At 35.2% G+C, this 72,089-nt stretch overlaps 2 protein-coding genes and 1 pseudogene across 2 annotated transcripts; 2 read left to right on the top strand and 1 right to left on the bottom strand.

The window, feature by feature from the left end:
- Positions 1 to 16,270: 16,270 nt before the first annotated feature.
- LOC143624615 (receptor-like protein kinase 7) lies at positions 16,271 to 20,158 on the bottom strand. The gene is made up of 3 exons (XM_077095201.1): positions 18,775 to 20,158; positions 16,752 to 18,089; positions 16,271 to 16,666 (listed from the first exon to the last, which is right to left on the bottom strand). Exons 1-3 carry the CDS (start codon positions 20,006 to 20,008, stop codon positions 16,290 to 16,292), a joined length of 2,949 nt encoding a protein of 982 aa, XP_076951316.1. The 5' UTR covers positions 20,009 to 20,158; the 3' UTR covers positions 16,271 to 16,289.
- A 35,234-nt stretch (positions 20,159 to 55,392) lies between these two features.
- LOC143624616 (malate dehydrogenase, glyoxysomal) lies at positions 55,393 to 58,933 on the top strand. The gene is made up of 9 exons (XM_077095202.1): positions 55,393 to 55,468; positions 56,421 to 56,636; positions 56,722 to 57,036; positions 57,118 to 57,207; positions 57,296 to 57,379; positions 58,185 to 58,220; positions 58,320 to 58,409; positions 58,525 to 58,619; positions 58,713 to 58,933. The coding sequence occupies exons 1-9, from the start codon at positions 55,409 to 55,411 to the stop codon at positions 58,783 to 58,785; spliced, it is 1,059 nt and encodes a 352-aa protein (XP_076951317.1). The 5' UTR covers positions 55,393 to 55,408; the 3' UTR covers positions 58,786 to 58,933.
- Positions 58,934 to 59,305: 372 nt separating this feature from the next.
- Positions 59,306 to 72,089, top strand: part of LOC143624658 (L-type lectin-domain containing receptor kinase IX.2-like) — an 85,223-nt pseudogene continuing 72,439 nt past the window's right edge.

Here is a 72,089-nt window from a genome sequence, read left to right on the forward strand (position 1 = left end):
TTTGATTTATCTGATCATACTATTACTTGTGTGTATGGGATTCACACACATTTGGTATCTTTTGTTGTCATGCGCCTTGAATGTAGCATCACATTGTATCTAAGATTTATGTGAGATATGTTTATCCGCAATGGCGTAGAGACGCTCTTGCATGAAGCACTCATTGTATGACTAATATGTATTGCACGAAACAAAGCTTATGGAAAAAGTAAACGTCTAATGGTTCAGGTGATAAGGCCAAAAAGAAGAGCATTGAGAATAAGAGAGTATATGTTTTGAATAGAAGTATTTTTTTTTTTTGAATGTTATTACACATATCTGTATAACATATAGATTATATGTGTATATTTTTATAGATTTTACATATATGTATATTGTACTTAATTTCCATACTTGTATGTTTAAGAGATCATTCATTTCTATGTATTAACTAATTTTCCAATAAATTATATTTATATTTTGAAATGTATAATTTATTTAGAAATCTTCTTTCTTCTAAATGGATTATTTTAATTTTTTTAATAATTCTTTGCGCTTTTAATTTTAGCCAATCTTTTACTATTACTATATTATTCCGTTTGTTTTGCCTGTTAGATATTAAAACATACAAACTCACTACGAACTATACATATATGTATACTTACTAAATTATGCAAATATGTATGTTTAGCTAACTATACAACTGGTAACATTTAAATATCAACATAATGCATATATGAAACACAAAGGAGATTGCAAAGAAACACTCATAATCAAATTCCATTGGTAAATTGTTCCTTCAGGGTGATAAATCGTCAAACGATGAAGATAAATTGTTCTTTAGTAATATAAATCCAGAAATCAAGTTTCATTACTATCTTTTCTTACTCTCTTGCAACTCCTTAGTTTCCTTGAGCCCTGTCACAATTGATGTTTGATTTAGATAATAGTATGACAAGCGCATATTTCTTCCTAAATGCATTCACTGAGTCATGCAAATACCTTCGTATGCAGCGTTTGCAAGTTTTATTTAAAACCCAAATATTATACATATATATCAATTCAGCACGTTAAGTAATTTTGTACTTAAATTAGTAACATAAAACAATTCAATACATGTACGTACAGATATGAGCATACACTGGCTATACTAGGGGTGTTCATCGGATCGGATAACGGGTTATTCGGTTTATTCGGTTCGGATTGTTCGGATTTGAAAATTTTGGAACCCTATCCGAAATCTGATCCGGTCCGAATTAGGGACATTCCTATCCGATCCGAATTGAATTCAGATGGATTCGGATCGGATTCGGACAATCCAAAATTATCCGAATAATCCGTATAACAAATATACAAACTTAAGTTTTATTAAATAAACATACAAAATTGGAAAATAAAAATAAAACACGACAAGAACAAGGAAGTTAAGTAGTGTTAGAGAGTATAACGACGGAGTCTTATGACATTTTTGTCTATGGTGTATTAGGTTGATTGAACGAATAATGAAGTTATGGTTATAAAGTTATTGTAAATGTTAATGGACTTGGCTATATACACTAATAACATGTTATATATTCGGATTATTCGGATATCCCAATAAACCGAACTATCCGGAATTTTTTGAAATCCATATCCGAATCCCATCCGAATCTGAATTAGTTATTCGGATTGGATTATTCGGGTTTCGGTTACGGTTCAGATTTCGGATTTCTTGAACACCCCTAGGCTATACATATATGCACCAGTCAACTAAAAACATGTAACTACAAGGTTTTCACATTGATTATACATATATATATATATAATCATATTGTACATATATGTATAATCACAAATAAAAGGTGAAGCCGACCCAACATAGTTGTTTAAATCATTTCTAGTCTCCTTTCTTCTTCAAACAAATTTCCAATCTCCTTTCTTCATCAAACAATGTGTTGGACAAGACATGTTGAGCCTATCATACAAAAAAATTATACAAATTTTTATTTTAGAATATTAAGCAATTGCTAACTAAACAAAAAGAAGAAATATTAGAAAATGTTTTTGATTTACTTACAAATAAGCATGTATAGCATAACAGCTTATAAGAGAGAACTGCTGCTTCCTTTTATTTCTTCAAAATTTAACAAAGCTCCCCAAGAATCAATAATTGATGTATCAAATGGTGTGTTGGGTGTGAGTTCAGCAATGACAACATGCTTGCATAGTAACCCAAACTTGGTTCCATATGCAGCCTTCTGGAAATTTTCATGTAATACCAAATAATTATACACATATTTAAATGCTCTAAAATATTAACATACACATATTTACAAATATATTTATAATGATTTTTATATATATTTGTATGGACATATATGGATTTTTCCAGATATGTACATATATGTATAATAACATTGTACATATATGTATAATAACATTATACATATACCTGGTAATATTACATGCGCTGATCGTATACACAAGCTATAATTACCAAACAACTCATCATTATACATATACGTACAAATAGATCTAACAATTTAATGCTACTCATTATACATATAAGTACAAAAAAGCTACAAGTACTACACTAACTTATCATACACATATGTATAAACGGGATTATCAAGCTTAGCCTCATAAAGTTCTCTCAGTTCACCTAATCTAAACTGATTATTCCTCATTTGTTGATTTTATCTAGTCTATTTTTCATCCAAAGAGCAATTGATGTGAGTGTTCTCTTGTTATCTAGTCCATCACATTTTGTACTATCAAGATACAAAAGCTACAAGTACCAAGCATTTACCCTTTATACATATTTGTACAAACAGTTTCAAGATTATAAAACCTATCCTTATGCATATATAAACTACTTACATAAGCTATAAGTACCAAAACACTTTCTAATTATGCGCATATGTAGAAACACTTTCAGTTACATAAACCTAAATATTCTACACATCTTATTACCTAGCACAAACATATTATACACATATGTATTGTACAAGAAATATTACTCATTATACGCAGCATGTGTAATAACATCAATACGCTACAATTACCAAACAAAACATCAACATCTCTTAGCCTTACACACACACCCATACATAATTAAGCAATACCTTCAATGCCTTGAAGTTGAATGGGCCGTCCTTTGTGTTAGAATATCTACAAGCTCGTTTAATTGTCATCCTTTCACTTTTTTACCTATACAATTAGATATTCAAAACATCATAACCATTAACATATAATTGGTATGATGTTTAAATACTTACGTGGAGCCATTTTTGTCTGAATGTGTACCTGAATTAATAAACAAAACTCATTAGTATTATTATACATATACGTATAATATTATTATACATATACGTATAGACATCCATGGATCTATATACAGTCAAATCATATATGTACCTATGCATATAAACAAAAATCTCATTACTTATGTTAACTATGTAAAAGCATTTTTATATTATGCATGTATGTATATAAAGTCACATCATATATCTACATATGTGTACAATTTATCAAACAACTAACTACACTAACTATTATACATGCTTAAACACATATATACACATATGTACATTTTTCTATTATGTTATGAGGATCATGTTAATTATATAAAAGCATTCATGTTATGCATATATGCATATGAAGTCAAATTAGTAAAATACTTTTCTATTAGATTGTGAACAATCATATATGTACATATGTGTGTAGTTCACCTAACAATTAATTATTACACAAGTATTATTATACATATACGTATAATATTATTATACACATACGTATAGACATCCATGGATCTATATACAGTCAAATCATATATGTACCTATGCATATAAACAAAAATCTCATGACTTATGTTAACTATATAAAAGCATTTTTATATTATGCATATATGTATATAAAGTCACATCATATATCTATATATGTATACAATTTATCAAACAACTAACTACACTAACTATTATACATGCTTAAACACATATATACACATATGTATATTTTTCTATTATGTTATAAGGGTGATGTTAATTATATAAAAGTATTTTATGTTATGCATATATGCATATGAAGTCAAATTAGTAAAATACTTTTCTATCATGTTGTGAACAATCATATGTGTATATATGTGTGTAGTTCACCTAACAATTAATTATTACACAAGTTTGAACAACTAACTATCTATTAGAACATTTATAAACATGCATATATGTATACATAACAACACCATATGCATACACAATTCACTAAACTAACTATTATACAAGTTTAAAAACCTATATACACATATGTATATATTCCATCCTGTTATGAACTATCTTTGTTCAATATTTTCAAATAAATATATTGTCTAAAATCTCACTTAAACTTTAATTATACAATCTATGTTAGCAGTAGAGTCATAATTAACCCTAAATTAACTTAGCATTGTTAATTTACCACTAATGAAGAATTCTCAAAATCAAATAAAACAAGTAATATAACAATCAACAGCCACAAACAAGTTAATTTCATAAATCAATTATCGAAGACGAGACTAACCAACAACAAAACCCTAAATCAGTGGTGCAACGGAGAAAGAAAACAACGTGCGCGACGGAGACCGATGGTGTGACCGAGTGGTGGTGTGAGGGAGGGTAGTGGTGTGACGGATTCTGGTGGTGCGACGGAAAACGTGGCGGCGGTACGACGGAGTTTGGTGGCCGATGTGAAACCTTAATATCAATTCATTATTCTTCGATCGTTCCTATCATATATCTTCAAAACCACTTTTACTTTTTCTCCATTTTGTTATGAACATCTATTCAAGATCAAGATTTACCCATCTAGATCTTCCAAGCAAGTGGATGAGCTCTTTGTCAAACTTATTGATAATGTGTCATACTACATGACCATCAAATAGTTAATCTTATCTAGAGAAAAAGTTAATCTTTTGTAGTATAAATACTAGCTTAATGTAAAGGAGAAAATGCACCTCATACATACACATTCATAAGTGATACATTTCACTACTTTTTCTCTTTGCTAAATTTTCTAAAGTTCTCAAGTTTTAGCACTAATCTTGTGTTAATTCTTGTAAAATCATAACACATTATCAGCACGAGTAGCGTATATCCTAATTAAGAAAGGTATTAGGCACAAAGGTATCTACATAAACATCATAAACACTTCTCTAATTTTATACATTATATATATACACAAATATACATATATAAAGTAATAACAATAATAAGTAGGTATAAAGAATGTTATTAAAATTTGACAACAATGAGACTACTAACAATCTAACTTTTATTTATGCATCTAACATTTAATTAAGCATCTAACTTTTACTAACTTTTATTTACGCATCTAACTTTTCATTATGCATCTAACTTTTACTTTTATCGCAACTAACTTTTATTTATACATTCACGCTAATATTTCAGTTAGAGCTTACATTTATTTATGTTTACTAACATTTTTATTCTTATTATTGTGCGTAGTAGTTATATACCTTATAAAATAATCTTCATTTAATATCTTATTTATTATCTTACTTTAAAATAATTAATATTTTATATATATATAGAGAGAGGATCAAGAGAAAACTCACCTTTAGAGAGAAAACTAAAAAACTCCTAAAGAATTATTTTTAATTAAAAATAAAAAAATATTTTCAAAATTCTGTTTTAGCCATTATTCTTATATTTTCTTATATTTCACTCGAAAAATATAAAAAAATAAAAAAAAACCTCTATAATGCACATATGTATTACTGTGCGATACTGTTGTGTTACACATGTGTATTACTATGTATTTTTGATTTTAATAGTGTCTTATTGCATATATTCAATATTTGTGTATTGTATATGTGTAGTAGTGTTTTATTATATGGAAAAAAATAATAATAAAATAAAAGTCGATGTGGTGCACATGTGCGTTAATGTTGTATTACACATACGTACTAATGTGTATTCGATGTGTGTATTAGTATTATATTGCATATATACAATAGTGTGTATCAAATATGTGCAATAGTGTTGTATTCTATGCAATACAAACACTTTTGCATATATGCAATGCACACTATACCGACGAGGTTACCGACAAGTTTTTTTTTTGAATAAGAATAATGGAAAAAAAGAAACTTCAAAAATTTTTTTTTAAAAAAAGTTAAAAATAGTTTTTTAGAAGTTTTTAGGAGTTTTTAAGTTTTCTCTTTAAGTGGAGTTTTCACTAGAACCCACCCTATATATATATAAAACCGTTATCAAACGAGTATAAAATTACCCTGTAAATTTCCAATTTTCAATTTCATTTCTTTCACCATAAACACTCTTCAACTCAAGATTACTCAAGATAATTTTCAAGAAATGATCCATCCGGTTTTGGTGTTAACCACCATAATGCTGAAAATCTTATTATTCTTAATTTGTAATCTCCTACCTAAGGAGTTTGATTTTTTCATTTTCCTTTATCTATTTCTAGCTCTACCTTTGTATTTTCTTTCAATTTTAATAAGTATGTAATCTTAATGTTTATCTTATTTGTGTTTAGTAATAAAATGGCAAACATCACGAAACTTGAATTTCCGGCTCTTAACATCACCGGAGATAATTATATGCCGTGGATGGCACATGTTAAACGACATCTCAAATCAATGGGTGTTTTGAAAACGATAATGGAGGGAAATAATTGCGAATAACAAGACAAGGCAAAAGCCGATGTCTTCCTCCACAAACACATTGACGAGATGTTACAATTTGAGTATTCAAATTGTGAGGATCCATACGTTTTGTGGAAAGATTTAAAATGCAGATTCGACCATCAAAGGGAAGTTCTACTTCCCACTGCTAGAGATGAATGGAACAATCTCAGGTTCCAAGATTTCAAAAAAGTAAATGAGTACACCTCTGCTTTGTTCAGAATATGCTCAACGCTCCGATTTGGTGGGCAAACTGTTACTGAGGAAGATATGTTGGAGAAAACTTTCTCCACATTTCATGCATCAAATATAAATTTGCAACAACAATATAGGTTGCAAAATTTTAAAAGATATTCCGATCTAAATTCATTTCTCCTCTTAGCAGAAAAGAATAACGAGCTTTTAATGAAAAAACATCAATCTCGTCCCACCGGATCACTAGCAATCCCAGAAGCAAATGTTGCTACTAATAATGATACTAAAGACTCTGGAAAAAAGTGGGTACGAGGCCGTGTTGTGGCCATTTTGATAAAAGCCTTAATGGTCGAAATCGTCTTTTCAAAGGTAATAATAATTACCGAGGAAATTTTCATGGCCGTAGACGTGGTCATGGCCGAAATCAAAGAACTACCAATTATCACGCTCCACAAAATAACAATTCCAACCAACACAATAAATGGAATTAAGCTGGTAGGTCCGAAAACAATGGCACTTCCTGTTTTATATGTGGTAGTACAAACCACTGGTCAACGGCTTGTCGCACAGCTCCACATCTATGTGAACTTTACCAAGCCTCTCTTAAAAGAAAAGAGAAGGAAGTGAACCATGTGGATAACTTTGATGATCTCGGTGTTGAGCTGACCGCTGCAGACTTTGATGTGGAACTCTAAAAAAATGTTGCTTGACCACAATAATTATATGCAACAACTAAGTGTGTTTCCTACTATTTTTAATTCTGTGTTTTATCTTTAATTATGTGTTTTTCCTTTATGTACTGTTTGTCTTTCGATGAAATGAAGTTCTAAGTAAAATATCTTAATGTCTTTGTTATACACTTATTATTTTTCTTAATACTTTCAAGATTAAAATGAACATCAGTGGAGCACAAGGTCAAACAAATGAAGAAGATATATTTATAACGGACAGTGGAGCTACGCATACTATACTTAGATCTAAAAAATATTTTTAAGAAATGAAACCAACAAAAGGGATCGTGAATACAATATCAGGTCCTATAAACTTGATAGAAGGAGTGGGAAAAGCTAATTTAGCTTTACCAAATGGTACAAAGCTCATTATAGAAAATGCTTTGTTTTTCCCAAAATCAACAAGAAATTTGTTGAGTTTCAAAAACATATATCATAATGGATATGATACTCAGTCAAAGACTGTTGGTAATGAAAACTATTTGCATATCATAAGCAAAGATCAGATATTTGAAAAACTGCCAATGCTCCATTCTGGCTTACACTATACACATATTAATGTGCCACAAGCACATATGGCAGTCAAAGAAAATTTTTGTGATCTTGAGACATTTAATTTATGGCATGACAGATTAGGCCATCCAGGATCTACAATGATGAAAAGAATAATTGAGAATACTCATGGGCATCCATTGAAATATCAAAAGATTCCACAATCGGATAAAATTCCTGTATGTACATCTTGTTCTCTTGGAAAATTAATTACAAGGCTTTCGTCTGTAAAAGTTGAAAAGGAATCACCTGTATTTCTTGAAAGAATTCAAGGAGATATATGTGGACCAATTCATCCAGCATGTGGACCATTTAGATACTTCATGGTTTTAATAGATGCATCAAGTAGATGGTCTCATGTCTCTTTGTTATCAACTCGTAATATAGCTTTTGCTAAATTTCTTGCATAAATTATTAAATTACGAGCACATTTCCATGATTACACTATTAAAAGGGTGAGACTTGATAATGTTGGTGAATTTACATCACATGCTTTTAATGATTATTGCATGTCTGTGGGAATTATAGTCGAGCACCCCGTTGCTAATGTACACACACAAAATGGCTTAGCTGAATCGTTAATTAAACGTCTACAGTTAATAGCAAGACCATTAATAATGAGAACAAAAGTTCCAGTGTCTGTTTGGGGTCATGCAATTTTACATGCTGGCTCATTAATTCGTGTGAGACCAAGTGCAAATCATAAATACACTCCTCTATAACTTGCCTCTCGCCAACAACCTGATATATCCCATATTAGAATTTTTGGGTGTGCAGTGTATGTTCCTATTACACCACCACAACGCACAAAAATGGGACCTCAAAGAAGGTTGGGAATATATGTTGGGTACAAATCGGCTTCCATCATAAGATATCTTGAACCCTTATCGGGTGATGTATTTACAACACGTTTTGCTGATTGTTGTTTTAATGAGGCATTTTTCCCTGCATTAGGGGGAGAAAAGAAAAAACAAGAAAATGATGTCTCATGGTATGTACCTACATTGTTACATCTTGATCCAAGGACTAAACAATGTGAGACAGAGGTTCAAAAAATAATGCATCTACAAGAAATTGCAAATCAATTGCCTGATGCATTTACTGATACAAATAGAATTACTAAATCTCACATACCAGCTGCTAATGCCCCAGCTCGAATTGAGATTCCAAATAATCAAGTAGATAACAAAATGGCTCATGGATCTTAGAAACGTTTGAAACGTGGAAGACCAATCGGTTCAAAGGATAAAAATCCTCGAAAAAGAAAAACTCTTGAAAAGGAAGTTAATCACAAAGTGAATGATCTTGATGAAACATTGAATACTAAAACCTCCCATGAGGAGGATGTTGATAATAATAAAGAAATGTCAATAAACTATGGTCAAACACATATCTTGTGGAATCAAGATGAAATGGAAAATATTGATGAAATATTTTCTTATTCTGTAGCAAGTGACATCATGAGTGGAGATGATGATCCTGAGCCAAAATCTGTTAATGATTGTCAAAATAGACATGACTGGGATAAATGGAAAGGCGCTATGCAAGCTGAATTAGATTCACTTAACAAATGAAAGGTTTTTGGGCCTATTGTTATTACACCAAAGGTTGTAAGGCCAGTAGGGTACAAATGGGTTTTTGTATGAAAACGAAATAAGAAAAATGAAGTTACAAGATACAAAGCTAGACTTGTAGCTCAAGGTTTTTCACAAAGGCCAGTGATTGATTATGAGGAAACATATTCCCCTGTTATGGATGGAATAACCTTTAGATATTTAATCAGCTTAGCAGTCTCTAAAAATTTAGAGATCTGCCTTATTGACGTTGTCACAACTTACTTGTATGGATCACTAGATAGTGACATCTATATGAAAATTCCAGAAGTATTAAGCTCAAAGCCTAAGGAAATGTATTCCATCAAATTACAAAGATCCTTGTATAGACTAAAACAATCTGGAAGAATGTGGTATAATCGTTTGAGTGATTATTTGATAAGTAAAGGATACACAAATAATCTTATTTGTCCATGCGTTTTCATTAAGAAGACAACGTCAGGATATGTGATCATAGCTGTGTATGTTGATGATCTAAATATAATTGAAACGCAAAAAGAAATCAATGAAGCAATTGCTCTTTTAAAGAAAGAATTTGAAATGAAAGACCTTGGAAAAACCAAATATTGTCTTGGTTTACAAATTGAGCATATGCATAATGGCATACTTGTGCATCAGTCAACTTATACTGAGAAACTCTTAAAGCGTTTCAATATGGACAAAGCAAACCCTTTAAGCACCCCGATGGTTGTTATATCACTCAATGTTGACAATGATCCATTTCGTCCTTGATAAGATAATGAAGAGATTCTTGGTCCAGAGATACCATATCTCAATGCAATTGGAGCTCTTATATATCTTACTAACTATACAAGACCTGACATTTCTTTTGCAGTTAATTTGTTAGCAAGGTTTAGTTCAGCCCCTACTAAAAGGCACTGGAATAGGATTAAACACATTTTTCGAGACCTTCAAGGTACTGTTGATTTAGGCTTGTTTTATCCTAACGATTCAAAAGAAGGGTTAGTTGGTTATACAGATGCAGGTTATTTGTCTGATCCCCATAAAGCAAAATCTCAAACTGGATACTGATGACCGTCGTTTGAGTCATGCAAAAACCTAATTAACCTAAGCATCTAGGGTAAGTCAGGTGTCGTATCCACCAGAAGTATGTGGTCAGTGTGAAGTGAAATCAATTTCTAAACTTATGAAGTAATTCAATTAAAGTGCTGATCACACTAGCAAATGGTTTATATGTTGTAACAAGCAAGCAAGTAATCACGTGTTCAATCAATTAACAAAGACAAATCACACCCGGGAATCCAAGTAATTAACCTAACAGCAAACTCATGCAACTTAACAGATTAACAATCACTGATTAACACCGATTGACTAACTAGACAAACCTTAGGCATCAACGCTTACTAACACACATCACTGGTTATCAAACAGTCCCTGCCAGTGTGACTCAACTAAGGGAAAGCGTATGCTTCATCACATTCAACTAGTTAAAACAATCCTATAAGCAATTATCATAGCAACTGGCACAATAATCGTTCTGATCGAAATAAACCTAAACCGACTGAGTGCACAATAATACTAGACATCAATACTCATAGATTAATCAAAGATCATTACAATCAACTCATTCTAAATAAATGAGAAAAACTGAAAGATACAATACTCTACATCCCGGGTATGACTCGAAGAAACTAGCCGCGCATCAGCATCTCTCGGGCCTCGGTTATGATCTGGTAGGCCATATAGGACACTTAGAGATGACTGGGGATGATCGGGACTTGCTCTTCTGCTCTGGAAATCGCCTGGAAGGTGAAGAAGTGCGTCTAGGGTTGTCAAGAACGTAATATAAAACAAACCCTAACTTTCACGATTCTGGGGACCATCGCGTAGCGCGATGGCCTTCTCTCCTGGTCCATCGCGCTACGCGATGGACCAAAGTCAACGCAGGAACTTACAGGGCATCGCGTAGCGCGATGCCCCACCTTCAACACCCATCGCGCTACGCGATGGGCCTCTTTTCTCAGCAACTTCGTAACTGCCTCAGTAAGCGTGCTGGACATCCCGGGTCTTCATTCCATGCTCATACAGGTCCAAATTAAGCTCGTTAAATACCTGTGACCTGAAACACAATAAACATGTATGAAGTACCAAAGTTCCTAAAATAAATGAGTAAAACAAATACGTTAACCCAAATAAATATGTACAAATAGACCGAACATCAGATACGTATTTAAGAATGGAGGAACTGCGATTTCATGGCGTTCACAAAAGCAAACACTTGTTGCAACATCTTCAAATCATGCTAAATTCATTGCACTGCATGAAGCTTCAAGAGAATGCGTATGGTTAAGATCTATGTCACGACACATATTGACCTCTAGTGGACTAGAGAAAGATCAAAGTCCAACTCCTATCTATGAAGATAATGCAGCTTGTGTCTCGCAGATGAAGGAAGGGTATATCAAAAGTGACAGAACAAAGCATATACCACCAAGATACTTTCAGTATACTCAGGACCTTATTAAAGACAATCAGGTTGAGATGAGATATGTCCAATCAAGCAACAACTTAGCTGATCTTTTCACAAAAGCACTTCCCACAGCAACATTCCGGAAACATGTTCATGACATTGGCATGCGCCATGTGCAGAGGATGTAACACATTATATACTGCAATTTGAGGGGGAGCTACAAACTGCACTCTTTTTCCCTTAGCTAAAGTTTTTATCCCATTGGGTTTTTCTTTAGCAAGGTTTTTAACTAGACAGTACTTCAAGTCCCCAAAGTTTGCAAAGTGTCATCCAAGGGGGAGTGTTATAAATATCTATTCAAGATCAAGATTTACCCATCTAGATCTTCCAAGCAAGTGGATGAGCTCTTTGTCAAATTTATTGATAATTTGCCATACTACATGACCATCAAATAGTTAATCTTATCTAGAGAAAAAGTTAATCTTTTGTAGTATAAATACTAGCTCAATGTAAAGGAGAAAATGCACCTCATACATACACATTCATAAATGATACATTTCGCTACTTTTTCTCTTTGCTAAATTTTCTAAAGTTCTCAAGTTTTAGCACTAATCTTGTGTTAAATCTTGTGAAATCATAACACATTTTGTTTTGTTAAAAGGAATTCTAACCCCCCCCCCCCCTCCAAGTTTTTATATTTACAAAAATACCATCACTTTTTTATAAACAGTAAACTTTGAATGTGTGAACCAAAATGGTTCTCAAAGTTCTCAATTTCAAAAAGTTCTCTTAGGATCCTTACCCTGTATATATATATATATATATATATGTATATATATATATGTATATATATATATATATATATATATATATAGGGTTAGGTTAAAATAAAAACCCACTTGAGTTGTGAAAACTCTAGAAACCCATTCTCAACCACATGTTTTTAATTAAAGATTAAATCTTGTGGTCCACAATTAAAGTTAATAAAAAATGTTAACATAAATATAACTTTTTCTCTCTCCTAAAAACATATATAAAATTAGTAAAAAAATGTTAAAAAATAGCAAAACAATTTTTTTTAATGTTTCGATGTTTTGTATTAAATGTTACAACATATATTACATGTAACAAAAAAAAACGATGTTACATAGGGTTTTCGCGGGTTTTCACAACTCAAGTGGGTTTTCATTCTATACTTTGCGTATATATATATATATAAGTTCCTATTTATAAATTCCAACTAGTAATGCAACTCGTGCTTCGCGGCGAGGACTTAAAGAGATGCTGGCAGAATGTACTTATGTGTATGTCAATAGGTTTATATAGACTATGTATGTTTAACCTAATCGACATAAACGACCGTAAAAGTCGGCTAGCGATGGGGGTGCGGCTATGACGCCCCTAACATCTACGTTTTCACCGTCTTTGCACCAGTGTGAAACCATCGTAATCAAACTACGTCGCTGTCTTGGCGTCACAGGCACTCTATTAGAAAAGTTGAGAAACTTCATAATAACTTTTCCAATTACTTTTTAAAAAGTATAAAATATTTATAAAATAATATTATTTATTAACTCACTTACAATAGAAAAATATTATTTTGTATGAATAGTAGACAAATATGAGACAATTACCATTTATATATATATATATATATATATATATATATATATATTCGATACCACCAGGCTAGTCTGTTACCTATTTGCATCCCTGGCGCGTTGCTCTGGGAAAGGTCGATAAACCTGGGTAGTGATAAACCCAAGCATTGTCAGTCACTAACATTAAGATGGTAAGTCGACGCGAATTTGGTTGGTTACCGTTATGTGCGTTATGATACTGGTACTCAAAACCAAAAATAAAACTAAAAATCGAGGTGGACCATTAGGGTAGTTGGTCGGTAAAACTTGGGTGTTGGGAAGGCCCAAGCGTTGTCAATCCTGTGCAGTGAGGTTGTGAGTCTACGCAAATTCGGAAGTTTCTGCCACGTTCGTTACGGTACCGAAACTAAATCTACAAAAGCAAAATTGGCATTCAGTCAGTTTTTTACTTTCGTTACGATATCAGAATTAAAACAAAATGCGATGAGTTTGTGCGAATTCGGTTGGTTTTCATCATGTTTGTCACGATACCAGTATTAAAATTAAAAAAACAAACACAAAATTGATATTCAATTTGTTTTCGTTACGATACCTGGAGTAACAAAAACAAAAATAAAAACAAAATATTTTGAAGTAATATGGTGTCGTCAAGTAACCCAATAGAGACTTTGTGGCACCAAAGATCTTAATTGTTATATTATCTATAATATATATAGACGAAACCCTTTAAAAGCTCTCTGGTTGCTCTCTAAATTTTCTCAAGCTACCAGATTGCTTTATTTGTAAATATAGGCTTCTCATGCATTTGACCCGAATTAATATGTATGGGTCTCACCAAACTCAGATAGTTTTTAAACGAGTTATAACATCTCATTAAATTAAAAATTAATCTTAACAAATTTTTTATATGAAAATCCAATAAAATAAGGATATACTAAAAATTAACATCTGATTTAAAAAAAAAAGATATTATTTATAATTAAGAAACAATTTTAAAAAAAAAAAATAAGCGGGTCATGGGTCGCTAAATCCAGATAACTTTTGAAAGGGTTATAACATATCATTTATTTGTGAAACATTTTTATCTTCAAACCCGAAGTAAGTCATTAACTTTTTTACAATAAAGAAAATTAAAATCCAAAACATAAATATTAAAAAAACAAAAAATGTAAAACAGCCTCCGTAATACGAATAATAAAACCTAGTATATATAATATAATTCGATACCGCCCGCTTACTCTGTTACCTATATCACAATCATATTACAAACCGACTACAAACTTTGAAATTCATGTGGGTATTGATTTTATCCGAACCATTATAAAAAGAAAAGGATGACATAGTGAGAGAAAATTAATTTGACACTATAAGGGATATGCATGCACTTAAGATTTGACTGGATTGCCTTTATTTCGTCACCCGTGGAATGGTTGTTGGGTTGTTGCTTTTTTTCTTTTTCTTTTTCTTTTTTTTTATTTTAAGAACAACTTTTTTGTATTTAGGTTATCGGACTCTCTAAATTTAAAGAGTCTCTTTGTCTCACTCTGTTTAGACTATGTTATTTTAACCGGGCTCATACTGCCTTTCAGAGTTTGACTTGGGTATTTCCCGGGAAACCATACAGCCGGCTGCCACTTGACAGTCGTTGTGCCACCATAAGAGCAGTACTTTTTGGCGTAACACTCGGTGGGACGAAAACCCGGGTGTGCTCAGGGTTCAAACTGACAACCTTTGCACACGGACTAGCTCAAATCCTTCATTACTAATATCCACCCAAAGTGACATAAGTGGAAATCGAACTTGGAGTCTCCATTAGAAAACTCAAGCGGTAGGGTGGGGACTAGCGATTAATTAGGATTAATCAAGATTAATTGTGGTTAATCGGACCGGAATTTAACATATAATTCTCAGTTTTATATATACACGCACACATTTTATATGTAATTTTCAGTTTTATACATACGCAAACACATTTTGGCCGGAAATTTGCTGGAATCTAGCTGGAAACCGCGGACTTTTGCTGGAAACTCGCCGAAAACCGATGATTTTGGGTGGATATGACCACTGACCGATTAATTAGTCGATTAGTCCAAAATTAATCAGCGAAATAAAGAGTATTAATTAGGGATTGGTTGATGCCTAATCGAGATTTAATCGACACATAATCGAGATTTTACATCATTGCTCCTACCACTAAATCACATTTGGTTGATTGTTGGCTTGTTGCCTTAATCCTTTTGTGAATTCTTTAGAATAAATAAAGCTAAACATATTAAAAGGCAAAAAAAGGCTTTTAAACCAACTATTGTCTATGAAACGATAATATTGTATTTAAGTTTGCCTTCTGTAATAGAAATTAAGCATTGCTCTGTATCAAAAAAATAATCGTATTAACTACATCATACAATAGACATAGATGAACAAAACTACACAACCCAACCTTAAAAATGCTAACTATAAACGATATCATTTTCTACGATTATCGTTTTCATTTACTCTAGTTCTTACTCAGTTTTTACAAAAAGAAACGTCTTTTTCACCTACTTTCTCAATTATTATATCGGTAAGTGAGTAAGGTTTGATTTCTTCTAACATTTTCACCACCATCCTCATTGAGGGTCTCATTGCCGGTAACTTCATCGTGCAATGGACCGCAATGCTCAACATCTTAACCGCTTCTTCCTTGGCATCTTTCGAAATGTTGGGGTCCACCAACAAAACCATGTCATCTTTCGATCTCATTTCATTGTATACCCAATACACTATGTCGTTGTTTTCTCCAAACTCGGGCTCCACGGGCTTTTTTCCAGTTACCAACTCCATTAAAACAACCCCAAAACTATAAATATCACTTTTCTCTGTTACATTATATGTATATCCGTACTCTGTAAATAATTAAATAAATGTTAATATAAACCGATTAGTCTATCCAAAATAATAAGGCAAGAACTATAACAAGTTAGAACATACCTGGAGCAATGTAACCATATGTTCCCGCAATGATATGTGTCGAATTCATAGACTTTCCATTCTGCACGATCTTTGCCAAACCGAAATCCGCTAGCTTCGGTTTCATCTCCTCATCTAACAAAATATTGCTCGATTTCACATCCCGATGTAGTACCGGTCTCTCACAACCGTGATGTAGGTACTCCAATCCCATAGCAGCCCCCAACGCGATCTCATATCGACCAATCCAATCCATCTTGATCTTCTTATTTGTATGCAGTCGGTCCCACAAGCTTCCATTTGGCATATACTCGTACACCAATAGATTCGAGTCCTCACTCGAGATACTACAATACAACTTCACCACATTCATGTGGCGGAGCGAGCTCAAAGCCGACACCTCCGCCTCATACTCCCGCCACCGGGTTTTCTCTTTCGGTAAAATTGCCGCGCTACTCCGGCCACTCCTCCAACCACCGGACTCCGGTTCAGGTTTCCACATATGTTTCACCGCCAATCGCTCCCCGCATTGTAGATCGACTTTATAAACATTGCCGGAACCGCCTTTTCCGATAATATTCTCATCTTTTAGACATCTTAATATCTCATCTTCACTAAAATTCACAACATGAAACTGTTTAACATCCCACGAACCGCCCCGATTGATCGAACCTTTACGATCGATCTTACTCAACTTCACGAAGAGAAGATACGATAACGACAGCAACACCACAAGCGCACCCGCAATGAAACAGTACACTGCAACTTTTACCCGACCGGGCTTGTGAGAAACCGGTAAACATTCCCGGAGATCTTTACTTCCATCCGCACACAACCCGGGGTTCCCGGAGAAGCTCCCATTGTAAGCCACCCATAACAAAGGCTGCGGTACGCGCCCGATCAACATATTGTTTGACAAGTCAATCAGGGTCAGCTTCAACGAAGACAAGCTCGCCGGAATTTGACCCGAAAGTTTGTTTCCGGATAAGTTTAATGAGTTCAAGCTCTTTAGTGATCCCAGGCTGGCCGGAATTTGACCAGATAATGAGTTTCCGGCGATGTTTATTCCATAAAGAGAGACACATGAACCTAAAGACTCCGGAATTGAACCCGAAAACATGTTGTCTTGAAACTGAAGTTTACTTAGCTTCTTTAAGTCTCCAATAGTTGCCGGAATCTCACCGGAAAACAGATTTCCGGTTAGATCAATTTCCACTAGAGATGACACATTTGATATTTCTTTAGGTAATTCACCGGAAAATCTATTATTAGCTAGAAAAAGCTGTGTGAGTGAGCTTGCTTGACCTATATGTGCTGGCACTTGACCCTCAAACTGATTCATTTCAAGATCAATCATACCTGAAAGAATTTGGGAACAAACATATATAGTGAATAATGCAGAGGGGTGTTAAAACAGTTCCTGGTTAGCGGGTCTATCTCTACTCGAACGCAAACCCAAAGTCATGTGCACTCGTTACCTGAACATAGCACGCTTTACCCCAACATGACGTGTTTGACCCCTAAGTTTTCTTATTTTGTTTCATTGTTTTCACACATTATTATATTAATATTTAAAAAGTTAAAATTAACATATTGCAACAAAAAAAAAAAAGTTAAATTTTTATAGCACCCTTAATTATACAATATATTATATTTATTTCCTTTTTAGTTTTAAATTTGAAATAAAATAACGAAATAATTAAATTTATTACATTAAAACACATTTTAAAATCGTATAATAAGAAATAAATAAGTTAAATGGATTAGTGGGTTCGAATTAAAAACTGGCCTGAACTCGTTTGTTAAAAAAAAATCATGAATTTTGTGATAAATTGGTGTCAAGTCGGAAATTCACAGCTCTAATATAATATCTTATGCTTGTTGAATCACCAAAACAGTCTTACACTAAATAAAGATAAAATAAGACTTTAAAAAAGGATAAAAATAATAATAAAAGTAAGCAATTAGAGTAGGGATAATAAATAGTAAAAGTAAATACAGGATAAATCAAATATAACAGGATAATAAAGAGGATAAACAGTACCTAAATTTGGCAAACTCCAAATCCCATCTGGTACTTTCCCAGAAAGTGAGTTATTACTCACTCTCAACCGAACCAACGAACTACAACCGGCGTAAGTCTCCGGCAACCCACCGGTGAAGTTATTCTCAAGCATAAGAAGTTTACCCATTTTCCCCATTTTGCACATATCCGCTGGAATCGGACCACTCAAGTAGTTTTGCGACACGTCAATGAACTCAAACTCAGCCCACGACCCGATTCTTGCGGGCAGTTCTCCACTAAACTTATTATCATAAATTGAAAACTGTCTTAAAAACTTGAACTCCCCGAATTCTTCGGGAACTGTACCCGAAAACCCGTTTTCGAATAGCTGTAACGATTCGATTCGGGTCAAGGTTCGTAACTCGGATAAATCGCCGTGAAGATTATTAGTGGATACGTCGAATTCCACGAGGTTTACGAGGTTACTTAAACCGAGGGGAAGCATTCCCGAGAGTGAATTATTGTAAAGCTCGAGCATCCGAAGATTCTCGAGCTTTGTGATTCCAGTTGGAATCTCTCCGACAAGATTATTGTCGGAGAGCTGGAGAGACTCTAGTAAAGTCAAGTCCCCGATAGCTTCTGGTATTCTGCCTTGAATGGAACAATTAGTAAGGTATAGGGAGGATAGATTGCGGAGTTTTAATACTTCTTGAGGAAAGGGACTCGGGGCAAATGGGTTGTCCCCTAGACTCAGAAAAGTGAGTCCATTGGGTTTTTCGAGCGATTCCCATGGAAACCGCCCGGAAAACCCACTGCGGTTCAAGCTCAAGAACGTGAGCTTGGACAGAGGGGATAAATCTGGGACTTTGCCCGAGAAGGAGTTCATCCCGAGATCAAGGTACTGCAAATTGGTGCAGTTCGATAATCGGTTATCTATTGTGCCGTGAAGATTATTTGCTCCAAGGGATAACTTCTCAAGCGAATTCAATGAACATAGTGAATCAAAATCAAGAGTTCCGTCGAGTTGTTGCTCCGAAAGATTGATTTCTTTGACCTCATCTTTTGAATTGCAAACGATCCCGGTGAATTTACATATCAAGTTTTGATCATTCCATGTGTTAAAAACTTCGGTTTTTGAATTTTCGAGGGCGGATTTGAATTTTAAAAGAAACTCGCGTTGGTCGGATTGCGAAGAAGAGTATGCTATAAAGAAAAGAAGAGTGAGAACGAAAAGGGTGGAATGAAGATGACCGGATACTGGTTCCGGTGACATGTTGGCCGGATGGAAGAGGAGGGAATTTTAATGTTTGATATTATTGTGGTCAAATTCCGTCTGCTGGAACCGGAATGGAAATGTGAATGTGGAAGCGGACATTTGACTTTATTTGGTGGAAGTTAGAAGTTTCGTAGTTCACATGTATGAGACAATGATATATATGAATGTCTTAATATATCCATTCGACCATCCCTTCCTACATATATAATCATATAAAAGTAAATAATCATATGGTCATATCTTAATGTGTTTTGTCATTTTTTATATATAAGAATCGATGGTATTTATTATTTTAAAATGGTGTGTAACGGGTCAAGGAATTCATGAGCTTGGCTTATTAGACTCGTTTAACTAAAATAAATGCTTCAGCTCGATATCTACTTATTTCGAGCTTTATTCTTTATTCTTAAACTAGACTCGTAGGTAGCTTTTAAAGTCTGAATTCGTCTCTTTTATTACTTGTTAAGACGGGTATTGAAACGCTAGAAAAAATTATGATGAACAGATTTATAATGTATTAATAAAAAAGTTGATAAATAATAGGCTATTAAGTTATTAGCATACTTGAGCTTGATAAGTGAAGTTTTGCTTGGGCCTTTTAAGAATAAACAAAAATGTTTTTAAGCTCAAGCTCAGGACATGAGCTTGATACGATTCAAACTTTTAACGATCAATCTTTAGTAGCTAACAAACGGTTTAACTCATTTACACCCGTAATGCTTATTAAATTAAAAGTAACAACTAAAGACGTGAAGTCGTAACAGTGTTAGTAGTATTGGAAGGTCTAGAGAGAGCTAATGTTTGTTGGTTGTCTTTGTTTAGAAAAATACACTGATTTAACTTCACCAATGCTAAATATCAAGGGAATTATTACCACCGATCATTACATTCGACCACCTCTTTTCTCCAAAATGAATATGGAAAAATGATGTTACAATTTTATTAACCACTACTAGGCCTCCAAGTGTCCATTTCTTGCTGAGGTTGCAAGAAAAAAACAATCAATACTCATCGAAATTTAAAATAATAATAAAAATAATAATATTATGATTGTCGCCAAGTTGGCGAGAAAATATGGTCTTTTCTTGCCGAAAAGCTGCTTTCTCGCCGCTTAAAAATATGAAAATTATATTATTTTTTAGAATTAAAAACAACCAAAATTTAGAATAATACAAAAAAAATATTTAAATAATGCGGTTTTTTTAACTCTAATAAAATCAAAGCATATTTAATTAAATTAGTATAATTTTTTTTAAATAAATGGTTATAACCTATTAATAAATATATATATAAAAATTAGTACAACTATGTTTTTATTTATTAGTTTATGGTTTATTTTTTTATATGTTTCTAGGGATTTTACATTTTATTTTGAAAAATAATGAAAAAAGTAGGACTAATGAAAGAGTGGTCGTTGGATTTTAATAACTTACAAAAAAAATTTAAAAGTATGTAAAAAGAATAAAGAATTAATAAAATTTAGTTAAACTAATTAATAATATTTAAAAAGTAAAAAAAATAAAAAAAAACAAATTTAATAGGTTAAAATCATTACTTGTATAAGTATATAGAAAATCAAATTCAGAAATTTAAATATTATCTTAGTTACGGTTTATTATGATTAGTTTTATTGTAAATTTTCTTATTTTACTATTTTAATTTAATAATTGATCAATAATTATGAGTTTATAATCTTAATTCAATATAAACCAATTTCTTAGTGTTTGTCATTGAGCTGATTAAATCTAATAATATCCTTTGGGCTTCCAAAAACCGGTAAATCCAAATCCACTAATTATATAGATGAGAAAAGGAAACCCTTTCTCTTTTCTTTCTGTGTGCTTTCTGTTTTGTCATGTGCTTAAATAATTGAAAGTGAAAAGGACGTGATCGACTTCTTAATCTGCTTCAAACTCGTCACTCTAATGTCTCGTCCATGTCGAGGGGTGAATTGGGCTCTTTGAATGAATGGTGAACCAGTCCTACGAGTGGGTTGATTCATCACAGTTATTGTTATACGTAGTAGCTTAAATTATTCTTTACTTTTCAAGTACCATGATCATTTGTCGAGATTCAAAGATACAATAACCTCATAGAATAACTCAACCATGTCAATAACTAGCTCTTCTTCCACCCCCACGAAATCTCATAACCTACCTTCCACCTATGACTGCTAACATGACAGTCTTTATCTCGATCAAGAGCTGAAGAGCAAATAACCTTGGGAACGTATCTCTAAGAAGAAAGGCATCCATTCAACAATCCTTCCCAGATTAAGTTCTTTGCCACATATATACCAGAATCACAGTTACCCAACTTCATTCGTTACCTTATAATACCGAAATTAAAACTAAACAAATTACCTATTTTGAAAAGCATTAAATAATCAAAAATTTGTTTTCCGAGATCGATATTTGTCGATATAAATACAATATAACTTCCTCCAAATATATTTTTTTTTTTGTCAAAAATTGGGTTCCAATATGTAGAAACATAGATATTACATCAATATAGCAGGTAGTTTGTCGGTTCAAAATATTAAAGTGATGGATGGTTAAGGAAAACGATGTCTCAGCAATCAAAATAAATATTTACTTGGTATAAACCTTTTTATTATTATAAATATAAAGTTGAACTTACTTTTGTTAAACACATATACGTGTGTATCAGTGTCTGTATAATAAAAGATATAATTAGTGTCAGTATCAACAATGCTTTCGCTTTTTCAAGAAAAAAATATTTAATTTTAATCAAAATAAACCACCATCAAATAAAAAAATCAAACGAAGGTAGAAATTATTGAGTGATGATTGATGAGAAATTCAATAGCCGTCTGATGACTAATTCGAGTGAAGGCCGCCCAAAGTTGACTAAGCCACACCATAAATTCCACGTGAGGTATGCCATTTTTATGACGTCGGTAGCTCTAACGGCTAACGTTGTATTCTCAAGTTCATTTATCAACTAAAAAAAATGAAATAGATGAAAATAAAAAAGTTGTGTTTTAGAGATTTTTTAAAGAAAGAAAAAAAATTGAATAAAATTATGGTTATAAGTTTCATTAAACAAAAGAAAATAAAATAAGTATAAAAAAATAAAAAGAAATAAAGAGTAAGTTGGATGAAAATGTTTTTCTTTTTATAATTTAAAAAGAAATTGAAAGAAAGGAAAAAAAAGAAAAGGGGAAAGAAATTAAAAGAAAATTTTCCTTTTTTTTCTCTTATTTAATTGAACTCGGGACAAAGCGTAAGACTAAATGCCGTGGAAGGAATAAAAAGCGTCATCCTTGCCATGTAGGCTTGATGGTGCCATCTACACCGCGCCGTCCTTATCATCCATGGCCACCGCCATCCTGTCCACGGCGTATTCCAAGTTGGTTTGTGTGCAGTTGTGATCCCCTCCCGCCCTCTTCTAGCCGTTATACAACGGCATATTTAAAAAAAAAGTTAATAAATTATTTTAAAGGATTATAATAAACAAACACAATTTATACCTCACACCACACTTGTTTGACTTTCCAAACCACAACAAAAAATTCTTGTCTTCTTTAAAAACAAATCTCACAATGCAACCAAACCAACTACCGACCTTCAGCGCATGGGACCCGATGAACCCAATATGGAGAAGCATGAAACCGGGTGATCCAAACAACAAATATTTCTTGAACCAACGCACGCAAGAAATAGTTTATTGGCCAATATTACCACCTGAGTTAATGCCCCATCCCAACTACTTTCCGAGTCCCCACCATTTTTTACTCAAGCGCCCATGTCTCAACCGTCATCCACTCAGTGCCCGAATCCTATCGTTATCCACTCAAGTACCCAAATCCCAACCTTTACCTATGCAAAGCAAGCCGAAAACCTCCAAACGGAAACACACAAAAGAATCAAGCGATGAACCAAAAGAACCTCGACCCGAGAGGGAGATGTGGGCACCCGAAGAAGAGTTGGCATTGTCGAAAGCGTCGCTTGACGCTTCGGGCGAAGGTAATTTTTGTATATATATATATTATTTTGTTCTTTAAACATTTATTTATTTGCTTATTTTTATATATATATATTTTTTATAGGGAATGGTAAGGCTAGTAAACAATTTTGGCGGGAGACAAGGGCTAAGTTTTCCCAAGCAATGGGCCAGGGTGAATAGCTCACGCCCGACTGCTTGTCCGGAAAATGGTCGCAGATGCTAACCAAACTCACCAACTTCAACAACATTCATAGCCGGTTACAAATAGTCGACGCAGTGCAAGCGGTTCAAGTGATCTTGATATGATGGAGGAGACCCATAAACAATTTCTAGGCCTGTACAAAGCGCCGTTTACGTTGGTGGAATCTTGGAAACTTCTCCGGCCTTCACCAAAGTGGCATGTTTTACTGCCACTTCATATGAGAAGGTGTGCTAAACGGGCCAAAACAACATCTAGTGCGAGTGAATCAACTTCCTCTTGTAAGGCCCCCGACCCGGTGCCCTACTTTCTCGCTGGTTGGCTTTACTCATTCACATAATTCGGAAAATCAAAGTTAATTAAAACATTTCACGGAATAAAAGTCAATCATTCTTACATAACTTAAATAGTTTGTCTTGAACAGAAATAACATGAGTCTTAAACATTAAATATAAGTAACACGTGACACTTCTTTTCTTCGATGCCAGTCTTCCTTTATTTGCCACGTGTCCAACTCAAAGCAACTTGCCTCATTCTACTCACCTCCGTGCATACTAAAAGTCAGCTACGCTGAGTGAGTTCTAGTTAATTAACATATATTGCATCCACTTACTTATTAATACGCGTCCAAAGATACGTATTAATTAGTTACCTGTTCTTTTAACATTCATACATACATACATACCTACATTCATACAATCTTCCATACTTTATCTGATTTTCTTTAATTAATACCTACGTGTCCCTTCTATATTTTAAATAGCCTTTCGCCCTATAACCTTCGCAGATATTATTAGGGTTCGCAACCCTTTATTCTTCGCAGATATTATTAGGGTATGCAACCCTATATTCTTCGCAGATATTAGTAGGGTCTGCAACCCTATATTCTTCGCAGATATTAGTAGGGTTCGTAACCCTTTATTCTTCGCAGATATTAGTAAGGTCCGCAACCCTATATTCTTCGCAGATATTAGTAGGGTCCGCAACCCTTTATTCTTCGATTATAATATAATTAATTATAACTACGATGTACTAAATTAATCATTCAATAACGTTCATATACATACACAATTATATCTACCATACACTTACCATTTAAGGTAAGTGTATTAATCTAACACGTCGTAGTATGCACACAGCCCCGAAAAACGTAACACAGAAAAGGGGCTAGAACTCACTTGTAGACGATTCCTTTCCGAATTAATAGTAATTCCTTTCTTCGACTGTGCTCGACTAACTTTTGGTGAGATTGAACTAGATCTAGGATGGATGATTTGGATTTGGAAATATTTGGTGTCCAGGGGGTTTTTGTTGCGTGTATGGGAGTGTGTACAATGATTGGAGAATGATGATGGAATGTTGAGGAAAATGATAGATTTAGGGTTTTAGGGGTTTAAATAGGCAAAGCCCAAAGGCTTTTAGGCCCAAATCACTCTTAAGTCCAATAACCCTCTATTAATATTATCCATACTCTACATAATATTTAATCAATTTAACGACATCTCACGACACGATAATTAAAATAAACTCGTAATACCTTATTTATTATTACCGAAAGAGGACATTACACCTCTCAAGCCATGTCGGATGCTCGTTCATATACTATTGAACGATTATGCCGACGACCTTGAATTTGTAGAAGCCAAACCAGAGGAACCAATTCGCCCGACCGGTAGAGATAAAAGCAAGGAGGCGACGAGAACACGAGGAGGATCGTCTAGTAAAAGTTCAAGCGTAATTGATCCAGAAGTTAATGCCCAATTTGATCATTTGGACCTTAAACATGAAGAAATTGTTTTGGTAAAAAAAACTTCGGCATCAGAAAGAAAAATAATACATCACGCGAGAAAAAAGTTATTAGAGGATCGAAAAGAGGCCCGTGAAAAAAAGGACGCTTTGGCTTTTATCCGGAGAGACTTCTTGTCACACCTCGACCAAAGGGGGAACATGTCGGGGCGTAACGTATTGATTGGACAGTAGCTCAAAAGACACTAATTAAAGCGACAATAATTATTTAACTTCATTAACATTAAACGAGTACACAAATTCAATAAGTAAATACACATAACTTGTAATTTGAATAAATATCCTAAGGTCAACTAACTATCTTCGAACTTGAATATATCAAATACTTGAACCTGTAACATGTATAAGAATAGAGTTTGTCAACACGAATGTTGGTGAGAATACATAAGTTTTAGTTATGTGTGTGTGTGTGTGTATACAGGTAAATCACAAATCATATGTAAATGGTGAGCATTACAACACTTATGAAAATGTAAACAACTAATGTTGTTTAAGTCATTAGACGGTCCTAGGCGGTCGACTGGGGAGTAGCGAGTACTCGGGAGTAGTCGGGGATTACTCGGAAAATATCTAAGGAGTACTCGGCCAAGGCGGGGAGTACTTGATCTAGGCGGGGAGTAATCGGGGATTACTCGGCAGCCTACTCGGGAGTTTTACAACATTGATACTAAATAGATGTGGACCCGCTCCTATTGATACGAAATCAATGTACTTGGATAAATGTATGATCATACTAGATGAGAATAGATGAGGATGAGATACCAACCACCAAACATAAAATAAAACATGAGAAAAGTTGATAAGGTATACATACTACCCTCAAAATATATAAGATAGAGGGGGGGGGGGGTATATAAAATCACATTGAAGAGTGGATTAATGAAGATGAGACGACGATAAGAGGTTAAGATAAAATCCTCGAGATACTTCGACCCAAGTTTCTAATTATTAAAGATAATCTTAATTAATTATAATAATAAGACTTGTGACGGACTTGGAATTCGATACGGGTTCAAGTAAAATAAAAAACTAATGTTATCAATTTAACTAACCTTCTTATTATTATTATTATTATTATTATTATTTAGGTTTGCATTTTAAATAAAATAAAGATTATATTTGATAGGAAAAGTCATACGAATATTTATTTTGAACATCTTAGAAAATTTTGTTGGTTCGTTAAGCAAGTGGTAAAAAAGTTATTATATTCTTATTTATTAAATGTATGAGTATAATATATAGACTCAATTATATAATTTACGTAAATATACATACATACATATATGTATGTATGTAGATATGAATATGAAATGAAATGAGTCGGTTTATCAAAACAATTTTATTTAATGTTATTTATGTTTAATACTTATAAAAATTAACTTATAAAAATAAAAACCCAAAAACAATTTTATTTAATGTTATTTATGTTTAATACTTATAAAAATTAACTTATAAAAATAAAAACCCAAAAACCATGCCTGGGGGACTCGAACCAGCGCCCCAGGCCGGTTTGGGATCTTAAGACATGGACACAGACCATCAGACCAGCCTGGCTACTTGTGAACCTTATGAAAACAGTTATACAAATACTCAAGGTTCAGTTCTTCCCCCAAATCAAGGATAAACCCTAGTTTTCAAACCCATTAAATTCCTTGTTATGGATCAAAATTAGTTTAGGGCTTTGATTAAACATCTAAAATTGACTAGAAAGCATATATCAATTACGGAGAACAGTGAAGAAACGAGGGTAAACGGCTAGTTAGGATTTTGGCTCAAATCCGAATCCGATATGGTTCTTGACGGCTGCGTATGTTGTAATTAAGTTATGGGTTAGTTTCGGCTTTATGAGGAAGGTGTGGATGAGTTGAATTGCATTATGATAACGTATTTATAGTGTTTTAGGGACAAGTTAGGCCACGGCTCTTAATTAAAAGAATTCGCTGTCAATTCGTTAATGTTTACTGTAATTAGAGTGTTGGTAGGTTGCGTTTTTGGTTAAGAATCGATTTGGTATAATCAATTTCGCTAATCTTGGCTATAATGTCGGGTTAAAGATGGTATGGGTTGGGTGACGGGGATGATGGTGTCGGTGGCGGGTTAAAGGGGAAAGGAAAATGGTTTGGATCAAAATTTGCAAAAAGGTTATAACATTCGTTATTTTTCAAACCCCAACACCCGACCCAGTTTGAATTTTTTCTATATATATATATATAAAGTTTTTTTCATGTATTTAACATTCATTATTTGTTATTTACATTTGCAATTATTTTCGTTAAACCGATCCATCTTACAGTTCAAAGCATTCTTATTTATTATTGTTAATTTATTATTTAACAGATTTGCGAAAAACGTGGGTATAATATAATATCAAATTTTATAACTGCTTTTAGTGCATTTCAAACTTTAAGGTTCATTTGGTAATTAAGTTTAAATTCTGTTTAAATATAACATGAAAGTTAAGGGGCTATAAATATAAAATCTATTTAAATTGTATTAATTAATTATTAAACCAACCCAGCCCACACCTACCTCCCCGGTTTTCCGACCATCTCTCTGGCCGCCGGCTGTGGTGCCGGAATCTTGTAAACATCCTCTAAAAATATTCATTGACCCGTTAATTTAGCCCGGCGTAAATAACGGCAATAAATTAAGCTAATTAACATATTAATTATATTCTAACGGCCGATGAACGTCAATTCAATCCCGTTAAACTCGTCGGATTTTCGGCCAAAATAATAGTCACAAATTAACGCGTTTACATTGCAATTACATCTATAAATAGAGACCTCATCCTCATTCCAACTCGCTCACATCTTTAATTTATCATAATACACATTCTGTATCGCTAAATAAATCGTCAAAGCTTCGTTTTCCGGCGACCATGGTTCACCCCCTTCTCGCCACACCAATAGGAAATACTTACACGACTTTTTATCATTTTCACCACTAATCAAAACCCCCATCATAGATTAAACAAACAGGGACTGGTTAATGAGAATTGGAATGCTATGGTTATGATGAAGAAAATGAACATCATCATCATCATCATCATCATCGTACTCAGTATATCCCACCAATAGCAATGCTATGGTAGGGTCTGAGGAGGGTAAGATGTAGACAGCCTTACCTCTATCCCATAGGGATAGAGAGGCTGCTTCCGGTGAGACCCCCGGCTCGATAGTAGTTTTGAATCAAGCCTTGGACATAAGACACATAACACTCAATCATCGGGACACCGGCTGATTGGTGCATGTGCCCTTGTCTTTCGGCTATCAACGCCACCACATGATGCCTGATTAACCTTCCGCCACTTTTAACGTTATTTTCACGTGATTAGTAAAATAACGTCAAAATTATTGCAATTTTACTTTTGCCCACCCAAGGGTTCACACATATATACATTATATGTGCGCACCGCAAGCAGGGCGTGATGAAGAAAATGAACATAAGAGTTTATATTTATACAATTTTTTTCTGTAATATTAGTAACTCAATAGGTTGGCTTAATGCTTAAGTCTCTTTGTTGTAAACCAAGGGATTCGGGTTCGAACCCGGGTCAGAGCTGTTTGCTTGTAATTTTTTTTAAAACTAATTTCCTCTATTATTTATGTCAAATTAATTAATTAAAAATTAAGGAAAATCATTTTAAATCATTTTTTTTCTCTTGAATAAATTTAATCATAAATTAATCTTTTTTTTCTCCTAACACCAAACTTTCATATTTTTTAAGCTTTCACGAGAAAACGTTAATATAATATTACATTATGTACCCTTTCGTCAATTTTTATAAAACGCTAAGGCAATTGTTTACGAAATAAAATTATGTCGTTAAAACCAGTACTTCATAATTATAATTAAATTCTCGTATCTATAATAAACAATAGTTGAAATAACATCTGAATAATATTATATTGTAATCCCTTTTCGTTAACTTTATAATCCAATTTCGTTAACCTTTATAATCTGTTACCATTTTCATTGTTTTGAGTTAAACTACTATTAAAATCCGTAATATCGTAACTCTCATATTAGCGTTAAAATTATAATTTATATAATAAACATCGTTAAAATTTTGTTAAACTCAAATATAATATTATAATATATATTGCCATAAAATGCTAACAAAGATATTAAAATCCCTTTATCTAAATTATTTTTTAAACTTCATCAATTCCGATAGTTAGATTTTGTTTTGTTTTAAATTATAGTCTGTGAAGTTCGGTTGCTTTGATTTCGTTAAACGCGCTTTCGCTTTTTTATTTCAAGTTGATCTTCAATCTCGAGGTGGGTTTCTCACAACTCCTTTTTAAACGTGTTCATATTTTGGGGTAGCATATGTATCTTATTACAAATTCAAAGTATTACGATTTCGCTTACAAACTACAATTCACTATATGACTTGTGTGCTACTTGATTACTTGCTCGAATTTACTTGCACATGGTAGCCTCAATAAGTATGATCATACGTCCCTCTTTGCACTCAGGTCCATTTGTATCGAGTGGAAAAGGGCCTCATTATCAGAGTATGTTGGTTGTTACCAACTGGAAAAGACCTTACTTGCGCGATTACCCTAGTATGTTGGTTGATACCAACTGGAAAGGACTTTACTTGCTTGTTTATCACTTGTCCATGAATTGTATGATTTTTACGTATTATATCAAACTGTGGGAAGCTCACCAGCTATGTTCATAGCTGACTTTATTTTATACATATGTTACAGGTGTAAAGATACGAGGATGAAAGTTAGAAGACAGATAGCATGCCTATAGGATATACAAAGAACAACTTATTATTTGTTTATTTATTTGTTACAACTTGTATTATTTGATAAACTTGTGTTACATGAAGATTTAAATGAAATAATGTTATTATGGTCACGTAATAGTGTCACATGTGTTTGAGCAATCTGTACGTCACACTCAGGCGTTTCCGCTTTAGCCGGTGTGTTACAAAGGTCCTTGGTCTTGAGAGGTGGGCACACAAGTGGCTAAAATTTAGTTATGGGGGTTAAAATTGCACCTAAATGATAGTTAATAAGAACAATGATTAACGAACAAAATAGAATTGATGACGCGCAATGAAAATCATAATAAAATAGATAATATATGAGACGGAAAAATTTAAACGGGTCGGGTTTTGGGTTTGTAAAATAATGAATATTACAGTGTTCACAACTTTTTGGAAATTTCGTCCCAAAATTAAAGAAAAAAACCATATCATAAAGGGAGGATTAAGTTCCAAGAGAAAAATCATTTTTTATATTTAAAAATAACACATATTTTCAAGTGACTCGGATAACGCTACAAACGGAAAATATGATAAGGACACTTATATGTAGGATGTAACAGCGGCGTATCTACCATGTCCTTATCACATCAACATTTGTATCGTTACCCAAATCACCCTAGGTTCTGGGTTATGGCACACAACCGTAATCACTATGAGTGCCATGCGAGGATTTTGATAATTATGCGTGCACTCATAATTATTTAGATTGTCGCATGATGCACATAGTTCGTCCCGTTGTGTGGGTTCGAAAACAAGGTAAAATAAACTTTTTAAATCAAAATTTATGTTGAATTATTTTATCAAGAGAAATGAAACTAAATAAATACGTGAAATCTGTTGGCCATGAATAACTAGTAAATAAACTTTGAAAAATATAATGAAATTGTCGAAGTTAACCATTGAAAGTAATAACAGCAAAACGAAATAAATCAGATGGAGGAAATTTTGAAGTTAGATGAGTAATTACGCATTCCACGTATGGAATTCTTGCGATGACAAACAAATCACATGATTAAATAAATGTAATAATATATGAGGTTTGAAGTCAAGGTTATAAAATCGGATGAGGAATGAGTACCATGAGAATGAGGTGAGTTTTAGGGACTTTGGGTAGCCACATATTAAAATATCAAAATAAAATTTGTACATATGACTCCTATTAGATAACTTTGAAAAACACATGTTCATAGTCCCAATTTCTAAAACAAAACGTTTATAGGAAATCGGTCATAGGTAGTTCATTATACAAATACGGTACTATTAGATAACCATGCACATCACCATGTACATAGCCCCGGTAGATAAGCGGTCATATACCACTTGAAATGTGATAATAAATTGCGTAACAATAAAATAGTGCAATAAATGACATAATATAAATAGATGAGAGATTGAATTCAATCATAAATAACCATGATTTTCATTCTTAACAAAACTTGAGATTTAAATGAAGTCATTACATTATGTTTAAAATAAAAAGAACTCTAATAAATAAACGTCTCTTGTGTAGCATGTGTTCATGAAAGGTGAGGCTTAGACTTGAGAACCGTTGATGTAACACACTTGTCTTGAGTACCATGAGCAACTTGGTGAACTTGAGGTTGGCTGGGTGGGTTTTAGTTGGCTTGGGTATTGGGAATAGGTTGGGCTTGAATTGCTTGAATAGGTTGGGCTTGGATTGGTTGAGGTTGATTCACTTGGGCTTGGTTGAATTGGGCTTGAGTGACTTGGGTTAGATATACATGGGCTTGGTAAGCTTGATATTGAGTGGCTTGGGTTGGGTAAGATTTAATTTGGTTCATGCGTGCAAGTCTTGGGCATGCATTGCGATAATGGCTAGGATCTCCACAATGGTAACATGCTCTAATAGTTGGGGGTGCGTGGGTAAACGGTTGAGAATAAGATAAAGCTTAGGGTTGGGTAAGAGGTGAGGTAAATGGTTGAATCATGGGTTAGTTGAGTTCACGACATGTGGTAAAGAGGTGACCAAAACGACCGGAATGAGTGCATTGATGACACTTGAGGTTAGGCGAATGGTGAAATTTACACGTATCACATAAAGGGTGGGGTCCCGTGTATGGTTTCTTGGTGAGTTGGGCTTGTTGGGCTTGCGATTGGGCCAAGACATAGTTTTGTGAATTTGGCTTTCTTTTGTTGTTGCAATAACGGGGTGAATTGTTGTTGTGTTTGGAGGATTCTGGTTTAGAGGATTCGGTCTTGGATTCTTTGGTGGGCTCGGGTGCAGGCTTATCATGGGGCTTTTTGGAATCCTTCCGCGTCAAGGTCCCGGCCTTAACGTGGTTCTCGGTGAGGGTGCCGGCTAGAGTAATAGCATCATGAAGATCCTTCGGGTCACGACTTAGGACGGAATCTTGGATTTGTATTGGCAAACCCGTGATGTACTTGTCAACGGCACGCTCCAAGGGAGTGACCTTGTGTGGTATGAGGAGGCTCAATTCGTGGAATCAGTCGTTGTAGGACACATTGTCACCACCTTTTTGTTTTAAATTCCAAATCTCTTCTTCCAACTTTTGGAGCTCATATTTCGGGCAAAATTCCTTGAGCATGAGTTCCTTAAGGTCGTCCCATGGCAAGGCCATGGCAACCTCAGCTCCAAGAAATTTCTTTTTGCTATTCCAACAAGTAAGGGCACTAAATTTGAATACACTTGAGGCGTATGTGGTTTTCTTTTCTTCCGGGCACGCACAATGGAGGAACACGCTTTCCATGTGCTCAAACCATTGGAGGAGGGTGGTAGCACCGGCGGTCCCAAAGTAGTCGGTCGGGTTAGCATTCTTAAATTGCTTGAATGAGCAAACAATTGGGTTCGGGTTTACGGAAGCATTCACGGTTTGGAGTTGAGAGATGAGTATTGGGAGGGCTTCTACGATTCCCTTCATAATGCCGGGACGACATGCTGCGGCCAGAGTTGCCGGTGCGACGGTTACGGTTGATGAGGCGGGAAAAAGACATGCTACCAGGACGAAATTTTGAAAAAAAATATTATTTTGTTTTGAGATACATTGTATAACAATGCAAAATTCCGAGTTTTCTGAAAGTTCATAAGGGTACAAAATAGAATTTTTTTTTAGCTTTAGCTTGGATTATAGATAAAAATGGTAATTAAATGAAATGGTAAAATTTGAACGGTGGGTTGATATGTACATGAAAATAATCATTCATAACAAAATAAAAAAAATTAAAGCAAAACAAAAAAAGTTTCATTGTTGAAATGTCCATGTATCACCATGGCTTAATTTTCCAACAATTTATTTAAAAATGATTGAAATCGAGATAAGAGCCTTAAGATGAATGATTGGAGTATCCATGTATCACCATGGCTTTTCCCACCAATTCTTTCAACTAAAACATAATAAGGAAGAACTGAGTTTAGCCACATATCACCGCGAATTCGGTTATGATTTAAGGATGTGATCGTCACATGACCACGATTGATACAATGAGGGTAGTAGATTCGAGAACGTTTGTGTGATACGCTTTGGGGTAACATGTTTCACACTCACACCTCACCCTCCAGGAAAGCAACCAGGTCTCGCGGTTGATCGAGATTTATGCGCATTGCACTTCCTTAGTCTCGCAAGCCTTGGTGTCAAGGGATCAGTATACAGGTGTGCCCCCTTATAATTACTACGTATCCGTTACACGAGTCATCCTCAAGGAAAGGGGAGTAAAAATGGTGGGAATTCTTAAGGAATTTCCCAATTTTTAGAATATCGACTTGGGTTTTGAAACTAATTTTTGAGAGTAAGGCATATCCTCGGAATTGTGTCTGCTTTTGTGTACAAGAATAATGTCAAATCATTAAATAATATTTAAGCTACGACTAATCAATTATATAAATTAGGGTGCAAACACGTAAAGGCATATCACGTATAGGGACCCTAAACATGCTACTAGGTCGTTATATCTAACCACCTATCTTATAGCCTTTGGCTCTGATACCAATCTATCACACCAGGACCAAAGGCGGAAAATGCCGGGGCGTAACGTTTTGATTGGACAATAGCTCAAAAGACACTAAATAAAACGACAATAATTATTCACCTTCATTAAAAGTAAACAAGTACACAAATTCAATAAGTAAATACATCATAACTTGTAGTTTGAATAAATATTCTAAGGTCAACTAACTATCTTCGATCTTGATTATATATCAAATACTTGAATCTGTAACATGTATAAAAATAGAGTTTGTCAACACGAATGTTGGTGAGAATACATAAGTTTTAGTTGTATATATATATATATATATATATATATATATATATATATATATATATATATATATATATAGATGGGAAAGTGAATACGGTGCTGTAAGCCGTTTAAGCTTATACGTAAAACCTATCAAAACTACGTAGATTTGATTTAAAGTTTCCTAATTTATCTAAAATCACATATAATAGTGCAAGATTTTATCAATGAGTTGCTTGCCAAAAAAAAAAAAAAATCTATGTATAATCATCTTCCGTTCATGAATAACTATTATTTTGTGAATAAAAGATGTAAAGACTAATGTTGCAGAAATACAGACAGAGCACTGAAGGTCTTTTTTAAGGTGGTGTATGCTCTTTTTTCATGCTTGATTTCATTTAAGTTCAATTCTAATTGATAATTCACATGGATCGTGCTCGCATCGTAACAAAAAAAGCTTTTTCCAAATTTGATAATTTATAAATAAATTGTGAAAATCATTCAAATGTATCGTACAGAGACAATAACAAGCAAAGTTTTTCCTAAATTTGATAATTATTAAGGTAAAAAAAATGCATGACACATTAAAACAAATTCATTTAAACTGCTACTTTTCCTAAATTCTTATGTATGGTTTTCATATGAAAGATTCTGTAGAACCACCATTTGAAGCTTTAACAAGGCTTCAGATTCAATTTTTTTTTTGAACTTAATCTTTGCTTAAATAGGGTTCATCATCAAAATCATTACTTCCGGCTACTTTTTTTTATTGGAATTTTTTTTCTTATTCAACCCTAAAATTATGCAAGTGATCAGTGTAGAAAGTGAGGTCATAAAGCATTAGGAAGAACATCGACCTCTAAATACTCTTGTTCTAAAATTAAATTAAATGTATTTTAGGAAATTTTAAATCAAAACTACGTTGTTTTGATAGATTTTACGTGTAAGCTTAGACGGCTAATAGTACCGTATTCACTTTTTCTATATATATATATATATATATATAGGTAAAGGATAAAATATAATAATCCTTTATCGTACATTACGTACGCGACACTTCCAACAATTAGATTTCAAAACCCAAAATCACAATTACAATCATATGCTCGTCCCTCTCCCTCATTCCGTCTCCACCACCAATCGCAGACATCAGCACACCTCCTTCACCTCCGCTCGCCGGCGCCATCAACACTCTTCGTCACCATCGTCGTCGACAACGAACTCATCGGAAAAACGCAAAACTCGTCACAGGTTTGTTTAGTTGATTTGAAATTGAAGCCAATTGATCGGTTAATCTTTGAAATCGATTCAATTAATCATCAATTTGAAGCTTCAATCGATCAATTTTGAGTCTGGATGATGGGTTTTTTACATTGAACGTTTAAAGCTAAAAACGTTTTAGCTGAACGTTTAAAGGTTTAAAGCATATTAACAGAACGTATTAGCAATTGGATGTACTGATCGGCTTCTGATATGGGTTTGAGAAGTAGAAGTATAAGTATAAGGAGTTAATGGAAGAAGTTGAGATGAATTATTGATCAGAAATGACAATAAGGTAGTGAATTATTGCATGGTCAAACATCTACAGCTCATTGTTTAAATATATCAAAACGTTTTAGCAAACATCTACCCTTAAACATTTTATGAAAATTGACTATATATATTAAAATGTATTCCTCCAATTGAATATATTAAACGTATTTTATAATAACATTTTATCGAAATTCGTTATATCACAATTGATTTCCTCCAATTGAATATATTAAAACGTATTATATATATATATCAAAACGTATTATATATATCAAAACGTATTATCTAAACGTCAGAACGTATTATAATATCAAAACGTTTTATCAAAATTGATTTATATCAAAACGTTTTAATACGTTTTTGGTTTAATACGTTCTGTTTTAATACACAATTATATCAAAACGTTCTATTAATACATTCTAGTCTGTTTTATTTGCAGGTAATGAACATTTTTAGGGTTAGATAATTAACTCAATTAGTTTGATATCGATATGCAAATTAGTAGGTTTTGATTGCCGTTCGGAACGGGGGTTTAGGTTTTGATTGCCGGATTTGGGGGAATTTTGAAGAACAACGATTTGGGGAATTGAAAGACTAGATTTGGGGGAGTATACTTGTACGTTCTAGACGGAATTACCCTTTTGATAACCGCCGTATAGTATCGTATTAATGTATCTAATAATTAAATCGTGTTGAATTGTACGTTCTGGATTATCGCGTACCTAATGTACGATAAGGTATTAGTGTACGTTAACCGCCCCCTATATATATAGGTAAATCACAAATCATATGTAAATGGTGAGCATTACAACACTTATGAAATGAAATGAGTTGTTTCGGGGTTCGGTTATCAAAACAATGTTTATTTAATGTTATGTGTGTTTAATACTTATAAAAATAAAAACCCAAAAACCGGGCCTAGGGCACTCGAACCCGCGCCCCAGGCCGGTTTGAGGGCTTAAGACATGGACACAGACCATCAGACCAGCTGACTACTTGTGAACATTATGAAAACAGTTATACAAATACACAAGGTTCAGTTCTTCCTCCAAATCAAGGATAAACCCTAGTTTTCAAACCCATTAAATTGCTTGTTATGGATCAAAATTAGTTTTGGGCTTTGATTAAACATCAAAAATAGACTAGAAAGCATATATCAATTACGGAAAACAGTGAAGAAACAAGGGTAAACGGCTAGTTAGGGTTTCGGCTCAAATCTGAATCCGATATGGTTCTTGACGGCTGTGTATGTTGCAATTAAGTTAGGGGTTAGTTTCGGCTTGTTATGAGGAAGGTGTGATTGAGTTGAATTGCATTATGATAACGTATTTATAGTGTTTTAGGGACAAGTTAGGCCGCGGCTCTTAATTAAAAGAATTCGCTGTCAATTCGTTAATGTTTACTGTAATTAGAGTGCCGGTAGGTTGCGTTTTTGGTTAAGAATCGATTTGTTATAATCAATTTCGCTAATCTTGGCTGTAATGTCGGGTTAAAGATGATATGGGTTGGGTGACGGGGATGATGGTGTCGGTGGCGGGTTTAAGGGGGAAAGGAAAATGGTTTGGATCAAAATTTGCAAAAAGATCCTTGGTCTTGAGAGGTGGGCACACAAGCGGCTAAAATTTAGTTATGGGGGTTAAAATTGCACCTAAATGATAGTTAATAAGAACAATGATTAACAAACAAAATAGAATTGATGACGCGCAACGAAAATCATAATAAAAATAGATAATATAATGAGACGAAAAAATTTAAACGGGTCGGGTTTCGGGTTTGTATAATAATGAATGTTACACTTCTCACACCAACCGCCGGAGGACTGGGCTTTAATGGAACAAGAGAATGAAGTTTACCGTGGGATGTTTTGCCATGGTGAATTTTATTTGTAGTTTTATTTTTTTTATTTGAACTTTGGTTTGTATTTTTATTATTACCTTTTGTTAAACTTTAATTTGTAACGTTTTCTTAATTTGAACATTGGCTTTTTCTTTTTATATTATCTTGCACTTTTAGTTCAAGTAAATTTATATTTTAAAACAAATTAAATAAATAAATAACAATTATTATGTGACGTTTGACACGTGGCATGATAGATAACAAAACTGGGTTATCCCACGATGCATAGAACATAGGATTGCTTCTTTGCTTACGTGACAGTGACATAACAGAATAACTAGTAAAACTAAGTTATTCCACAACACAACCTAACTCGTAAACTAGAAAATTCACAAAAAATCATAAAATTAATATTTTTTTTCCTGATCATCAAAGCTTATTCTCACATATACTTACACGTAACACGTAACACAATTTCATTTTTTAAGAGGGAAAATATTACAAAAACAAAAACCGAGAAAACTCAAAAGAAACAAGCACCTCAAACTTACTAGGAAAGGGACAGAACAAACAAAATGAAAACGTAAGCAAAACCTTACAATGGAAAATTAACAAAAAATTAAAGCGGCCTCACTTCTCCCAATTCAAAGTTGAACTATTGCTCCTATGCTTCACCCATAAGAAAATCGATCAAATGCAAGTTAACATAGGCATGCAACTCCTTGAGACACAGGTTGCAGTTATTGACGATCTTCGGATAAAGACCAATGATGGCACTAGTAGACATTCGTTGTTCTTATATCCAGACTAAGGGTTTGAGAGATGTTCACATTGTAAGTATCTCAATAGTTGTATACCTAGTTATAGTAGTATGATTGAAATGGGTACATGGTACGTAGAGATGGTCAAAAAAACCGGTCCGGGAACCGGTTTGCCGGTTTAAACCGGAAACCGGTTTTTACGAAAACCGGTTTTTTAAAAACCGGTTTGACCGGTTTACAAACCGCCGGTTCGTATTTCGGTTACAAGTTTTAGAGCCAAAACCGGTTAACAAACCGGTTAATGAAAAAACCGGTTATTATGAAAAAAACCGGTTATTAACCGGTTATTTTAAAAAAAAAACCGGTTAACCGGTTATTAACCGGTTCTAACCGGTTTCTAAACCGGTCCTAACCGGTTAGACCGGTTAGGGTTTTGACATACAAAAACCGGTTATTAAACGAACCGGTTTTTTTTCGGGCCAAAAAAAACCGGTCCGGTTAATAACCGAACCGGTTTTTTTAAAAAAACCGATTTGTGCACCTCTAATGGTACGTACGGGACACAAACTCTTGATTACAGACCACGAAACACAAGCACTATGTCTCGTGCGTAATTATTGTAGTGTCACTTGTATCTCTTGATGCTCATACTTTGTTTCGTCAACACGATCTTAACTTAGCAAAATACATCAACTTTGTCCCACTCAACGAATACACTTTCTAGTGATATGTACTTGTTGACATTACGTTAAACATGTTGGTATTTATAAGTTCTTGTCTTTGGTGACTTATGTACGTTTATACGTTGTCTAGCAGTTTAGTGGCTGGTGTTAACAGGAGAATTCAACATTCATAGTGCAAACTATTTGGTCGTCCTAGGGAAGAGTAGGGTTGTGCAACGGTTTGAAACTGCGAGAACCGAACCGTAACCTGAACCGAAAATAGAACCAAACCGAAACCGGAACCGAAAATGACCGAAAATAGAACCGGAACCTATTATAGTAAACTGATTCGGTTTCAGAACCGGTAAAGTCGGGTCTCGCTAATCGGTTCTTTGCCAGAACCAGCTCGATCATTTATTGATTAAATGGGTTGTGCAAACTTTGTAACTTGCAAACAAGTTTATATAGTTGTATATCTTTTTTCGTAGTAAAATTAATTTAGATTAAAATATGAACATCAATTATATTTTTTAATAAAACATAATTGTTGAAGTTAAATAAATAATTAGTGGCGGTAGATTAAAGAAAGATTCATATCATTTTATATAATATTACCTTGAAAGCTTGAATTAACATTGATCTTGATTGATAGGTATGAACGCAAAGAAATAAGATATGAATTAAAGAATGATTGAATGAATACCAGCTAATAAGTTACCCTATAAAAAATTGGAATTGGTAAATTTTTAAAAAGTTTTTAATATTCCGGTTCTTCGGTTCCACGTCTAGAACCATCGGTTTTACCCATAAAACCGAAACGGGAATTGTTTAACGCAAATAGTGAGAACCAAAAACCATAAGGTAACACAAGTTAGCGGTTCTGAGGCACCGGCTCGGTTCTGACGGTTCCAAATCGTTTCTCGCCCACCCCTAGAGAAGAGCATTGAGTGGGCGTTTCTAGCTTAACATAAAACAATGATTTTCATCAAACAAATATGTCACATAAATAATGAAATTATGATGTGTGAATAGGTGCTTTCTTCGGAAGATGATGAAACATTATAGCTTCCTGGCAATAGTAACGCAGTGTTATCTCTAACTGTTTGTATAGTTTTGTTGATGAAAATTGTAATAGGACACTTAGAAATATTGTCACTCGTAAATTGAGTTATGATGTCTCAAGGTGTGCTTCGGAGACTAAACTCATTCCTTACCTTAACCTAGAGAACAATGGACGAAGACTCGTAAGGAAGAAGAGACAAGAGGTCTCTGAATTTTCCTTTTGAGTCTTTCAACTTTCTACCTTGAGATAATAAGGAAGGAGAGAACCAAATTGCGACTCCTTTTAGAGAATGCAAGCCTCTAAGTGTGATCACTCATGGCATTCACCCAAAGCTGCGTCTAGATTTCATCTCTCCTTTGCACGGTTTCATCCTCTAAACCCGACTACTCCTGAGATTGATCTTCATGGTGTAAGTAGAACGCAATGAGAATACTAGTACAAGACTAAAGGTAAGTGTTCATGAGATTTAACACTATGCTCATGAACACTTAGGACGAGCATCTCCGAAGACACTTCAGTCGACAGGACTTGTGAGACTTCAAGCTTGGGTCAGAACTTGTGGGGCCCTAAAGATACCACCGTATTAGATCACACAAAATACGAAGTAGAAGTTTATTCAATGATGGTTTTTCTCATCATTGGATTATACTAATAATAGGAAAATGTGAATTTTATAAATGCCAACCTTGGTTATGAAGGTTAGTGTGTACATTCAATATGAAACCCTTTGTTCTGAGACCTCATATCTATATCTTCATGTGTTCTTTGTTTTCAGTAAACGATATTTGAAGAATAAACAATACTTAAAGAACATTGTCTCTTGATGCTTTATTTATCCTTCACAAACACCCACCCGTCTCTACGATATCCTTCACGATTACATGCCCTACACCTGAGACGAAAACATAGTTAACATTATAATATTGTTCAACAATATATTCACGTAATTAAAGTGGTATATCACGAGCAATATATAAATTGTCAGTCAAGGTTATCTTTATGTAATCAAGGTGCTAGAGTAAGATGAATAAAATATAAATTCGGCTTGAATCATTATTTTTATTGAATAAATGACTAATTCACATGCAAACGATTTGGATCAACTTCTGGTTAAGTTTGTTTATTATTATAATGGTATGTTCCGGGTACTTTGGGTTAATAACACATCTCTCTGGCTCTGTCCACACCATCTTTTTGGGGACTTTCGCGTGTTTCGACCCTTCTGTCGCATAACAATGCTTGTTGACCCGGATGATAGCTATCCTTGTTCTCGTGGGCACGTCGACAACGCCGTGGGCCGTTGAAGGATTGGCATTGAAGTCACCAATCGCCTCACGCCCCAAGATGATGTCATGCCCGTATCTCGCGGTTAGGACTAAGAACTCGACGTCCTCGGTCCCTGTATGAATCCCATCACTAAGTGTGACTGGAAATGTTATAACTCCCTTGGGGTGCATAACCTCATTCCCAAATCAGGAAACAGGGGCGTGGACGGGTTTCAAGCGTGCTTTATCCTCTTCTTCTAATTGCTCGAAGCATTGCTCGTACATTATATCGGATGTGCTTCCAGTGTCAAAGAAGACGTACTGGGACCGATAGTCTCCGAACAACGTTGTGACTATCAGAGGTTGCTTCGTGCATGGGCCGCCTTTCACTTTTGGAAAAACCACTGGTTCGCTTTTCCATTCGTCATCATCTGCCTCAGCCCATTTGTTTTTCCGAACGGGTCCGCCCTGAATCATGTGAACATTCAGGTCCTTGATCTGTTTCTTGGGTGGACCCTTATCCGCGGGAGCTGCGTTTTTTCGTGGACCTTGTCGCACATTTTTTAGCAGATGCTCCAGCTTACCGGACTTGATGGCGGATTCAATATCATTTCTCAAGCTTACGCATTCATTCGTGTCATGCCCGATGTCGTCATGGAACATGCAGTGCTTGCTTGGGTTCAGGTTTGCCCGCGTGGTCAATGGTTAAGGCTTCCTGAACTCGATGTTTTCTGTCGTCAGGATTTATGACGGAGTTTTCTTCAGGGGAATCCAATGTTGCTGATCATGTTTACCCGCCTTGCGGTCTTTCTGTTTTTGCCCGATTAACGATCTGGCATCAAATTGCTTGGAAGAACTTTCCGGAGGTTGAATCCTGGACCAGATCGAACCCCTTTCTTCTTTCTTAGGCTGGGTGTTCCTGGATTCAGTTTTCGTGTTATGTTTGGGCGTCTCCCGTCCCAACAGCTTTTCAGTAGCTGCAAAGACCTTGGCCGCAGACATGATAGCGTCCCATGTCCGGGGCATACCATCTCTTCTAGTGAGGCAGCGGAGGCTCAGTTCTTATCGCCTTCTTCTGAACGACGAAACTGAACCGGCTCACGCGGACTAGAACGCAAGAAAGCGACCCACAGAAGCCTCCACCTCCAATGCCCGGCAACAGAATTCAAAATGACGAAGTCTCGTGAGCCCAAATGGATGCATCTGGGATATATGGATCACATTGACATCTAGGAAGTCGCATAGAAACTTTGTAATAGGAAACCGGAAATTGCCAGTGGTGAAGAACTCACCATAAAGAGCGATCTTGCCGGCCGGAGGATTATCGGCCGTAGCACCCGGAGAAGGAAGCACTAGCTCCCACTCTGGTGCGAACCCATTGGTGATGTCTTGGAAATCAGCCATCTTCTAGTTGATGGAGCTATTCTCCACAACCCCATTCAAACCATCCTTACTCTTTGATCTTTCTTTCTTACCACCAGCCATGATAAACAAAAAAAAGAAGGAAGATCTTTGCAGAAAATAACAGATGAAACGCCTCATCCTTTATATGCACATCGCAATTAATGCAAAGAAGAGGGATACAACTCACTTTTATCAATCGTCAAGTCAGAAGGTGACACGTTAGGCGGGAACTGACAAAAACAAAATGATTTTGAATCAACCTTCTAAAACTGCGTGCAGGCACCTCGAGCACCACCCTGACATGACTCAGACTGGAGACATCACGTCTCAGACGACAAAACAGTATCCCCAGTTCAAAAAAGAAACAGGAATTCCGAGGACCAACAAGTTCAACCTGCAACAAAGGGTCAAAGCAGTGAGTTCATAATTCCACCCGCGACATCGCATCGTAAAAGCAATGATGGACTGGGAGACTTATAGAGGTATGGTAGTAAAGCTACCCACGGATCTAGAATTTAACCCGCGGATTGTCAATTAACATCCGCAAGAGGAACATGTGGACCAGAGCACTTGCAAGTCGTGACAAGACCAACAAAGTCACCCGCAGTTCCGAAGACACGCTTCGCAGGCTTCCATCCCGACCCGCGGATTACCAATGAGCATTCGCAGGAGGAGCCCACAAGTAACATAAGGGACTCATCACGCACATCATCCCCACGTGATATGGAAGAGCAGTTGTAACAAACTATTTCTAGAAGATTCCCCCATACCCCCTGATAGCGACATCGACCAATGAAAAGATGACATCTGGACACGTAATGGCTATCCCACAACGTGCACAGATAATGGCCGTCCCATAAACGGGTTCAGGCTATCACATCCAGTAAAGGCTCGACACGTGTCCGTTCAGGTGAAGGAGGAGTATTACGATAGTGACAACTTCATCAAACACCTTTCCCCACATTCGGCTATAAATACCAAGATCACATACTTCAGGTATTCATTCACTCACACACACCTTTCGCAATTACTTGTATTCGTATCGATTATTCCGATCAAGACAGTTACTTATTCTCACGCCGGAGGGTGGTTACGGAAAGACCCCCCACCGTGTTCTTCCTGTAACGAGACTCACGGTGTTCTGTTTTGTAGGCATTTAGCTTGGATTTGACCTCATCGTGACTCAGTAGACTCACATCTAGGGTAAACGTAGGTTCGGACCATCCAGTTCGGACTTGTGTTTCTTCATTATTATTATTATTATTATTATTATTATTTAATTTTATCAATCTATTTAAAAAGTAGTGATTGCATATTTGTTAAATATTGCAATTTAAACAAGAAATTCCAAGTGTAATTAAGTTAGAGAAACACAGTATAAACCTATTAGCTTCGGTGTAAACACAAGTCATAAAATCATGAGCTATAAAATGTCCGTATTATAACAACTTGGCTAATACTTCTAACTTTATTGCTTTACCAAAAGCTAACTTTAAATACAACCAATTACTTCAAATCGTCTAGTATATCCTTTGTTGAGGCACACTATTGATAAATTAAAATATGAGCAAAATTTTAAGTATTCTATAATTCAGATCAGATTGAGAATCTTGACAGACAAAATCATCATAAGGATCCTCACATGTCACGGCGCATCAAGATCTCAGACATATGACGATATCCTTGGTAATTAACATTATTAATCGTCATAATCCTTTCACCTTTGACTTGGTTTTGCAGGAAACAACTAGTAATTAATTCCCGGCTGAAGATTGGTCAACCATTAAATATTAAGAATGCTGGAGGCAGTTACAACCAGTTAATGATCAGGATATGCAATCTGTAACGGTCCCAGGATCCTCCCCAGGACATTTAATGTTTGTTATTACTAGTCATAGCTATTGTAACTATAAATAGAAGGAGCTTGATCGCATAAGACACAACCACATATACCATGAACACATACTTGTACTCATACCAGCGATCATAGAAACTTTTAACCTTGTAATCACCAGTTCTTACGTATAGTTTCGTTTACACCATCAAGCATCATACCTCACAATCAAAATCTGGTTACTTGATTATCCTTGTGTAATTTTGGACCAAAACATTAGGCAAAAAGCATCCACTAATTCGGAACATAATTTGAAAGCCATATTTCTTTCGTAAGGAGGCCTTCTTCGTCTTCCACCTAAGCTAGAAAGGCCCAAAGCCAATCTCTTGAAACAGTGAAGCTTCATAAGAAGGTCTTTGTCCATGTATCCTTATCATTCCTAATAACCAAATGTATGTACAAACTTACTAAACAAACCCTATCAACATCTTAGAATCTCACGTGCGACATCACTACATCACATGTTACTTTGAAACAAGACTAACTCAAAAATCCTAGGGTGCAACTTCACAAGAAATCAATATATTTAGTTGGAACATCAAGGTAAATAATTGTAAAATAAGTTACGACAACAATATTATATACTTACCGTTTTATATCAAAGCATTACTTTAACCATATTCTTATCATACTAACGTCCTAATATGAGGGTAACATTTTAAGGCGTCATCCGCAATGATTGTCCCGACTCGCGCATATCTCCAACGATTAACACGTAGTCACGTCCACGATACTAAGGTCTAGTACATGTGCATCAAACATTTTATGGTGGACAAAACATGTTTCACCCAAAGACTTTTTTAAAGAAGTGATATTATATTGTTTTTTTTCTGTCTTTTCAAAATTTCCAATTCATCCCACTTCTTTTTGTTTAAAGTGTCAAAAATACACCCAACTTGCAACAAGATAAGACAACATAAACTTTCCTTTTGTGAAAACCACTAAAAAACATATAAACATGAACATAGTTATCCTTCAAAAACTTTATACTTTATTTGATTTAATTTAAAAATTCTAGAAATTTTAATTTATATGTTTACTAATTTCTTTAATATAGTTATTGATCACTTAATTTGATTTAGGGTTATTATTGAATTAGATCGATTGATTTTTGTAGCATTAAGATGACATTTTTGATCTCTTACCCTGGATTTATTGTCCTAAATGGGGTTTGGTGTTGAATGGGTTTATTAGATTGATGATTGTTTGAAATTTGAATTCGAATTCAACAACAATTTTGTTTCTTTCTTTGCTAATTACTCAGGTGTTTGAATAGATAATCAGAAACACAACAAAGAAAAACACATAAAGATATTGCCAACTTCCAAATATTATTAATCAGAAAATCTATATTTAAAACTAATTACAAAGAAAAGTATTTATAAGACTTAGATAACTTCTAATTCTGTTCAAACTCTAATACAAACTATCTTTATCTAATATCCTTAAATAGATATACTGGCATGCTTATTTATTCCTTAACATTAGAACGAGTTTGATTATAACTCGAACTCCCAGTTTGGACCAACTCACCGAAACTGGTTCGATAATTCCTAACGATTACTTGCCTAAGAATAAGTTTCCGATGAAGTGACTTCATTTATGTAATGGACCCGGCCAATCAGACCGGGAACCACATACACAATTGGTTAGGTTCGATAGGTATGAACCATTTTGTTCCACACTACCATATTTTGACAAGCTTGGGTCAAACAGTTCACCGATTTCACAGTTATTGGGTTGGACATGGTTTGGGTTTTTTTCTCTTTTTTTGTCACATAATAAGGCAAGTGATCATTGATGGTTGGTTAGTTTAACTGTAAAAAAGGTTGTTCGTTTGTATCGGCATTCAAATCTTGACATGTAATGAAGAAGAGAAGCAGAAAGAGGAGGTCAACATCAAATTTAACTTTCTAGAAGAGAGTGATATCAAATGAAAGTAGTGTATATTAGCATTCATTTGTTCATTTACATGTTGAAAGAACTTTTATTTCTATCTTAGAATTAAACTATTGGACAAAACCCGCATGCTGCAGATTTTTGAATAGGTTATATTGAAATGTAGAAAAGTCGCAACTGTATATTTGAAATTTTATAAAAAGTTGTACTAGAAAAGAAACAAAATATGTTATATCGATTGAAGAAAAAATTATACCAACATCGGTTTCGATAATAGCGATACGTTACAACACAAAAAGATACATTAAAACAACTTAGTTCGTAACGTTACTAGCCATTGTTTGTGATAAACTAGTTTATGTACAATATATTAATTTTAAAAAAAAGTTGTCCCGTGCAAAAGAATCTCGCTAACAGTTGTGACACACCGATACCATTGCTAGCATTGTAATTTGGTCGGGATTGATGTCGTTCGTCAAGGTATTGACACTACTTAATATTACCTCGAACGATAGATACAATTTACGACACCAACAAAATACCCTATTTGAATATAATTTGGTTCGTATTGATTATGTTCCTTGCAGTACCATCACTTGTTATAACAACCAAAAGAGAAAACCAAAATATAATGTCGTGATATGACTAAAAAGATATCGGCATGTGTTTTGACCAAAAACAACAAATAATATCGATACTCGTTGGAATCAATTCAGCTAGCCACAGTACTAGCACTGACATTAACAAATATCGGTTCTAGTAATACCTATACCGCTACTAATGTTGTTCCTTCGTCAACAATAAGGTACCAACCCTCGAATAAGGAATTCAATCAATATTGGTTTTGTTCATTACAGGACAACACTTACTGTAGGAACAACAATAAGTCACGATTTGTTGTTCCTTGGTCAACGGTAAGGTACCAACCCTAAATAATAAAGTCGCAATATGATAAGAAGGATGTTGACATGGGTTTTACATCGATTAGAGACCACAGGAACGAATACGGGCGCCAATTTCGATAATACCGATGTCGTTACTGAGATTGTTCGGTGGGAATCAGTTTGGTTCTTCACGGTATCTGTGCGTTACCGACACTAATGAATACAACATTGGTTGTGATCGGTATTGGTGTTGTTCCGTTAAAGTTGGTTTGATCGTACTCACACTCGTATAGCTTACGATTTGAAAAATGTACTTTTTAGCACAACTCTATTTACCACACCATTGATGCCGAAATGTTGAGAAAAAAAATCAAACACACTTACTAATTAGCTTTTTAAAAAAGTTAATGATTACATGATATCATGATTAAGTTTTAGTTTCACTCCCATTCCATAAATTATATAGTGTTTTATCTAATTTAATTTCCATTGGTCACGAGTTCAAATCTTGTTTCCATAATACCTTATTGTTAAAACAAAATGGTATTCTTTACTCTCGCAACTAGTAATTAGTTAACATCTTTTCTTTTGGGGTAAAAGAAAAATATGGGAAGGATATAATCAATATGTTATGGCGACTAACTATACCAAATCTTTTTTCATTTTCATTTCTAATTAGAGATGAATATGAAATCAATGACATTTTTGAGCGGATCGAGCAAATCAAACACACGTTTTCTCCTTGGCAAGATAAATTTTACCATTCGACTATATCTGTCTTTTGTCCTTCAACTTCTTCCGATCCTCTTTAAGAAAGAAGTGCGATCTAAAGGCATGGTGTCACAATCCAACCTATGACGGAACATGTCGGGGCATAACGTATGATTGTTCAATAGCTCGAGACGCTAATTATAACTGACAATAATTATTATCATTCAAGTATATGTGTCCAAAACAAACTAACAAAACATCCAAATAAGATTAAACAAAGATCAAAACATCATAACGGTCTTTTAATTGATAACCTAAGGCCAAATCTATTGTTTCAAACTGCAATCATCCAATGTAAATACCTACAACATGCATAAAAATATATACATATTTTCCAACAACAATTGTTGGTGAATAAAATACAAGATTTTAATATGTATAATATACAAAATAAAATTCATTGCGAATGCAGTAATTATAACAATTAGTTCAAATAATAACAAGTAAAGCCATTTTGAAATGACGCCAATTTAAGCTACTAAAATATGCGTATGATCATACTAAAGAGAATGAGGACACAAAACAATAATTAAACGCATTGACAAATAAACATATAACAATTAACGAGCAATTACACGTAAATGCATATATATGAATTGTGGTTGAGGACTTGCTAATAATAATAATATATGTGGTTTGTGATACGCATGTTAATCACAAAATAAAAAGAAAAAATGAGTGTGAATTTCTCACCTTGAAAATAGGTGAGTTTAAAGAAATAATAAAACCAAGATGTAAAATAAGCAAGCCAACAAGTCCGGCTTAAAGCAAGAACCATAACATGAGATTTGAATAAATAAAATAGACGAGAAAGATGATAAATAAATAACATGATAAGGTTCAACTAAAATTTGGGGTTTTTAAAAGAAAAACGAAAGATTCACGTTAAGCTAGTGTTTGGTTCGGGATGGGTCCGAATGTCAATGAGATCGGACTGGGATTTACATCAACAAAATATGATAAATAATTTGGTATGACGAAAAGTCAAAAGTACAAGTGATCAAAATGTTTTATTAAACTAAAATCCCCAAATTTAAAGTTACATAAACCCTAAAACGAATATGATCCAATTGGATGTCGAAATCCCTCAATTTATTGAAACTGAATGAGGGATTTTGATCCAAGGATGATTTAGTACAAAAAGGTGTTAAAAACTCACCCGGAAATCTTTGAGGAACTAGGAGAAACCAAAAATAAAAGCAAAGTTGGACTTCCAAAAGTCAAAGTAGCAAGAACACTTGAATTATACCACCAATGGATGAATTGAGAATAAGGTTCTAATGAAAATAGAAGGAATAGTGTTTAGGGGTGTTAATTTATATAGGGGTTTCATTAAAACTTGTTTAAATGACGGGATTTTTAGAATCACCCATTTAGGGAAATAATTAGGTCAAAAAGATTCAACTTCAAGTTAACGAATTAATGATGGTAAAACCTCTACATACATTTCTTGAAGGTTAATATAGAATATCAAGACGCTTGGAATTGATTTGGTGAATCAAATCGATTCATAATTTTTTTCAGCCGACAACGAGGTCCGTCGCGCTTCGTGACAGGAGCTAGCCATGCCCATCGCGTAGCATGACAGATCAGGAGGTTTTGGAAATTGGAAAGCTTACCCCCTCCCGCGTCGCGATGGGTTTGGTTTCGTGCGTCACGTAGCGTGGCGATGAGGGAGAAACAGGAATTTGATTTATTGACACTTTTGACCCCTGAACTTTAGTTAAATTCAAACTTAACATAAAATAAGCGAGTTTAAGGATTGATTAGGGAACATACATGGCATATCAACACCAAATGAATTAAACGCCAATAAATGTGTGTTTTTATTATTGATAAATAATCCAAATTACAAATTCGGATCAGGTAAACAAATACAAATACATATTCAAAATTTGACGAATGCCATAGTATTCCCTACTTTTGAAATTTTCGTCCTGAAATTAGGAAGAATCTGCAACAAAGATATAAGGATACTTGGTCTTCATTTGATCTTCACGTTCTCAAGTAAACTCTGGACCACGTTTAGACTCCCAACCAACTTTGACCAATGGGATTTGGCTACGCTTAGTCTCTTTATCCTTTTGGTTCCTTATCCTTTTTGTCCATGATTTCGACGAGTCTTTCAACAACATGGATAGAGTCATCAATATGAAATTCGTCGAGATGGATAAGAAGATTTCCTACGGCTAAGGACTTCTTGGAGTTCAAGACATGAAACGTTGGATGAACGTTAGAGAGCTCTAGCGGGAGTTCGAGTCTATAAGCCACTTTACCAACTCGCTCGAGGGTTTTAACGGGCCAACAAAACGCGGAGCTAGCTTTCCTTTCTTTCCAAAACGAATAATACCTTTCCAAGGAGTTATTTTGAGAAGGAATAAATCACCAACACTGAATTCTAGAGGCTTTCTTCGTATAGTGACATAACTTTTTTGATGACTTTTAGTGGCAAGTAGATTTTGACGGATAAGAGCAATTCGATTGGTAGTTTCTTGAACAATCTTTAGACCGGTAATTTGAGTTTCACCAATTTCATTCCAATAAATCGGGGAAGGAAATTTACGCCCATAAAGAGCTTTGAATGGTGCCATTCTGATGCTAAAGTGGAAGTTATTATTGTAAGAGAATTCAATAAGTGGTACATGAGAATCCCAATTTCCACAACATTCGAGAACAAAAGATCTAAGCATCTCCTCCAATGTTTGAATGGTTCTCTTGGATTACCCATCGGTTTGAGGATGATAAGTGGTGCTAAGGTCTAATCGAGTCCCCAAAGCTTTTTGAAGAGACTTCCAAAAATGCAAGGTGAAACGATCATCTTGATCGGATATGATAGTCAAAGGTATGCCATGAGGACAAACAATGTGCTTAACGTAAAGCTTAGCGAGTTGATTGACATAAAATTTCTCTTTGATTGGGATGAAGTGAGCTGATTTGGTTAATAGATCGATGATTACCCAAATGCTATCGTTTTAGTTACGAGTTGTTGGAAGTTTAGTGATGAAATCCGTAGCAATGTCATCGCACTTCCAAACGGGAATCGAAGGTTGCTCGAGTAAACCATAAGGTTTTTGATGCTTTTTAACCTTTAGGAATTTAAGACATTTAGACACATAGATGGCGATGTCCTTCATTCCAGGCCACCAATAGACGAAACGAAGATTGAAATACATTTTATCCGTACCGGGATGAACAAAGTATCGTGACTTATGCGCTTCATCTAAGATGTATGTGTGAAGTTCATCACGATCGGAAACCCATAAACAGTTTAAGAAGTAGAGCAAGCCATTGGGCTTGGTTTCGAGTCAAAGTTCGGCACCACACGACATCTCGTCACATATGTTCCTTCGGTGATGGAGATGTGTTGGGCTTCGAAGACACGGTATTGAAGATCGGATTGAATGAGAACACAATTAAGCAAAACCGACTTCACATGTTCCTTATGACTAAGGGCATCAGCCACAACACTCACTTTACCGGGATGGTAGCGAATTTCGCAATTGTAGTCACTAAGTAACTCGGCCCATCGTCGTTGCCTCATGTTAAGGTCTTTTTGATTAAAGATATGTTGAAGGATTTTATGGTCGGTGTATACCACACACTTGATACCATAGAGTTAATGTCTCCAAATCTTTAAGGCGAATACGACCGCACCAAGTTCGAGGTCATGCGTCGTATAGTTTTTCTCGTGAATCTTGAGTTGCATCGAAGCGTAAGTAATAACATTGCATCGTTGAATTAGAACACAATTGAGACCTTGGTTGGAAGCATAAAAAAGACGATGAAATCTTTGTTGCCTTCGGAAGAGTTAAGATCGGTGCATTGCTAAGCATGCTTTTAAGGGTTTGAAGTGCTTCTTCTTGCTTAGATACCCACTCATAAGTTTTACCTTTGTGAGTTATTGCGGTGAGGGGCAAATCAAGTTTAGAGAAGTTATGAATGAATTGTCGGTAGTATCCCATTAAGCCAAGAAATGATCCGACTTCCGAGGGAGTTGTTGGAGCTTTCCAATTTTTAATGGCTTCGATTTTAGTGGGATCGGCGGGAATGCCTTTATTGCTCACGATATAACCCAAGAATTGAACTTCTAGCCAAAATTCGCATTTTGAAAATTTGGCGTAGAGTTGTTCTTTCCTCAAAAGATCAAGGATATCATGTAAATGTTTTTTGTGGTCGTCTTTGGTTTTAGAATATATGAGGATTTCATCGATGAAAACAATTACAAACTTATCCAGATAAGGTTTGCAAACATGGTTCATAAAATCCATGAATATCGCAGGTGCATTGGTTAGCCCAAAAGGCATAACCGTGAATTTGTAATGCTTATATCGAGTATGGAACGCAGTTTTGAGAATTTCAACTTCACGCATGTGTAGTTGATGATAACCCGAACGGAGATCGATCTTTGAGAAATAAGCGACAGCTTGAAGTTGGTCAAAGAGATAATCGATACAAGGAATTTATGTAATGTGGGTGAAACTAAAACTTAAAATGAAAATAGTTACCGTTTAGAAGATACCTCCACCATTTGGAATTTTATTAGGACAAATTTATAAATTTATAAACATGCATTTAAATTGCAAATAATTAGAAGGATGGGCCAACAAAAACGAATTAAAGTTAGCATTATCTGAATACATGTCCATAGAAGTTTCAAGCCCATTATTGAAAAAATAAAAATGAGAGTGATGGCCCTTTTATTTTCAAGAATTGGCTTTTTCTAAGAGCCGGTTTGTTAGGGAACCGGGTTGGGTTTGGTCAACAAAGTCAAGAGCAGGGCAGGGTCGGGTTCGGTTCCAAGTAGTTTTGGGTTTTTGACCAGCTTTTTTTTATTGGTTTTTGGCCAATTCGGGTAAGGGTTTGGACCGGGCAAAGGTGGAACCGGTTCGGTTCCTGGTAGGGTTTCTTTGAGAAACTAGAAACTAATATGTACCCGGTGACTAGGGTACTCGGTTCTGGTTCTAGTTCGCCTGTCGGGTTTGGAACTAGGTATTTTCGTGCATCCCAAATTCATACGGACATGCATGTTTAATATAAAGTACAACTTAATTTATCCACTATCGACTATAATGTTATCCCTTTTTAACTAGATTTAAACCAATGTCTAGAGTGTCCGGTTCATTTTTTAAAACAGTTATAAGATGATAATGATATCTTCTTTGATCTTGACTAGTTTGCCTAATTCACTTTATGTTTTAAACTATTTTGTCCACATGCAAATTGCATATTTGTAATTGGTGTCCGAATCTTGAAAATACGTTGTTAAGTGTCTTTGGTGCTTTGCACATTTTGTGAATTCGCTTAATACTCACCCCTAACATTTAAGTTTGCCTTGAGGTTTGAAGCTTTTCCCATATTGTGAATCTATGTTTATAAGGGGGTGTTTGAGATTGCTTGTTTTCATTAACTTATAATTTATTAACTTTTTGAAAAGTAATAAAGTGTTTGAGATTGTTTATATTGTGAGAGAAAAAATTCCAGAAGTTATACTTTTGTAACTTATTAACTTAATAAAAAGTTATAAGGAAGTAAAATAAGAAATCCCAAACACCCCCTAAAGTATTTTTGAAGGTGTAGGTTAATCAATCATATATAAAACTAATCTTACTAAAATTAAGCTATAGGCTACACACGCAGAATCATAATACATAATATAATGTTTTTCATTATGAACTCTAAATTATTCTAGACTTGATTGGACATCGACGATAAAATGATAATAGCAGTTATACTCTCCATCGTAACAAAAATACGACGAAGATAACAAATATTCACAATATATCAGTTTTAATGATCTTTTAAACAACTTTTACTTTCACAAATTACGAAATTCTTATATAAAATTCATTTATATTATTATAATTTTAAAGATGAGGTCCTCATAGTACACTTCCCAATACAAGCTTACTTCAACATCGCTTGTCACCATACAAATGTGAAATGAAATGAAATGAAATGAAATGAAATAGATATGGCTCACTATTTTAACCATTTTAATAAAAATCACTATTTTAACTATTTTTGTTCTACAACAAGTTACACACTCTTTATCCATAAGACTAAATTACACTCATTTTGATACTCTTTCTAAGAAAAGTAACTTATTCGCTTGACTAAAGAGTCTTTGTTACCAAATTTCATCTCTGAGTATCAATCTTTAACCTAATATTCGATTTCGGTTACACAATCAAGACTCAAAAGGATACAAAGTCGACAACTACATGTGCACACAGAACCACAAACGTTATAGATAGAGGATAAGGGCATACATTCCACAAATTCATTTATCGGCTGATAAATAAATGGTAACCAAATAATATTATTTATTCTATCCATATTTTTATCTTCTTTCCCACTCTTTGTTCACTCCCATTTATTCGTCTCTCGTGATCAACACGAAACACTACATTCATAATAATAATAAAATTATTATTATTGCAGTCGAATATGGACGCCAATCAGCGAATTGCAAGAATTGCAGCTCATCTTCACCCTTCAAATGCCCAGGTGAAACCCTTTGATCATATTCCAATGATCTCTTTTAGGGTTCTCAATTTCATGATTTTGTTTGATTCTTGATGGTGTTATACTGCATGATTGTGGGTTAAATTTGAATCTTGCTAATGGGTAGTGGTCAATTTGGATCAAAATGTAAAATTTGGTGTAAATTTTGAGTTAAAGTTGTTATCTTTTGTTGAATATTGGGAGAATTATTTGATTGTAAAGATGGGTTTGAACCCTAATTGCAACTTATTGGAACCTATACTTGATTTGTCAATTTTCTTAAATTTTTATTGCTTGTTGGTGTTCTACTGTGTAATTATGTGAAATCTGAATCTTTCTCGTTGCTAATGCTTAATTTTTGTTTGCTTGATGGTCTACTACTTCAAAACTGTGCGACTTAGGGGTTCGCACGGGTCGGTTTTAGGTTGGAACTGAATGAATAAGGTCTTTGAGTTTTTGAAAACTGTTCTTTTTTCAGTTTTCGACTTGTTTTTGGCTTTTTTGGTTTTGTCATTTAGGCTTGAAATTTTTGGGTCGAAAAAAAATTGGCTCAAAAAATGAATATGTGCCTAAAACTTTGGGGCTAAATCCTTTTGTTTATTAATAATTTATTTGTTATTATACATTTGCGCATAACACTATATATTAAATACTTATCAGATTACTTAATGTTCAAAATAAAAATGAAATTCCGTAAATTCGGTTTTTATTACATGCAAAACTGAAACCATACTGAAAGTTCGATTTTAACGAAAACATAAAGCCAAACCGGTGGTTATTGTCTGTGTTTGGTTTTTTTGGTTATGCATCGGTTTTTCGGTTTTTTGCACACCACTATGGCAACAAGTTTGAATATGGAATTATGGATAAAGTTTAAAAGTTATCTTTTACATCCATGGTTTGCCACATTATGTAATCTTTTATCGTTTCTTCTATATGTATTATGTGCCGTAAGATGGAGGGAGGGTCGGTATTGGAGAGAGCTAATTGCAGAGCAAAGGGTGGGGCCCCTGGGTTCAAAGTTGCAATCTTGGGTGCTGCTGGAGGGATTGGCCAACCATTAGCTATGCTAATGAAGATGAACCCGTTGGTTTCGGTTCTTCATCTTTATGATGTTGTTAATGCTCCTGGTGTCACTGCTGACATTAGCCACATGGATACCGGGGCTGTGGTAACTTTCACTTAGTTTCAAATATTTTAGCTTTCACAGATGCCTTTTTCATCATCTTTAATTCAAGAATTATGGTGATTTATAGGTTAGAGGTTTTCTCGGGCAACCGCAACTTGATGCAGCACTTACGGGGATGGATCTTGTGATTATACCTGCGGGTGTTCCAAGAAAGCCCGGGATGACACGTGATGATCTTTTCAAGATTAATGCTGGAATTGTTAAAACTTTATGTGAAGGAATTGCAAGGTGTTGCCCTAATGCAATTGTTAACTTGATTAGCAATCCTGTGAATTCAACGGTCCCGATTGCTGCTGAAGTTTTCAAGAAAGCTGGTACTTATGATCCCAAACGTCTGCTTGGTGTCACGATGCTTGATGTTGTTAGAGCCAACACCTTTGTGGTATGCAAATTATGAATAACAAGTTTTGGTTTTTAGTATCTTTTTCTTAATGGTTTTTTATCATGTTTTTACCTTTTTTAGGCTGAAGTTTTGGGACTTGATCCGAGAGAGGTCAGTGTCCCCGTGGTTGGAGGACATGCAGGAGTTACAATTCTGCCCCTACTTTCACAGGTAAAGGAGAGCAATATGGGCTGGGCTAGGAAACGGGCCAAACGGGTTTGGGTCAAAACAAGTTGTTTGACTTTCATCAATTTTGCAGGTTAAACCGCCATGTTCCTTCACTAAAGAAGAAACTGAATACTTGACAAAACGCATTCAAGATGGTGGGACCGAAGTTGTTCAGGTAAGGCAGATTACTTTTCTTTAGAGAAGGAAAAATGGGCGGGTTGGGAAATGGGTCAAGACAGGTATCTTTTTGTAGAGTGGACCAGGTTGACCGAAAATGCTCCTCTCAGATTTACTTTCTTTTTTAAATAAATATTGGCCGCTGCTATACAAACACAACTGATGTGCTATACAGACACCAGCGACATGTCTCATGGTCCGTATGGCCATGCGGGCCGTATGCAGGGCAAAAAGTGGTCAAACGGGTTGTTTTAATAGTCATACGGGCGTATGATAGGGAGAAAACAGTTGTACGGGTTGTATAATAGGGAGAAAACGGTTGAACGGGTTGTATGAGGGCCAAATCGTATGACTTGTATGATTCGCAGACTGACAAAGAAATGAGTCAAATGACTAAATGTGACCATAGACAAAGCCATACGGGCTGTATGCCTTTTTTTTCCGCATATCATATGGGCTGTATGACATCATTCTATGATTGGACAAAAGATGCCATATGGTCTGTATGAAGTGGCTTGCAAGCCGGCATACACTTTTGGTGGTGTACTTGTAGCAGGATCCTAAATATCTAGTCTGCCAAAAGTTATATTAATTCAACAATAATCATCACCCATTTATTAAAATGGTTCAGAAAACTTTCAGTGTCTACAACCCATATGACTCGTTTCTTTGATGCTGCTTTTTGAACCGATAAAGATTAAGCATAACCAAATTAGCCCCTTCAATCGTAAATAAGTATATAGATAACAGATGTCATCTTTATATTCTTGGTTTATTACGATTAACCCAACTAATCATTTCAGGCAAAAGCTGGTGCTGGTTCTGCAACATTATCAATGGTACTGAATCGTATAATTCTTATTTCATTTTGATGATTTACATACTTTAATAACTTTTAAAACCCGTAAACTAAAACAAAGAATCTATAAATTATATAGGCATATGCAGCAGTTAAGTTTGCAGATCGTTGTCTCCGTGGCTTAAGAGGAGATGCTGACATTGTGGATTGTGCTTTTGTAGAATCACGGGTATAAAAACCGTTTCGTGGTTACATTGTTGTTGTTGTTGTTGTTATTATTATTATTATTATTCATCCCTTTTGTTTGTTTGTTTGTTAAATAATTATAAAATATTGTTTAATAGGTGACAGAACTCCCGTTCTTTGCGACCCAAGTGAGATTAGGCCGCACTGGTATTGAAGAAATATACCAACTTGGACCTTTGAATGAGTATGAAAGGTAAGATGCGCACAGACGAGAGTTATCATTATTATTTTTGAATTTTGATTAAAAATGTAAAATTTATGCTTTGACTAATTTTGAAACAAACAGGGCTGGGTTGGAAGAAGCCAAAAAGGAGTTGGCAGCAAGCATTGAGAAAGGTGTTTCTTTCATAAGGAAATGAAAGGGTGTGAGGTTGAAGTGGTATACAAGTGTTGAGTCTGTTATCATGGCTTTGTTTATGACTTCATGTTCCTTATAATGTACCCTATCAACTTGTACCTTAAATAGATGTATCAGAATACTTATATATACTATGCTAATCATATTTCATCAATGGCTTCAATTTTTTTTATTAGATTTTTTTTACCAAAATCCTATTAAAAAGATGGGAAAACTTCACAAAATACAATTGTTGGTAAGGTTTTCAAAAACAAATTAAGAAATTATTTTCACGGTTTCATGACTAAAATTAAGAAATTATTACTTGTCTCTTGGTTTCACTTTTTGCAACCTTCCTGTTGGCTGGACAGACTCCTTATTTGATTACCTTTTGACATTTATTTTAATCCCATAACAAAAAACCTGTACCCAATTTCAATAGTCTTCTCAGTTAGGTAGTTTCACTCATCAGCAGGGTGTTAACTCATTTTCATTTTCATGTTAGAGAAACCTACAACTAATTTTCTAGCAATTTACCAATGATGGTGTTTTCCATGACCCAATTCATCACTTGTTTTCTTCTTGTTATAGCAGCTAATTCGTTCTCCTTCAACTTGACAAATATCAGCCCACAGAATCAAAACCGGGATATAATTACCAAAGGTGATGCTTACATCTTTGATGATGGAATCCATGTGACCCCAGATGGGATTGGTTCCAACCGGAGCAGTAAAGCGGGACAAGTGACATTCGTCAGACCACTTCATCTTTGGGACTGAAGAAACATGAAATGGATTTGACATGATCTATATAGATGTTCCCCGGTCTTCGAGATGAACGAGCCACGACTTCGTCTTCTTCTCTGATTGCTCGAGATCTGCCATGGAAATATGGGGGTGTGGAGGTGACTGCTAAGAGTTTTCTCTTGTTTACAGACACAAAAATATATGTGGAGGCCAAGTGTCCAAGAAGGGATCCCAAAAATGAGAGATAAAGACCCTTTATATAGGAACTTCATGGCTACCATCATGAAACCATAACCTTAATGGGCCAAGCCCGGTTAGGGGTTACCTCCACAACCCCCCAGCCCATTGGACATTGGTTATTAAATAATAATAATATAACAAATATAATATAAAGCACAATAAGTAAAAGGTCGTACCGGGTATTTAGGTCCCTACCTCCACAAGTCCCCCCAGTCCAGTGCTGCTCCTGGGCGTGCAAGCGGTTAGGTGGAGTTCTGGACTTATTAGGAGTGCTTGTACGGTTTTTCCGACCCAATGCTTCCCAAATGTACTTTTTTTTTTTTTGCATATATGTCTACTTTGCTTCGGGTTGTAAGAGGTTTAAAATCATTATGGCGTGTTGAGCAGAGCGGACCGCGTCCGGTATACGGAGCGTGTCCGGCCTTGTATTCGGCACGAGGCCGTATGGGTTTATAAGGATTCCCAAACCTATGTATTCGGCGCGTAGCCGTATGGGTTTATAAGGATTCGCAAACCTATGATTCGGATGTCTTCCATCCTTAGGCGAATTATGAGGTGTACCCAACCTAATATTTGGCGCGTAGCCGTATATTATGCGTTAATATAAGCACTTTTTGTGTCATTTCATGCAAATCTTATATACTCATACTTTTCGTTTTGTTTTATTTTTGTTTGCTATGCAAACCAAAATCAATATAGGCGAAAAGTTTGAGATTTTTGTAAAAACCTTGTGAAGTAATTCACATACTTGAGGAACTTGTAACCAAGCATGTGCTATTGTTAGCGTTCCGTGATTTGGACGCAAGGATTCCACGCCTCTTATGCGAGCGTTCCGCGATTTAGTTGCAAGGATTCCATGCCTCTGACGCGAGTGTTCCTTGGCCGTATGGGTTTATAAGGATTCCCAACCTTTAAGTTCGGGGCGTAGCCGTATGGGTTTATGAGGATTCCTAACCTTTAAGTTTGGCGCGTAGCCGTATGGGTTTATGAGGATTCACAACCGCGTAGCCGTATGGGTTTATGAGGATTACCAACCTTTAAGTTTGGCGCGTAGCCGTATGGGTTTATGAGGATTCCCAACCTTTAAGTTTGGCGCGTAGCAGTATAGGTTTATGAGGATTCCCAACCTTTAAGTTTGGCGCGTAGCCGTATGGGTTTATGAGGATTCCCAACTGTCACACCCCGACTTAGGGCCTGGGTGCGACACCCGTTAGTTGGTATCTATTTTGAAATATATCAGAGTTGCGGGTTATTAGCGGAAGTCTTTCAAAATATAATATTCATTTATAAAATGTCGGGTCAGAATACCCGTTTGATATTTCAATTAACTGTCTTTTGAAAATATAATTTATTAACAATATTCTAAATAAAATATCTGAGCCATCAGATCACCTCTAATGACTATGTCTTCGATCTTCTATCAGTCTTGCCTGTCAGTTCTATTCTTTTACAGTTTTCCTGAAATGCTGGGGAAAATATGTTAGCACACAGCCGGTGAATGACACTGACTCAATAATACCAGTGTGTAAACAATAACAATAGCTTTGTGACAATACTCATTAGGCACCCAACTCAATTGGGTTAAAATTACCCTAAGTACATGTACATTTAGTCATATACACAATATCATTTCTCTGATCAGTCCCGTAGACTACCAGAGGCATGTTTGATGATATGCATGGCCTCGGGGAACTCCGAGTCACCATGTATGTATGGATCCAGACACATGTATACTCTTAATTTGAGTATGCCCGTTTCTCATTATTGTAACACAAAGTTTTAAGGATTCGTAAATCCTATGTAAATAGTTCAGACTCTAAAAGAGTTGTAAAAGTTTGGGGCGTATTCACCTTTTATGATTGTAATCAGTTTCTGACACTGATTCCTGTATATTGATCAGTTTCGGTTACTGACCCTTGTCTGTAAATCAATTTCTGTTACTGATTCCTGTTTTTGTTTTCAGCTTTGAGATTGATTGATTGGCTGCTATCTCGGACCTATAGTACGAGTATAACATTTGTATAAATATCTAGATCAACGATCTAGCTTCAGACCCCATAGTCTGTTTTGTATAGCTGTAACCTTGATAATTTATTTGTTTGTATAAAACATGTGGACATTTAGTCCCTTTGTTTATCTATTAATTATATATCATGTTTCTTCTTCAGGTAGAAACATTTATACCAGGTTTCTTCTTCAAGAAGAAACATTACTTTAACAATAACCTGTGTGAATGAATAGTATCTTTCTTAATTATTAAGAAATACTATATAACTATAACCTTTGCATGTAACTGATTACGTTTCTTAATCGTGAAGAAACAATAATTTAACTATAACCCTTGCTTATGAAAAAGTTATACTATGCTTATCAGCAATCAAGGTTCGGGCTATACCCCCGACTATGGTCTAAGCTATTATAATAATAATAATTTAATAATATTTAAATAGAACCCCTACCTCACACGGGTATTTGGAGTTATATGCCTATGATTGATCGAGCGGCACTTCTACTCTATATCGCGTTCTACAGCTGAACCCTTCAGAGCTTCAGCGTTTGGCACGTTCTACGAGGTCGGCGCAAACCGAGGCTAACTATGTGTGTGAAAGTGTGTTTGTGTGATTTTGGTGTGAGATGGGAGTGTGCCGTGAACCCCCTATTTATAGCTGAGTTTGGGCACCATGCGTAGCGCGATGGTCCCTTTACTTAGGGCATTGCGTAGCGCGATGTCAGGAAGATGACGCATGGCTACTAACTCAGCCCTAGCGTCTGCCACGTGTCCCCCTAACGCGACACGTGTTGCTGCGTCATCATAGACCATCGCGTAGCGCGATGGTCCTGTGCTTGGGCTCATCGCGTAGCGCGATGGGTTCCAGAATCCAGATTTTTGTTTTTAGTCCCTCGTCTTTGATAACTTGCCACTTCTTGATCATATTTCCATCTTCCAAAAATACTAAAGCGTCCCTTATGCGGCCGTGCGAAGTGCCATGTGCGCCATCAAAACGCCACATTACGCCCATCGCCCGAGTCCGTGTCTGTGTCCGTGCGCGTGCGTGTTAGGTGCTTCGCACCCTTTGCTAGGACTATGGAGAGTGGTTAGCCACATTAAAACATCTCTATGGAAACTTGCTTCCTTATAAAGAGTTTCCATTTCTTTGTTTGTTTCCATGTGGGATGAAAGTATCTTTTCCTTATTTATACCCATGTGGAATGCTTCCACTTTCTTCCATCTTTCCATGTGGGATGGATTTTTCTTATTTCTTTAACATAAGAATGCTTTGTTTTTTTCTTTATCTCATTCTTCCCATTACTTGTCTTTGAGATTATTTTTAATCCTTGAACTTTCAAAGTTGGAAACTTTAACCCAAAATAAATATGGGTTTTTTCTAGATGTTACATCCTCCCCACCTTGGAATGAATCTCGTCCTCGAGATTCGTTTGTCTTAGGTTTGGATGTTTTTACTCTGTTAATCAGTGATTAGATTCTATCTAATATGATTCTCGCGTTTAACTGTCATTGTAGAACGATGAAAATTTTCAGACCTGTTGCTAACTTTACATCTTGATTGATGTAATTAGTCAATAGTTCAGAATATCATAAGTAATTGTAAATTGCTAAACACAGTGGCCAGTTGTGTTTAATTATTTACCTTACCTTTCATATTCTAAACATTTACCAATGTTAGCTTTATTGCTTCTTGGATTCGATCTGTCGAATCAATTCCATCTCTTAATCCTTATCATTTGTTTTCCTTACGTCACAACAGTACCTTTGTACTTTTGAGCAATCATATCTGATATGCTATACAATCATGTCTCTTAAACATTCTCGAGTTCCTTTGACTTTTTGATCAATCTTTATTGATCATTCCTTTAACAACATTTCCCATATATTTCTTTTCAATGATATGCTATCTTTACATATTTTGATATCTTGTAACATCAGTAACATTCAGAATCTTGTTCCCTCAGTATGCTATTAACCTAATAGGCTTGCATAAATATCTAGATGGTGTTTCTTGGTTAATCATCAGACTTTAAGTCTGTTTCAGTTTAGCAGATTCGTGGCAGCAGACTCGTGGTCTGATCAGCAGATTTTTAAGCTTAATTTATTGAAGCAAACTCTTAGTCTGATCAGCAAACTTTTATTTTTGATTTAATTCAGCAGACTCTTGGTCTGATCAGCAGACTTTAAGTCTGATTCGGTTCAGCAGACTCTTAGGTTTCACTTAACCTTAATAGAGTTTTATAGTCGTTTTATATTTTGTATTTACATATGAAGTTTAATACGTCTTGGCCTAATAAAGATAGTTCATTCCATCTGGATGAATCTGTCAGACGATAACCCAGTTTAACATGTTAATCAATTTTGAATGTCAGCTTTAATTTCAGTCATTCAATTGTCTTTCAAGCATTCTTGTGTATTGACAAGATTTGTATGCTAATATCTTATTTAGAACAGAGGGAATTAAATACCCTTTCTCGGTTTACAAAGTTTCTTTTTTTCAGAACGAGTTACAACTAATGTACATAAATTAACTATGTTATTCGTTGTCAGATATTTATGATTTATTCTGACATTAGTTTTAGTCTTGATTAACTTTTCTTTTCGGGCAATTTGTTTTGAAGTGGCCCGTTTCTCCACATATGTAACATACTCCTGATTTCTTCCGGCATTCTTGTATTGTGTGACCTTCTCTATTACAATATGCACACTTATATGTGCCTTCTCGTCGACATTTCCCAAAATGTTTTCTTCCACAAATTTTACAAGTGGATTTTGAAATATTTCCTTCTTTCTCTATATTCTCGTAATCTTTCAGTTTCTTGGTTTCTTTTTCTTCTTTCTTTTCTTCCTTTTGATTTCTTATCATGCTATTAATCAAGTATCCGGCTACTTCCATGGCCGACTCAATTGTTTGCGGCATATTAGCTCTTACCAAGTCTCTTATCTCTCTTGGCAACCCATATATATATAACGTGTTATCTTATTATATTCCGGAGTAACTAGATGTGGAACTAGTCGGCAATATTCAAGGAATTTATTATTATATTCCCTGAGATTTGTTCCAACCACCTTGTGATTCCACAACTGAGTTTGAATTCGATTCATCTCATGAAGTGGACAATATTTCTTTATAACAAGATCTTTGAATTCTTCCCAGCTTAGATTGTACATTATTTCTTATCCCTTATTCCAGATTAGAGTATTCCACCATTCAAGAGCTTCTCCCTTGAACATTTGAGAAGAATACTGAATAGCTTCTTTGTTTGTACATTTACTAATGTAGACAATTGCTTCTTGTTCCTCAAGCCATCTTAAAGAGGCGATAGCATCCTTATCTCCATAAAATTCCTTAGGTTTATAAGCTTGGAAATTCTTAAAGTTGCATCCTATTTGATGCTTCAACTTCTTTCGAGGTTTGTCCCTTGAGTTATTATCAGATGCAGAGCTATCATAAACTTCTTCCTTTCTTGAATGAAAAGATTTACTTTTACTTTCCTTATCAGATTTTAGTTTGCTTTGATTGATAGAATTATCTTTGATAACTTCTTGTATCATTTTCTGGATTTCATCTTTATATTGGGCGGGAAGTGTCTTGTTTTTATTGTTAACATTCTCTCCGCTTCCAGCTTTATTGGAAGGATTGTTCTGAGAGTTTGCACTTCCTTCTCTTGACATACTACAATAAAATTTTAAAGATAAGTTTTACATTCGAAGAATTCAAAACATATCCTTTATTTATATTATTGTAGTTTACAAAGTGCACAACATTATTTATAACTACACTTGTTACAACTCCTACAGTTCTTATTATCTATTTCTTCCAGCGGACAATCAATTTCTTGATTTTGCTACCCTTTTTGGTATTCCCAGTTGCTTCCTTTTATTTTTCTTTTTCTTTTTCTTTTTCCTTCTCCTTCTCTTCTTCCATTTCTATATCGTTAAGCATTGCTTCGGCTATTCTTGTAACATCGACTTTATAACATGTTGGGTCATCTCTGATGTACATTCCATCATAATCTGTGTTCCGACGCTCAATTTAGGGATGAGCAAAGTAAGGATCTTGGTTCATCGGATAATTGAAGTATTCCTGCCCCTAAGGATTTTCTTCTCGATCCGTCACTATTTCTTTTCCTTTTGACTTTATTGATCTTTGGGACCCACTTGATCCACTTGATCTTGTTCCCTGCACATCTTGTCTTCGCATGATATGAGCTAGTGGAATGTTGGAATCGAAGGAATTTGAGTTTTCCTCCGTTGAGGTCTGATATGAGTCTTCACTACTAGATATAGGGATCGAAAGTAAAGTGATGTGCTTGAACTAATTTAACATTTATTAACTGAATTAATTAAAAATAAACACTAAATAATACTCTAGACTCTCTAAAACTCGACTAAACCACTAACCGGCAAGTGAACCGATCGACTCTAGTAAAGCTAAGTAAGTCCGGATATCGAACCCACGAGACTCTTTTAATTACGTTTATTAGCTAATTAGACTCGACTACAAAACACGACTTATTAATTATATTTGTTTGGGGGATTTTTAATTAAAATACTAATTTAATACTATAATTAAAAACTAATTAAGAAAACAAGTAATTTAAACGAAAGCAAAGTTTGTTATGAAAATAAGATGATGATGAGAAAACTCCCTAGGCTAGACTCCCTTAAATTTCAGTAATGACCTGACTCGGGAAAATATTAAGTTATGGACTGGGATCGTAAAATAAACACTTAAAAGAAAACCCAAACAGGACCCCTGACTCTTCTCAAGAGAAAACCTATGGATTTCTAACAAGTTTTAACACACACCAGTATTAAAAATCAAGTTCGCTTGCGGTCACCCAATTGTTTATAATTTAGTTCCTTTATACGAAATCCTACCTTACAGCGCGGAAATCAAAGGCAATTTACTATACTTAATTGATTTGATAAACAATAATAAATAATCAACCCTAGACGGACTCCTTACGAAGAACTAAATCTAGCAAGATTAAATAGTAAAGACTTATCATTAACCTAGCACTTTACAGATTTTAGGTTAGCAGCACACTTAGGTTTATTTGACAATATTATTCATATGATCTTATCATGACATTAATCATAAAATAATCAAGAACATAAAGTAATCGACCTAATAGCAATCCTATCATATGACAAACATTAATCAAGGAAAACTATGGAATAAAACTCATCAAACAATCCTAAGTATCCATACGCATCAATCAGTTATAGATAAATCTTTTACTAAACCATAAAAACCATAACTTAAATAAATCCCAAAGTCAAATCAAAACATCAAAGTAAGTTCATCATAACCAAGGCAGTTCATGCAATTTAGCCTAGCATCTTAGGTTTAAACAAATCAAACAAACAAGAATTCATGGTGTAAAATAAACGAAAACGGAAGAAATAAAAGATAGAACCCGTGTTCTTCGTCTTCAACCAATATGCGCAACACCAGCTGATTCTCCGACTCCAAAGCTGCCGGAAACTGCTCTCGGTTACCTCGGAACTCACCAAATTTGTCTGGACTTCAAGGTATGATTAAGGTGAGATTAGGGGTCTTTATATAGGCAACAGGGGTCTAAAAATAGGTTAAGAAGGCTAAACAACGAAGTTTCTTGAATCTGAGCACCGCCATCACCCGTCGCGCGGCGCGGCGTGCTCTTCCTCCCCCATCGCGCGGCGCACCGGCCTAGGGGGGGGGGGTCTGGTCCACTTTGCTGGTCCGGTTCACTCCTGGTTCGGTCCGGTTCGTTTCCTGACGCGTTTCGGTTCTCCGGTTCGACTTGTTTTTGCTCGTTTTTCGCCCTCTTTTCACCGGAATTAAAACCCGAAACCTAAAACGTAAAACTATATTAGTAGTATACAAATCTTACGAGAAACTGAACTAAATTAATAAAATATTAAATAAAATGTACACGTGATTTATATATAATAAACGTTATATCAAATATTCCCACACTTATCCTTTTTTCGTCCTTGAAAAAGTCTTATTGCAACGGGATCAGAATCGGAGAAATACAGTCTAACAAACATATAGGTTGTCTTAAAATTTAGAACAATGAAAAAACTACGATCACCGATATTGTTGTCCACTTAAACCCATGCCTTTGTCTTTACCGGGACAAGTAAGATCCGACTATTATTATTATTATTATTATTTTTATATATAATCTAGTGGAACCCACAGTCAAGACCTGCTTTATTTTAGATTTTACCGGATCAAACCACACCAACTTGAGTTAAACCTCATAATAGCAGATTAAAACATTGTTGCACATTTTTCATGAACAGCTAAGACGATTAAGGATATTGTTTATCCACCTAAATTTAAACATCAAAGTATACCAAGCAGACATTAGATACGATTAAGGTTCAATTATTCAACTAACTAGCAAGTGTTCCCCACTACATGACATACCCCCGTTATCAAGCAATACCTCGGACCTATTACCACACGTGATTTTACAAGTTTTCATCTGTCGGTTTACATACGTCGTGTCTCTAGTTGATCCTGTTCTTAATGGTATGGGACGCAAGTAAGAGGACCACGTATGACTAACATCGGGATGATCACTGATCATCAAGATTTTACTTCACTGTAATTGATGTAAGTGAGTGTAATGATTGCAGTAAACTACGGGTTTATGCTTAAAAGCTTTTATGATTTTAAATATCCGAAGATACCTAGATGAACAACCGTAAAATGACCCGTGGTCTCCGAACCTAAGACATCCCATCAATACAGGATTAAAGGCCATAAAACCATACGCCTATGAAGTGTTAAACACTAAAACTAGAAGTGCAAGTTTTAAATTTATATCACCGGTTACACGATATACTTTAACGTTTAAACCTACCCGAGCATCGTATGATAGCGTATTCAGATTTCTTTAAAATTCATAATTTCTATAATCAAACTAAAAATGAGGCATGAGTATGGCCCAACCTTTCATCTCGTATTTTATACAGACTCAACATGTTTCCCACTAAAAATCATATTTATCGTTTAAAACCAACTATCAAACTGCCCTTTCATTCTCAAGGCTGAGCCTACCGACACATCCCAAGTTAAGTGCGTGTTCTTTAATTATATCTTATTATTAGTAGTTTGAAAAACCGATTTCCGATAAGTATCCTCATCTCCCATTTAAACGCAAAAAGAAAACAATTTCAAACGACATTTTTCAAAATTTTTTTTTCTTTTTTTTAAGTAGAAAACAAAACAGATTAAAAACATGTGTTCCTATCCCCACACTTAAAATTTGCATTGTCATCAATGCAGGAATGGAAACACGACTCAAAAATTTAAAACAAAACAAATCCTAAAAATACAAAAATAAATAAGAACAAAACAAAGCTAGAAAATATAAAAAAAATAAAATCAAAGTAAAAAGGAAAAGACTTAACTGGTAATATGCGAGTGAAGTATGATGCTAAAGTCTTCTACCAAAAATGCCCTCCAACTCCGAACATGCTCAGCAACTAGTATCTTCTTCTCTCGTAATACGAACGGAAGCGGCAACAACAATATTCTAAAAATTCATCTTATCAACCTTGATAGATATTAAACATTCAAAGTATGGAACCAGATCAACCAATCAAAACATAAAAAAAGCAAATAAATAATAAGAAAAGTATACGGCTCCTGCTGCTCCATCCCCACACTTGAATGTTACATTATACTTCAAGGGGATCTTCTCTCTATCTTCCTTCAAAACTTACAAAAAAAACTTAAAAATAAAGAAAAACTACAAAAAACTACGTTAGTGACTCAAAGAAAAATAAAAATAAAGTAGAAATAAAATAGGAAAGAATATACAAACTCTACACTTGAGTTCTCACTCAAGAACCACATGTGACAATCCAATGCGATGGATCAAGAGGAGTATCCTCCCTCTCGAATGATTCCTCCGGTCCTCCAAGATAGTGCTTTAAGTGATGACCGTTCACCTTCCAAGACATTCCATTATCCGGGTTCTCTAACTCCATCACTCCATACGGGAAAACTTCTTTCACCAAATACGGTCCCGAAACACTTCGATTTCAACTTTCCTGCTAACAACTTCAAACGAGAGTTAAATAAAAGTACCTTATCGTCTTTCTTGAACTCCTTGCCGCCTTTCAAACGTCGATCGTGTAAAGCTTTCATCTTTTCTTTGATGTTCAACGATGAGAATATGCTGCATCCCGAAGCTCTTCTAACTCATGAATCTGAATATATCTTTTCCTTGTGGCCTTGGTAAGATCGATATTCACCGTCTTCAATGCTCAATACGCACGATGCTCCAATTCAACTGGCAAATGACAAGACTTACCATAAACAAGCATAAACGGTGTAGTACCCAACGGAGTCTTGTACGCGGTTCAGAATGCCCACAACGCATCATCTAACTTCTCCGACCAATCTTTCCGACTAGCCCCAACCGTCTTCTCCAAAATCCTCTTCACCCCTCGATTGGCATTCTTGACTTGACCATTCGTTTGAGGTTGATACGCAGTAGAGGTGCGATGAGTAACTCCATAACGAGCCAACACTTTCTCCATGACGGTATTGCAAAAATGAGTTCCCCGATCACTAATAATAGCTCTTGGAATACCGAAATGAGTAAATAACTTCTTAAGAAACCTCACAATGACTCGTGCATCATTCGTGGCCAATGCTTGGGCTTCCACCCACTTCGACACATAATCAATCGCCATTAAGATATACTTATTACTGTTCGACGTGGGAAACGGTCCCATGAGATCGATGCCCCAAACATCAAAGATTTCAAGAATTTGTATTGGGTTTTGAGGCATCTCATTTTTGGACGATATATTACCTGTTCTTTGGCACGCATCACAAAGCTTCACAAACTCTTCAGCATATTTAACAATTTTTTCTGCCAATAGAACCCACTATCAAGCACCTTCTGCGCGGTAGCATGCGCACCATGATGACCTCCAGTCAACCCTTCATGAACATGCTTGAGAATATCCCAACCTTCTTCTTTCGTCACACATCTCCTCAGAATCTGATCTCCATTAATCTTGAACAAAAATGGGTCATCCCACACATACCTATTCACATCCCAGAAGAACTTCCTCTTTTGTTGCGCAGTCATACCCTCCAAAATAAAACTATTAGCCAAATAATTAGCAAAATCAGAGAACCATGGCATACCTTGCTTCTCGGCCGCAACAAAATCGATCGACTCGTGAGGGAATGTATCACCAACTCCTCCTCACGTAACTCTTCTCTCCTCGGGTCCTCTAAACGGGATAGATGATCAGCCACTACGTTTTCCGCACACCTCTTATCTTTGATCTCGATATCAAACTCGGAAAGTAGAAGAATCCACCATATAAGACGAGGCTTCGCGTCTTTCTTCTGAAAGAGAAAATGCAAGGCTGCACGATCGGTAAAAACAGTGTTATTCGAAAGCACGAGGTACAAGCGGAACTTATAAAATGCAAACACAACAGCTAAAAGCTCATTCTCGGTGGTGGTGTGGTTCTCTTGGGCATCATTCAACGTCTTCCTAGCATAATAAATGGGGTGAAAATGTTTTTCTCGCCTTTGCCCCAAAACCGCTCCAACCACATAATCACTAGCATCACACATGAGCTCGAACGGCAAATTCCAATCGGGAGAACAAAGAATGGGAGCACTTACAAGCTTCTCTTTCAAATACGGGAACGCCTTCAAACACTCATCATCAAACACGAACGGTACGTCTTTCTCGAGGAGTTGGTCATCGGGCGAGTAATTTTGGAGAAATCTTTGATGAATCGCCGATAAAACCCCGCATGGCCCAAGAAACTGCTAATCGCCTTCACATTCGTCGGTGGAGGAAGTCTACTTATAGTATCAATCTTAGCCCGATCCACCTCAATACCATCTCTCAAGATCTTATGACCCAACACGATCCTTTTCGTTACCATAAAATGGCATTTTCCCAATTTAGCATTAACTTCGTCTCAATACACCTCTTCAACATCCTCTCAAGATTAGCCAAACACTGATCGAAAGAAATACCGTAAACCAAAAAATCGTCCATAAACACCTCCATGGACGTCTCTATCATTTCCTGAAAGATGGCCACCATACAACGCTGAAATGTAGCCGGAGCGTTACATAGTCAAAACGGCATGCGACGGTACACAAACGTGCCATACAGACATGTAAAATTCGTCTTCTCTTGGTCTTCTGGTGCAATGGGAATTTGAAAGTAACCCGAAAACCCGTCAAGAAAACAATAAAACTGCTGACCTGCCAAACTCTCCAACATTTGATCAATAAACGGCAACGGGAAGTGGTCCTTCCGGGTGGCATCATTCAAT

This window comes from Bidens hawaiensis, unplaced genomic scaffold (assembly GCF_021521415.1).
Source record: "Bidens hawaiensis isolate Kalapana, Puna unplaced genomic scaffold, B.hawaiensis_p1.1 tig00003902_1, whole genome shotgun sequence".
Classification (NCBI taxonomy): Eukaryota; Viridiplantae; Streptophyta; class Magnoliopsida; order Asterales; family Asteraceae; genus Bidens; species Bidens hawaiensis.

Excerpts from the sequence above, each read along its gene's own strand:
- LOC143624615 (XM_077095201.1), bottom strand. The coding sequence starts at position 20,008 with ATGTCACCGGAACCAGTATCCGGTCATCTTCATTCCACCCTTTTCGTT. Across the intron at positions 18,090-18,774 it reads TTGGAGTTTGCCAAATTTAG|GTATGATTGATCTTGAAATG; the intron begins GTACTGTTTATC and ends AAATTCTTTCAG. Across the intron at positions 16,667-16,751 it reads ATATGGTTACATTGCTCCAG|AGTACGGATATACATATAAT; the intron begins GTATGTTCTAAC and ends AATTATTTACAG.
- LOC143624616 (XM_077095202.1), top strand. The coding sequence starts at position 55,409 with ATGGACGCCAATCAGCGAATTGCAAGAATTGCAGCTCATCTTCACCCT. Across the intron at positions 55,469-56,420 it reads TTCACCCTTCAAATGCCCAG|ATGGAGGGAGGGTCGGTATT; the intron begins GTGAAACCCTTT and ends ATGTGCCGTAAG. Across the intron at positions 57,208-57,295 it reads TTCTGCCCCTACTTTCACAG|GTTAAACCGCCATGTTCCTT; the intron begins GTAAAGGAGAGC and ends TCAATTTTGCAG.